This window comes from Macaca thibetana, chromosome 1, assembly GCF_024542745.1.
Source record: "Macaca thibetana thibetana isolate TM-01 chromosome 1, ASM2454274v1, whole genome shotgun sequence".
NCBI classification, from domain to species: Eukaryota; Metazoa; Chordata; class Mammalia; order Primates; family Cercopithecidae; genus Macaca; species Macaca thibetana.
In genome coordinates, this window is record NC_065578.1 from 157338465 (window position 1) to 157399412 (window position 60948).

At 40.5% G+C, this 60948-nt stretch overlaps 2 protein-coding genes and 1 non-coding gene across 9 annotated transcripts in view; all 3 read left to right on the forward strand.

The window, feature by feature from the left end:
* The window catches only part of RAB29 (RAB29, member RAS oncogene family), a 7771-nt gene extending 7758 nt beyond the window's left edge, over positions 1-13 (forward strand). For all 6 annotated transcript variants that reach the window (XM_050764507.1, XM_050764512.1, XM_050764499.1 and 3 more), the window contains one exon: positions 1-13. This exon is cut by the window's left edge and continues 2409 nt beyond it. The gene's annotated coding sequence lies outside the window, so the exon portion shown is untranslated.
* Positions 14-17512: 17499 nt separating this feature from the next.
* On the forward strand, positions 17513-54570 carry NUCKS1 (nuclear casein kinase and cyclin dependent kinase substrate 1). Of its 2 annotated transcripts, none has more exons than XM_050764393.1 (7): positions 17513-17827; positions 37531-37580; positions 39329-39434; positions 43423-43478; positions 46819-46971; positions 48094-48243; positions 49282-54570. In XM_050764393.1, the coding sequence occupies exons 1-7, from the start codon at positions 17811-17813 to the stop codon at positions 49479-49481; spliced, it is 732 nt and encodes a 243-aa protein (XP_050620350.1). In that variant the 5' UTR covers positions 17513-17810; the 3' UTR covers positions 49482-54570. The 2 variants fall into 2 exon arrangements, with proteins under 2 accessions (XP_050620350.1, XP_050620359.1); XM_050764402.1 differs by having other exon boundaries at positions 48097-48243.
* LOC126945104 (small nucleolar RNA SNORA72) lies at positions 35817-35945 on the forward strand. The gene has a single exon (XR_007722294.1). It is a non-coding gene; the product is annotated as a small nucleolar RNA SNORA72 (small nucleolar RNA).
* Positions 54571-60948: the final 6378 nt, after the last annotated feature.

Here is a 60948-nt window from a genome sequence, read left to right on the forward strand (position 1 = left end):
ACTAAGTCTTGTATTCATGGTAGTTATTGGCCTTTAATGTGAGTTTGTCAAAGCGCTGTTTTATACTGATAGCTCAAGAGGATTGCAGAAATGGAGACTTTATTTTTTAAATACCTGTTTATTTTTTAAATACCTTTTCATTTTTTAAATTTTCGATTCAAGGGGTACGTGTGCAAGTTTGTTACATGGATATATTGTGTGATGCTAAAGCTTGGGTTTCTGCTTAGCCTGTCTCCCAAGTAGTGAACATAGCATCCAGTAGGCAGTTTTTCAACTCTTTTGGGAGTTCTCTCTCCCCACTTTTGGGAGTCCCCAGTGTCTGTTGTTCTCATCTTTATGTGTGTGTCCAATGTTTACCTCCCACTTACAAGTGAGAAATGCGGTTAAATACCTTCTTTTAAAATGAAGGTAAAGATTATTCTGTTTACCTGTTAACTTACTAATATCAATTGCTTAGATCCATCTGCCTAGTACCAATTCAGTACTTGATGTAACATGCCAAATACTGCTTGGAAATGTGACCTTGTTGAAAAACTGAATTTGCTTTCTTTTTCCATTTGCTGACTCAGGATTTACCTGCCTTTTCAAGCATTGCTAGAGGCTGGCCAGTCAGCCAGCCCTTCTAGATATTCTCTCCCAACTGGTGAACATTACAGGCCTGAAACTAATTAAAGAAGGAACTGAAATATAACTAATTCTTCTTCATGCCCCTATCCATAAAAGAAAAGCAATTATGATTAGGAAAATAAAATATTTACATGAATGGAAATGTGATGCTACTAAAAATAATTAGGTCTTATCATTCGGATGCTCTTTGGTGCATTCAAAAGGGGTAGCGTCCAAAATTGTTTGGAACATAGATATTGCAGCCCCTCCCTAGAGACGGACCTATATTTGAGACAAGATGCCTCTCCAAGCACTCAGGTGGCTTTTGGCCAAAAAGAAAACACAGTTCCCCAAGAGTGTTCTCAGAAACCCTAAGGGAGGGCTGAGAACACAGCTGTGGGGTGGTGTCTGCCCTGGCTTTCTTCTTTGAATAGAAGAAATTTGGTCACTTAGCTGAGTGACCACATAAGTGGGGCAGAGGAGATTATAGGTCAGGGAAGGCCCTTTAGCAGTAAAGAATGGTTTGCTGCTTTATCACTGCTATTGAGCCATAATTACCCCCACGATGTTTCCCTGATTCACTTTCTCCAGCTGGGGTCCCTCACTGTTTCCTATTATCTCCAGATGTAACTTTTTCTGCAGGTGGTCTCTCTTCGGTCCTCAGGATACTATCTCATCTAACGTGAGGCCTTTCTTGAGCCTGATACTTTCGTAGGCAGTGGCTAAGGCCGTGGTTAGAGGATGTAAAAATTTCCATAGAATTCTATAAAATCTAGTAACCAGATTGCTCAAGGAAACAAAACTCAATGCACTTTTCCCCTCCACCCTTCTTGGTTCACTGTGTATAGGAAGATTTCCTCAGCTGTGTAAGTGACTCATCTGTTAAAGCCAAATAACCCCCAAAGCTGCAGGTTAGAATAGGCAGGAAGTCACTAGAAAATTAGGTATTCTGGAAAGAACTCTACATATAATTATATATATGATATATACATATCATATATATATATATAGTTGGGCTTTGTTTGTTTGTTTTGAGACAGGGTCTCACTCTGTCACTGAAGCTGGAATGCAGTAGCACAATCTCAACTTACTGCAGCCTTGACCTCCTGGATGCAAGCCATCCTCCCACCTCAACCTCGAGTAGCTGGGACTATACGTGCATGCCACCACAGCTGGCCAATTTTTGTATTTTTGTAAAGACAGGGTTTCACCATTTTGCCCAGGCTGGTCTTGAACTCCTGAGCTCAGGTGATCTGCCTGCCTCTGCCTCCCACAGTGCTGGGATTATAGGAGACGAGCCATCGCACACCCAGCCTCGCATTATGTCTTTTTTTTTTTTTTGAGATAGGGTCTCACTCTCACCCCGGCTGGAGTGTAGTGGTGCGATCTTGGCTTGCTACAGCCTCAACCTCCTGGACTCAAGCAATCCTCCGACCTCCCCACCTCGGCCTCATGAGTAACTAAGACTACAGGCTTATGCCCCTGCGCCCAGCTGATTTTTGTATTTTTTGTAGAGACAGGGTTTTGCCATATTTCTACATATTTTTTTTATTCTGCTATAAATACCAGAGACTTCAGGATATGGTCAGAATATATGACCTTTGTTGTTAGAAAACCCCTGCCTGCCTTTAGTTTTCCAGCATGACCTGAATTCTCTGAAGTTTTAGCTGCAGTTTTGGTATAATGGTATTTATTGTTCTATATTAGAGTTCTCCAGGGAAACAGAACCAATAAGAGAGATTGGTAAATATTGTAAGTAAAAGATATATAGAAATAAACATATAGGGAGATAGAGATATCTAAATTTATGTGTGTTTATTACAAGGAGTTGGCTTACACAGTTATGGAGGCTGGCAAATCCAAAATCTGCAGAGATTGGCTGGGGGCAGTGGCTCACACCTGTAGTCCCAACACTTTGGGAGACTGAGGTGAGCGGATCCTTTGAGGTTGGGAGTTCAAAATAACCCTGGCCAACATGATGAAACCCCGTCTCTACTAGAAAATACAAAAATTAGCCAGGCATGGTGGTGGGCACCTGTAGTCCCAGCTACTCGGGAGGCTGAGGCAGGAGAATCGCTTGAACATGGGAGGTGGAGGTTGCAGTGAGCCAAAATCATGCCACTGCACTCCAGCCTGGGTGACAAAGTAAGACACTGTCTCAAAAAGAAACAAATCTGCAGAGCTGATGTTCAGCGGGCTGGAAGAGCCAGTGATCCAGTTCAAAGCCTGTCAGGAAGGAGAATTCTCTTTTACTTGGGGGAAGGTAGTATTTTGTTCTACTCTGGCCTTCAACTGATTGGATGAGGCCCACCTACATTGAGAAGAGCAATCTGCTTTACTCTGTCTGCCAATTTAAATCTTGTCCAAAACACCCTCACAGAAATACCCAAAATAATGTCTGGCCAAGTATTTGGGCACCCTGTGGTCCAGTCAAGTTGACACATAAAATTAAGCATCACATCATGATGGGTACTGTTTTGATTCCTTTTTTATAGTCTAATTTAATTTACAATCAAGTTAAAGTTCATCTGATTAAGAATGAATTATATGTTAATGGGAAAAAAGCAGACAGGAAGAGGAAAGAGATATTTATGATTTCTTTCATATAGAATTCTTGCCTCAGATCTGTGAGTTGTATATGCCTCTTACACTATCTTTGAAATAAGAAAGTAAGCAATTGCTCCCATTCTGTGTTTCAGGGAACAAATGTCTTGAAATTTGACTGAAAGGCAGCTGGTTGAATTTGTAATACAGCCAAGGCATAACTGCAAGTCTTCTCATTCTCTGTCTCCATTCTGTCATGTAGGTTTCTGGGAAACATTTGGCCTGAAAAACCTATTTTAGAAAATAAGCCCAGACATTTAGAGAAACAGAACTGAGCCCTTTGGGGTTTGAAACTCTTGGTTTGTGTTAGATATCTTTTGAGAACATGCTCATGTGTGAAATAGAGACATGCATGTAATTAAATTTGGGGCCAAATTAGGTGCAGTTAGAATAGCATGCAGTGCAGACATATCCCAAGCTGTTTAATTGACAAGTTCCACTTACTAAGATATGTCACCTCAGTGACTGTCATTTAATTTTGAATATCCCCTTTTTGTTTGCAAGTGCAGAGATTTTGACAACCATTCCAGCTTCAACTGTTGCGGCCAGTAGCTAATGTTCATCCGAGTGTTTGGTATAAACCAAGTTCTCACCTAAGTACTTCACATGGATTATTTGTATTTTCACAATGACCCTGTGAGATAAATATGTAAGGAAACTGAGGAACAAAAAATTTAGACTTTGCTCAAAGATTAAACAGCCAACAAGTGGCAAAACTGTGATTTTTTTTTTAACGTTAAGTGGTGTTGCCCCAGAAACTGGGCCCTGTACTGTACTACACTGCCTCCTTGAAGTTTTTCCATTTAACAAGTGTTCAATATGGTGGAAACCGTAAGGTATTAAAGGGGTATATAATTTTTCCAATACTTTTGTAATGAAATATGAAAAACTTACTCATTAAAGAAAATGGGCCAGGCACGGTGGCTCATGCCTGTAATTCCAGCACTTTGGGAGGCCAAGGTGGGCGGATTACCAGAGGGTAGGAGTTCGAGATCAGCCTGACCAACATGGAGAAACCCCATCTCTACTAAAATACAAAATTAGTCGGGTGTGGTGGCACAGGCCTGTAATCCCAGCTACTCGGGAGGCTGAGGCAGGAGAATTGCTTGAACCTGGGAGGCAGAGGTTGCAATGAGTTGGATTGCACCATGGCACACCAGCCTGGGCAACAAGAGTGAAACTCTATCTCAAAAAAAAAAAGAAAATCCAAACCTCCTAGGGCCCAGCAACCCAAACAGAACCTCTATTTCCATTTCAATAAATTTGCTTTCAATCAACTTTTATGCAAATATTTTTTCACATAATTGTATTCATATTTAAACAAAACTTTTTTTTTTTTTTTTTTGGTAGAGACAGGGGCTTGCTATGTTGCCCAGGCTGGTCGCAAGCTCCTAACCTCAAACAATCCTCTCACCTGGGCATCCCAAAATGTTGGGATTACAGACATGAGCCACTGCACCTAGCCTAAACAAAATATTTTTTATTATACACCTTTTATGTGTCCATGATTACGGGAGGAGTTATAGGGGATATAAAGGCCCATGCTATTGAAGTCCAAAGAAGAAGGAGGTCAAGAAAGAGTTTTTGAAGTAGCATTTAAGATGGATAAAAATCAAGAGGTGAGATAGGTTTTCAGGTTGGGACAAAAGTTTAGAATTCTTATGCAGGTTTAGGAAGTAGCCAGTAGAACCCAGCGTTTATGTTTACAGCAGTGAGAAATAAGCTTAGATTACTGGCAGATTGTTTAGGTCATTAATTTAAACAATAATGGTGTACCTACCATGTGCCAGCTACTTCATTGGGTATGTAGGATGCAGGGCTGGGGAAAAGAAGGTTCCTGTCTAGGAAGGGCAGTCCAGAAAGCAGATGGACATGTGTAAAGAACTGTGTCTCCGTGCAGAGAGCACCAAGTCTTTACTTCTTGTAGTGATGGAGGGCAAGGATGAGGTCAAGGAAAGCCTTGTAAAGGAAAGGGTGCTCAAGCTGGGTAAGAAGTTGCCAAATGGAAGACTACAGGAAATTCGGAGAATAGTGGATATTCATTATAGCTGGAGCTGGCAGGAGGACTGTAGCGTTCTCTTTGTTTAGGCTGCTATAACAAAATGCCTTAGATTTGGGTAATCTATAAACAACAATTGTATTGCTCACAATTCTGGAGGCTGGAAGTCCAAGATCAATGTGCCAGCAGATTTTGTGTCTGGGGAGGGCACTCCTGTTCATAGGTGGCACCACCTTGCTGCTTCCTCACATGGCAGAAGGGGCAAACAAGTCCCTGTGCCCTCTTTCCTAAGGCAGTAATCCCACTCAGGAGCCTTCCACCTTCATGACCTAGTCACCTTCCAAAGGCCCCATCTCCTACTACCAACACACTGGGAAATAGATGGTTTTTTTTTTTTTTTTTTTAAATAGAGTTTCGCTCTTACTACTCAGGCTGGAGTGTAGTGGTGCAATCTTGGCTCATTGCAACCTCCGCCTCCCGGGTTCAAGCGATTCTCCTTCCTCAGCCTCCCAAGTAGCTGGGATTACAGGCACACGCCACCATGGCTGGCTAATTTTGGTATTTTTCAGAGAGATGGGGTTTCACTATGTTGGCTAGGCTGGTCTGGAATGCCTGACCTCAAGTCATCCACCCACCTTGGCCTCCCAAAGTGCTGGGATTACATGCGTGAGCCACCGTGCTTGGCTGGGAAATAGATTTTAACATATGAATTTTTAGGCTGGGCATAATGACTCACACTTCTAATCCCAGCACCCTGGGTGGCAGAGGTAGGAGGACTGCCTGAAGCTAGGAGTTTGAGACCAGCCTGGGCAACAAAGTGAGACCCTATCTCTATAAAAAAATACAAAAATGAGGCCAGGTGCGGTGGCTCATGCCTGTAATCCCAGCACTTTAGGAGGACAAGACAGAAGATGGCTTGAGCCTAGGAGTTTGAGGCTGCAGTGCGCTATGATTGGACCACTACACTCCAGCCTGGGCAACAGAGCAAGACCCTGCCTCAAAAAAACAGAAATGAATTTTGGAAGGACACAAAACATACAGACCATAGCAAAGGCAGAGGTGAGAAAATGAGATTGGAGTTTGGGTCAAATTAATGAGAGTTTGTATGCCATGCTGAAGTGTTTAGGCTTCATTTTTTTTTTTTTTTTTTTTTTTTTTTTAAGAGTCAGGGTCTTGCTCTGTTACCCAGGCTAGGGTGTAGTAATGTGGTCATAGCTCAGTGCAGCCTCGAACTCCTGGCTTCAAGCTATCCTCTAACCTTGGCCTCCCAAAGTGCTGGGATTACAAGTGTGAGCCACCACATCTGGCCTGGATTTCACCTGTAGCAGAGAACTATTGAAAGGGCATTTTTAATCTTTTTTTTTTTCTTATTGAAAAACATAAATATTGCTTCTTTTATAAGTGGCTTAAAACAACACAAATTAATGTATCTTACAGCTCTAGAGGTCAGAAGTCCAAAATGGGTCTCTCTGGGGTAAAATTGGTGTTGGCAGGGCTGCATTCCTCTCTAGCAGCTATTTTAGGGAAGAATCATTTTTCTTGCTTTTTCTGGCTTCTAGAGGCTGCCCACATTCCTTGGCTCATGGCTCCCTTTCTTCATCTTCAAAAGCCAGCTATAGCTGATGAAACCTTTCCCATATCTCATCACTCTGACCTTTTCTGCCTCCCACTTCCACTTGTTTGTTTGTTGTATTTTGCTTTTGAGACAGGGTCTTAGTCTGTTGCTCAGGATGGAATGCAGTGGCACGACCACAGCTCACTGCAGCCTGGACTTCCCAAGCTCAAGCAATCCTCCCACTTCAGCGTCCTTAGTAGCTAGGATCACAGGCCCACACCAACACACATGGCTAATTTTTTTTTTTTCCTAATTTTTTGTAGAGATAGGCACTTTGGGGGGCCAAGGCAGAGGATGCTATGTTACCCAGGCGGGTCTCAAACTACTGGGCCCAAACTATCCTCCTGCCTTAGCCTCCCAAAATGCTGGAATTACAGGCATGAGCCACCATGTCTGTCTGTTCCTCTTCCACTTTCGTTTTTGTTGTTGTTGTTGTTTTGTTTTGTTTTGGCAGGGGGCGGTGCGGGAAACAGCCTTGCTCTGTCACCCAGTTTGGAGTGCAGTGGCACTACTTGGCCTACTGCAAACTCTGCCTCCCGAGTTCAAGGGATTCTCATGCCTCAGCCTCCTGAGTAGCTGGGATTACAGGCATGCGTCACCACACCCAGCTAATTTTTGTGTTTTTAGTAGATAGGGTTTTGCCATTTGGCCAGGCTGGTCTCAAACATCTGGCCTCAAGCAATCCACCCGCCTCGGCCTCCCAAAGTGCTAAGATCACAGGCATGAGCCACCATGCCTGATTCCTCTTCTACTTTTAAGGACCCTTGTGATTACATTGGGCCCATTGGGATAATCGAGGTTAATTATCCCACCTCAAGATCAGCTGATTAGCAACGTTACTCTCTGCTCACATATTCACGGATTCCAGGAATTAGGACTTGAACATTTTGGGGTAGTCATTATTGTGCCTACCAAAGATGGGAAAACCGAGTAGTAGAAGGGTTCAGGAACTTGCCCAAGTTCACACAGCTAGTTGGTAGTAGGGCCAAGAATAAGCACTGTTTGTTAAAATTCAAATTATAGACATTTTTAAAAAGGAACCAGGCACAGTGACTCACACCTGTAATCCCAGAACTTTGGGAGGTCAAGGCGGGTGGATCACTTGAGGTCAGGAGTTCAAGACCAGCCAGGCCAACATGGCGAAACCCCGTCTCCACTAAAAATACAAAAATTAGCCAGGCTTGGCGGTACATGCCTGTAATCCCAGCTACTAGGGAGGCTGAGGCAAGAGAATTGCTTGAATCCAGGAGGTGGAGGTTGCAGTGAGCCAAGATCGTGCCACAGCACTCCAGCCTGGGCAACAGAGCAAGACTCTGTCTCAAAAAATAAAAATAAAAAGTAAGCCGGGTGCGGTGGCTCATGCCTATAATCCCAGCACTTTGAGAGGCCAAGGCGGGTGGATCACGAGGTCAAGAGACCAAGACCATCCCGGCCAACATGGTGAAACCCTGTCTCTACTAAAAATAGCAAAATTAGCTGGGCTTGGTGGCGCATGCCTGTAGTCCCAGCTACTGGGGAGACTGAGGCTGGAGAATTGCTTGAACCCAGAAGGCAGAGGTTGCAGTGAGCCAAGATCGGGCTACTGCCCTCCAGCATGGGCAACAAAGCAAGACTCTATCTCCAAACAAACAAACAAACAAACAAATAGATAAGAAAGAGAAATTTCCTCTTCATCACTGAAAGATAACTCAATTAAGAGTTTGAGTATCCTTTCAGATTTTTCTCTACATGTACAGTACTAGCTGCAAACCATTCCCCTTAAAAAAAAAAAAAAAAGAATAAATAGGCTCATATTTGGCTTTCTATAGTTTGCTTTTTTCTTTTTAATGTATCTTGGCTATGTTCCCATGTAAGAACATACAGTTCTAGCTCATTCCTTTTCATTGTTGCACAGGACTATATGGATATATTAATAATTTATGTTGCCAGTTATCTTTTTTTTTTTTTTGAGACAGAGTCTCACTGTGTTGCCCAGGTTGGAGTACAGTGGCATGATCTCAGCTCACTGCAACTTCCGCCTTCCAGGTTCAAGCAATTCTGCCTCAGCCTCTGCAGTAGCTGGGATTACAGGCACTTGCCACCAGGAGCCCGGCTAATTTTTTGTATTTTTAGTAGAGATGGGGTTTCACTATGTTGGCCAGGCTGGTCTCGAACTCCTGCAGGTGATCCACCCACCTCGGCCTCCTAAAGTGCTGGGATTACAGGCGTGAGCCACCGGGCCTGGCCTTTGCCAGTTATCTATTGATGGATATTTGAGGTATTCCTTTTTCCTCTATTACAAAGCGTGCTACAAACTAATATAATTACATATTTATAAATTTATGTGAAACTTCTTTAGGAACTCCTAGAAATGGGTCAGCGTATACGCACTTTGATATAAACTCCCACCAGTAGGGTCTGAGAGGCCAGTTTCCCCATATCCTTAACAAGACAGTTTTCAACCTTTACCAATCTAAGAAATGAAATACTTTTTAAATTTTCTTAAAATAATGTACCTTTTCTAATCCCGCAGTGTGCATGCTAGAAAATTTTTTAATTCGTTTTTTGTTACAAGTGATCATATTTTTAAATGTATTAGTCATTTTTATTGTATGAGTCACCTATTTGTGTCCTATGTCTGTTTTCATTTTGTCTTGTGACTTTGAAAAAGCTCTTTTTATATTGTGAACATTAACCTTTTGTCACACATATTGCAAATATTTTCCCCAGTTCATGGAGGGATTTTACTTATTTTTTATTGAGACGGAGTCTTGCTCTGTCTCACAGGCTGGAGTGCAGTGGCGCCATCTCAGCTCACTGCAACCTCCACCTCCAGGGTTCAAGCAATTTGATTCTCGTGCCTCAGCCTCCACAGTAGCTGGGATTACAGGTGCGCACCACCACGCCCAGCTAATTTTTTTTTTTTTTTTTTTTTTTTGTATTTTTAGTAGAGATGGGGTTTCACCCTGTTGGTCAGGCTGGTCTCGAACTCCTGACCTCAAGTAATCTGCTTGTCTCAGCCTCCCAGAGCTGGGATTACAGGCGTGAGCCATTGTGCCTGGCCCGTGGAGGTATTTTAAGTAGAGTAATACTAGATTTGGGCTTGAGAAATCTCTCTGGTGGTAGCTTAAATGCTAGTATAGTTTAGCCTTTATTGTGGAAGCTGTATGGACTTATTGAAAAATTGAGTATGAGAATGATATGAGTACTGTGGTTTAGGAAGGTAGTATTGCCTGTTATATCTACTACAGATTACAGAAAAAGGAGAGAAGAAAGACTGTTCTAGTAGTTTAAGCATGAATGGTGACAGTGTAGATGGCAAGTGAAAAATGAATTTGAGAAATGCGATGAAGAAGGAATCAAGAAGTTTCCACATTGAAGACTAACAGTGAGGCATAAGACGGAGTCAGTAGTACCAAGATTTGAACACAGATAGCTAAGAGGAAGGTGATAACGTACAGCAAAGAAAACAGTCTACAAAATGAAGGCAGCCTACAGAATGGGAGAAAATATTTGCAAACCATGTTTTCAGTAAGGTATTAATATGCAAAATATATAAGGAACACATACAACTCAATAGCACAAACCACCCCCCCCCCACACACACACAAAACCAAATAACCCAAATAAAAAATGGACAAAGGACCTAAATAGACATTTTTCCAAAGAAGACATACAAACACCCAACAAACACCCAGCAGGTGTATGAAAAGGTGCTCAACATCACAGTCATCAGGGAAATGCAAATCAAAACCACGTTGAGCTGGGCACCATGGCTCACACCTGTAATCCCAGCACTTTGGGAAGCCAAGGTGGGTGAATCACCTGAGGTCAGGAGTTTGAGACCAGCCTGGTCAACGTAATGAAACCCGTCTCTACTAAAAATACAAAAATTAGTCAGGTGTGGTGGTGTGCACCTGTAATCTCAGCTACTCGGGAGGCTGAGGCAGGAGAATTGCTTGAACCTGGGAGATAGAGGTTGCAGTGAGCTGAGATTGCACCATTGCACTCCAGCCTGAGGGACAAGAGCAAAACTCCACCTCAAAAAACAAACAAACAAAAAGAAAAAACCACAATGAGATACCACCTCACGCCTGGTAGGATGGCTATTCTCAAAAAGTCAAATGTAACAAGTGTAGGTGAGGAGGTGGAAAAAAGGGAACCCTTATCCATTGTTAGTGGGAATATAAATTGGTACAGCCATTGTGGAGAACAGTATAGAGGTTCCTCAAAAAATTTAAAAGTAGAACTACCGTATGATCCAGCAGTCCCACTTCTGGATACATATCCAAAGAAAATGAAATACCTCAAAGAGGTATCTGCATGCCCATGTTCATCACAGCATTATTTGCAATAGCCACAGTATGGAATCAGATTGTCAGTGGATGAATGTATAAAGAAAATGTGATATGTGTGTTTATATACATACACACACACACGACAGAATATTATTCAACCTTAAAGGAAATTCTGCTATTTGCAACAACATGGATGAACCTGGAAGACATTACACTAAGTGAAATAAGCCAGGCATAGAAAGACAAATACTGCATGATCTCGTTTATCCAGTGTGTGGAATATCAGAAAAGTGGATCTCATAGAAAAAGAGAGCAGAGGATGGCTACCAGGGGTCAGAGGGTGGGGAGAATGGGGAGATGATGGTCAAAGGGCACAAACTTGCAGTTATAAGATGAACAAGTTTTGGAGACCTAATGTACAGCACGGTGACTACAGTTAATATTTTATATACTTGAAATTTGCTAGGAGAGTAGATCTTAAGTATTCTCACTACACCAAAAAAAAAAAAGATAACTGAGGCCATGGACATGTTAATTAGCTCCATTGTGGTAATCATTTCATAATGTACCAAAACATCACAATGTACAACTTAAATATATACAATTTTTATTTGTCAATTATACCTCAATAAAACTGACAGGGGAAAATGATACAGAGGACAGGAATGGAATCAGGAAAATAACGTGGGTGGGAAAGATGATTTTTTTTTGACATAAATAAGTTGAGCTTGTGGACATCCAAGTGGAAATACCTGTTAGGCAGTTAGGGATACCGAGCTGGAACCCATACAGGGTAGAAAGGCTGGCACTAGTTGGTGAAATCATGCCTGTATGGTCATGGTTGGAGCAGATTAATTCTCCTAGGAATAGTTAGGAGGTAGAGAATGTCATTGTCTCTCTGTATGAAACAGAAAATGCATTGCAGTGCTGCAAGCTGATGGTCATCACTGCTCATTACTGCACCTTTTCTTCATCTCATCTGGAAGCTGTGAGCAGTTTTGTTTTGGTTTTTTTTTTTTTTTTTTTTTTTTTTTTTTTTTTTTTTTTTTTAAGATAGAGTCTTGCTCTGACACCCAGGCTGGAGTACAGTAGCACCATCTCGGCTCACTGCAACCTCCACCTCCTGGGTTCAAGTGATTCTCCTGCCTCAGCCTCCCCGGTAGCTGGGATTACAGGTGTGCACCACCACACCCAGCTAATTTTTATATTTTTAGTAGAGACGGGATTTCACCATGTTAGCCAGGCTGGTCTCGAACTCCTGACCTCATGATCCGCCCACCTTGGTCTCCCAAAGTGCTGGGATTACAGGCATGAACCACCGCGCCCTGCTGAGCAGTTTTTAACTGTTACCAGTATTTAGGGATGGTTGTATGCTGTTGGAGGAATAAGTCAGCTGTTGGAATTCGGGGTTTTCCTTTGGTGAAGAGAAGGTGATCCCATTCTACCTCTCACAGTGCTTCACAGTCTACAAACTACTTTCGCAAGTGATCCCATTTTTTTTTTTCTTTTTGTTTTTTTTTTTTTTTTTTTTTTTTGTTTGTTTTTTTTGAGGCGGAGTCTCGCTCTGTCGCCCAGGCTGGAGTGCAGTGGCGCGATCTCAGCTCACTGCAAGCTCCGCCTCCCGGGTTCCCGCCATTCTCCTGCCTCAGCCTCCCGAGTAGCTGGGACTACAGGCGCCGCCACCACGCCCGGCTAATTTTTTTGTATTTTTAGTGGAGACGGGGTTTCATTGTGTTAGCCAGGATGGTCTCGATCTCCTGACCTCGTGATCCGCCCGTCTCGGCCTCCCAAAGTGCTGGGATTACAGGCTTGAGCCACCGCGCCCGGCCTTTCTTCTTGTTATCATGCTAACCTTGTGAAGTAGGTAAGGACCAGTGTAATTATCCCCATTTCACAGATGAAGGAGCTGAGGCACAGGGAGTTTGAAATTTGCTAAAGGTCATAAGGTAGTAAATTATAGAGCTCGGAGACAGATAATCGTGGTTACAAGTTCAGTGCTGTTTTTGTTCTACCTTGATGCCTTCCTTTTCAGCAGTGTTCACCTCAGAATATTTGTCAGTGGTTTACATAGATAAAGCTCTCTCTCCCTCAGTGTTACAATGGCAAGTTTTCTATGGATTTTTTTTTTGTGTCCAGTAAAACAGTAAGTTATTCTTGTGGTATTTTTCTTCAATTTAAACTGGACATCTAGCTGTATATCCTTATTGTTTTAATAGTACAAATTGACCTAAGCTTAGCTCTTAATATTCAAAGTAGAGAGGAAGATGGGAATCTGGAGCAAAGAAATATACACTTGAGAAAATGAAGACAAGGGAAAATTTCCTCTTTAATCATGGATCTATCTCCAAGCAGGCTACTCAGCCTCTGGGGTTGTAGAGAGACTGACCTAATACACACAGTTCTTCTATCCCATCCTGTCTTCTAGAGTGGTAGTACAGAGAGAGCCAGCAGGTTGGAGGTAGAAGATTTAAAAATAAAAAATTTTTTAAAAATAAGACTTGGAGAAGCTTTCTTTAACTTCCTGGCAGCATCTCCAAAGAGTGGTACCCTTCTGTGGTCCTGTGCTCAGTGGAAGCAGTGTCTGTCTTTAGACCTGGTTAGTTGACTTTCATGAGTTCACAGAACTGGAAGTGCCCAGGACACAATGCTGAAAAATTTTTATGAAGCTCTCAGCTGCTATAGTGTAGCCCTTGACGGAAATGGGGTTTTGTTGGGTATATGGAAAACTCATCAGTCTTACCATCCCAGCACTGCCAGTTCTTACCCTTTAACATATGTGAAGGAGAAGGAAAATGGTACTTCTCAAAACAACTAAAATCATAGGGGGAAATTAAACACTGTGTTTAAAAGGCCATGAGATTTCATTTCCAGGGAAAAGGACTAACTCTGCCTTTTCTGTCTCCTGAGGCTTTTCTGTTTTCATAGTTTCTCCTAGTTTTTTACACGTACCTTCAGGGTTATCAGATAGTGCTTCTAAAACCTGACCTATCCTATGATCAGCGTCCTTCTTCAGTTTCCAGCAAAATGGTGATGGTTAAGACAGGTACACAGGGCAGATCACTAGGGTACAGGTTAGAGGGAAATGACCTTGGAGACCACATTCCACATTCTTTTGGCACTACTGGCCATAGTTCTGTATTTGTCCACTAAAAAGTAAACTCGAAATTCAAGTCTTATTTCCTCCCTGAGAGATGATGTTGATTGAAATACTAAGTGAATAAATGAGCAAATGGAAGGAAGATGTTAGCTGAAGCTGCAGTGAAGAGAAAGGTAGGATATGAGCCTGACCTTGGAAGGGGGAGAGTCTTCATTCAGTGGCCATTTGTATATTGGCCTTGCACTGCACTGTCAGACCAACACCCTGAAGATCTATTCCGAACGTTCCACCTGCCTGCAAATGTTGACTATGGTCATTTCTGTCCACTACTTAATAAATGAGTAACAAGAATTCTTCTGCCCCATCTCACAATATCAAATAATGATGTTTACTAAAATAATAACAATTTGGCCTAATAAAAGAGCCTCCAACAAAGCCACTTGGTGATCACTCTGTCACCCAAGTTTCTGCCCTGGCATTCTGACAATAGTAGGGATGATAATACACTTAGTCAAAACATATATGGAGCCAGGCACGGTGGCTCACGCCTGTAATCCCAGCATTTTGGGAGGCTGAGGTGGGTGGATCACTTGAGGTCAGGAGTTTGAGACCAGCCTGGCAAACATAGTGAAACTCCATCTCTACTAAAAATACAAAAAGCCAGGTGTGGTGGTGCATGCCTGTAATCCCAACTACTCTGGAGGCTAAGGCAGGAGAATTGCTTGAACCCGGGGATGGAGGCTGCAGTGAGCCAAGATCATGCCACTCAGACTGGGTGAGAGAGCTAGACTCTGTCTAAAAAACAAAAAAAAAACCCATACATGGACACTCATTAGGATGGCTATAATAATGTTGACAAGGACATGGGGAAATTGGAACACTTGTGCATTGCTGGTAGGTGTGTAAAATGATACAGCTGATAGGGAATCCATATGGCAGTTCTTTAAAATTAAACAGAATCACCATATGATCTAGCAATTCCCTTTCTGGGTATATATCCAGAAAGGAAAGCAGGTACTCAAACATACTTGTACCCCCACTTGCCCAGCAGCATCATTCACAATAGCCACAAGGTGGAAGCAACCCAAGTGTCCACTGATGGATGAATGGATAACCAAAATGTGGTATATACATACAATGGAATATTATTTGATCTTTAAGAGAAAGGAAATTTTGACGCTTGCTACAACATGGATAAACCTGGATGCCATTATGCTAAGTGAAATATGCCAATCACAATAGGATTAATACTGTATGATTACACAAACATGAGATTCCTAGAGCAGTCAGGTTCATACACACAGAAAGTAAAATGGTGGCTGCCAGGGGTTGTGGGGAAGGGTTAAGTGGGGATTTAGTGTTTAATGGGTACAGAATTTCAGTCTGGGAAAGTTCTGGTGTTGAATCGTGGTGATGGTTGCATAACAATGTGAATGTACTTAATGCCACTTAACTGTACACTTAGAGACAGTTAAAATGGCATATTTATGTTATGTATTATGTATTTTTTTTTAACCACAATTTTTAAAAAAATGTGGGGGACGGGTGCGGTGGCTCACGCCTGTAAATCCCAGCACTTTGGGAGGCCGAGGCAGGCAGATCACTTGAGGGCAAGAGTTCGAGACCAGCCTGGCCAACATGGTGAAATCCTGTCTTCACAAAAAAATACAAAAATTAGCCGGGCATCGTGGCACACACCTGTAATTGCAGCTACTTGGGAGGCTGCGGCAGGAGAATCGCTTGAACCCGGGAGGTGGAAGTTTCAGTGCGCAGAGATTGTGCCACTGCACTCCAGCCTGGGCAGCACAGTGAGTGACACTCCATCTCAAAAAAATAAAAATTAAAAATATGGGTGACAGAGGGTGGAATAACATGGAAGAGACAAAAGATATTAACTTGTTTAATACTTCACTGGTGGACTGTGCTATTCTCTTCTTTTTGAGAAGCCAGATTTTACAAAGGGAGACTTTCAGGAGGCAGATGTGGTGTGTTTTTTTGTTGTTTGGAAAGTGTATCTTCAGTTGGTTATTAACTGACTGCTCATTGGAGACTTCTGCCAGATGCGCCCAGATCATTAGTCCGTTTGAATCATCACGTCTTCCAGGCCCCGCCCTGCTCTCTGATAGGCTCCACCTTCACCCTGGGATGCTGTTAGTCAAGATGCTCTGAGAGCGCATGGTCACAAAACAAAAATGGTGGGTTTGACTGTGGTAGGGATTGACGTCTATTTTCGATGGCAGACTCAGTCTTAGCCATTCATATAGGAATCCTGAGCTCTGCCTTTGAGGGTGTTAGGCATCCAGCAAATGCTCACGGATTTAAGTGAAATGATGTGCATTACTTTCAGTTATATGACTTCGAAGAGTCTTTGTTTTGTTTTGTTTTTCAAAGTACAAGGGTAAATCAATAGAACTGAAAGGGTCTTGGGCCAGCTCCACCCATCTCTACCCAGGGATGGAATCATCTTTTAAAACTTGAATTTAACAGTTACATAGCACTTACTGTGAGCCAGAGACTATCCTAAAGGCTTTTGATAGATATGTCAACTCATTTAATACTAATAAGCCTATGGGGTTAGGTACCCTTGTTTCCCATTTTACAGATGAGGAAACTGAGGCACAGAGAAGGAAAGTTATACCACTATTAAGTAATGGACCTGGGATTCCAACTGAAATACCTTGTAGCCCCTGAGCTCATGCTTTTAGTTATTGTACACCTGACTCTTAAAATAGTAATGTACCAGACTGGGACTTTAATGACCCTGAAGTGGATCTCAAGGTCCAGAATGGAGAATGGAAATTGGGGGTGAAGATATTCATTGATTATGATCCTGCCTCTTTACTCCAGCAGCCTGATTAGGTCCCTGAGGGCTAATGCTGAAGCCAGGGTAAGGGGCTTGCAGGTTTAAGGTCAAATTTTTTGAACCTAAGGAATTTCCCTCCAATTCTGTAGCAGCCCCTTAGTGACGAATCTGCTACCTACCCCACAGGTTTTGCTATTAGAGGATTTTCTAGGTTATCAAGGCGGACGAGATGAAACACCATTAAACTAACACTGAGCAACGCTGAACTCTATACAAATCTTTTTTTCTAGTCTTTCTAAGATACGACCCCAGACGAATCTGCAACTCTGGAGTGGAAGCCAGGGGGCGGGCTAAGCAGCGACCATTTTTGTTTTGCGGCCGTGCGCTCTCAGAGCATCTTGACTAACAGGACCCCACGGTGAAGGTGGAGCCTGTCAGAGAATAGGGCGGGGCCTGGAAGACGTGATGATTCAAACGGACTAATGATCTGGGCGCATCTGGCAGAAGTCTCCAATGAGCAGGCGTGTTGGGGAGGAGCGCACAAACCCTAGTGGGTTTGGTTGCACGGCGGCTTTGGCGCATTTTCGGCTGGTTTGATTCATCCATTTTGAAGAGACGGGGGAGCGGGGGGCTCGTCTGTTCCAGGAGCCCTGAACCAAAGAGCAGCGGAGTTTGAGGAGCCAGCAGCTCGGGGTTCGGCAGCAGCGGTCCCATCGGCTGAAGTTCGGGGGGGGTGGGGCGCCGAGCGCGCGGGGTGGGGGGGGTCCTGGTCTTTGGCTTCTCGACTCGGTCCTGTTTCGACAGCGAACATGTCGCGGCCTGTCAGGTCAGTGCGGAGTCTGAGGCCTGGAGCGGGTTGGAGGGGGCTGGGGGCGAGTGGTGAAAAGAGTGGGGGACAGAAGGCTAGAGTCGGTCATCCCCGGTGCCACGCGCGGCCTCCTCCCTTTCGGGGCCCGCGCGCACCCTTGCGCGTGGGGGGCCCTGCTGGCGCGCGGGGGTGGCGGCTGCGCGCCCGTGCGCGCGCCCCTCCCCGCCCCGCGCCGCTGCAGGGCTCCGGTCTGCTCAGCTGCCTCCCCCACCCACCGCACTGGAGCGGGCGGGGTGTCCCTGAACCGCCAGCGCCGGAGGGGGAGGGGTGTGAAGTCAGCGCCCCCAAGAGGCCCCACCTCCTCGGGGCCGTCCCCTTGGAGTCAGCGCTGGGAGGCGGGCGGACTCGAGCTCCACTCCCCACCTTCAGCGAGGAGGGGCGGAGGCACCCGTATTGCCCCTTCCCCCCGCGACTGGCGCGGGGGTGGGGGCCCTGAGCCCTTTTTCTCTAGCGGACGGGGGTGTTCCAGGCAAAGGGGGAGGGGCAGCACACCCAACCGGCCCCGCGTCTGTCCTTCGGGGTCGCTGCAGGCCCCGCCTCCCGGATCGGGCCGAGCGTGGGCGGGACCCGTTTTTTTCCCCCCGGGCAGAAGTGAGAGTTCGGGACTGGATCCTGGAAAATAATGGGCTGCTGCCTCTCTCCCCACCTCGGAGTTTTGAGAGAGTTAACCCCAAAGTTCGCTCTTTCTCTCCGACTAGAAATGTCCTTCCTCGGGGAAATGTCCGTACTCAGGGAGGTGCGGGTTAACAGCACAGCCCAAATCCCGTGTGGTTCTCGTTCCACTCTCACCCGCGTACGCGTCTCGGGATATTTTTGTAACCCTCTTGTCCCCGAGTGACTTTAGTAATAAAAGGGCTAGGTTCGGGTAACCATCAGACTCCATTCTCGGAATTTCAACAAGTTTGCTATTCCCCCAGCGGTCGGTGGAATCGTCCTATGCCATCCTCCAGGCTATTGTATGGAATGTGCCATTTATGGAGGGGTGTGGTTTAGTCCAATCTGTTGAGGCCTTGAAAAGGAGAGCTGTTGCAAATAAATATTTTTAATGTAAGGAATTGGCTTCTTTGCATAGTGTGTTTTCTAAATAAATAGATAAAGGCTTAGTTTTTAAATGTTTTTAACAGTTGTTGCTTCCTCTTCATTCCAAGTTGTATGAGAAACGGAAGTATCTTTAATTAGAGTTCTGAAGAGAGGTTTGGGACCGTGGAAAGGGTTTTGTTCTACACCGTTCTGTCTCCAGACTAGATCATCCTCCAACTGGTGGTGGCATGGGACTGCATACTCCTACACACGGGGTGGGAATGAGGAGAAAGAGCTGCTGTTAGCTCTGTTTCAGTCAGCATCTGTGGTAACTCACGATCTCTACTCTGAAAGTTATGCTGGCCTTTTGGTAAGGAGTCTAGATAGCTCTTTCAGAGTTATAGTATGCATAATTTCTTGGCATAAAACTTGACCGATGTATCTCATCAACTCACGTAGAATATTTTCTTTAGGATCAGGTAAAATATACAATAAAATAAAGATTTATTTTACCTGGATTGGATCTTTTGTCTTCTGGAAGTAATTACTGTGTGGTCAAATTAGGTTATTTTTCTCTACCTTTTAAACTTTAATTCACTAAGTTTTGATGACTTTATTTTATTGTGGTGACATTCTTATCTCATCTGCCTGAATTTGTTTTCCCAGATTTAGGTATTGGAACATGAACAGAACATTTTTACTGGAAAACTTGGATTTTTTATGTTACCATGTGGGGATATATATATTAAGCACATTCTATCAGTTTTTTGGAGGCATTGGGACTTCACAACTTTTTTCTTACTCAGTATGTTGTTTAAACTAATGTTGACCTTGTTTATTGCCCCTAATTGAAGAGTGAAGTTAATATGTGTGGGCCGGTTTTTTTTTTTTTTTTTTTTTGCCATTTTCAAATTATTAATTTCAGAGCACGTTGGTTACCGAGTATATTTTAGTCATAAATTCTCTTTGTAATTATTTTTTAAAAGAAGTCTTTATTCATGACCAATAATAAAGCAGAAATAATTAAACTTGAGTTTGGTGGTTTGTTAAATTTTGCAATAAAAAAGTCCTGACTTAGGGAAATGCTTTTGTTTCAAAGTATAATTGAAGAATCTGTGTTAGTGCATTTAACATCAACAAAAAAAGTGATAGACTTGACCAGATTTCAGAATCATCAGCTTTGTTTTAAAAACAAAAAAGCAAAAGTTGGAAAATATTGTCACTGTGTAGTCTTTTGGGGTATTTTTGCCCTTAGGCCTGTGTATAATTTTGGAGCTTTTCTGGTTCTCATTTTACAATATCCATTTTTATTTTAATATGAACCTAAACATTTTAAGAGCATTTGGAAGTGTACCAGTGGCACCTTAACATCAGTTTCCAAATGAAGGGTGGTATGGTGGACCTTTTGGCTACTGCATGGCTTAGCATAGACCTCTGTCTAGCACGTTATGTTTAACTTTGTTCATACAAGATTGCTGTCTTTACCCTTTGCAGTGGCTGACTTCTAAATGAGAGCTCAAATATTTTAGACCTTGGATTCAAATTAATACCTTAAAATTAGTCTTGGAGCTAGGAAGAGGTTTAGGCAAACTCACTTTATTAAACCTAGTTTAATGGGGACCTGAATAAGTGAGGTGCCTTGCATCACGAACTAGCAGGTGCAAATGTTGGGCCGAGAACCTGGATTTCCCAATTCCCAGTTCTGCTGGTCCCCACCCGCATGATCACCGTACCTTCTGCCCGATCAATATTAATGTTATTAGTGCTGATTAAAGAACATAGTGTATAACATTTTTAACTTTAAAGTACTTTCATGAGTCAGCTTTGTGAGGAAGGAAGGAAAATGCCGTTACTTCTAAGGGGTGAGAAAGAAAGCTCAGATTTACTGACTTGCCCAAACTAGAAACCAGATTTCTTGAAATTCAGCTTTGTTACATTCTCCAGAGATCCTCCTCCCTTACTGAAAGAGATCCAGGTTGCTCAAATCAATCTTTTTGCTTCTCCTTGTAACCTAAGTGTGCTTGATACCTTGTCTTTTAACACTTGAGATTGTAAGGAACCTTACCATTGAAAATTTAGATGTGAAAACATAAGCTCTTACAAGTTGTTATAAAATTTTATTGTTTGTCATGTTTACAAGTAATGTTGAGAATTAACTGCTTTGCCAGGATTCCAGTTTGCTTTCTATTCAGAGAGAATTGTTTGGGCCATGCCTGGATTCTAAAAATTAATATTCTCTCCCCCAAAACAGTTAGTTTCAAGAAGTCCTCAGCTAAAGAGAAAAACTAGAAACTTGAAAATTCAAGGTAATTCAAAATTTGTTATCAAATGTGCACACAAAGACACAAGTTTAATATGGTTGTAGATGAGACTGGCTCATTATCTTCTGTAGTTTGTATGTGTGTGTGTGAAGTGTGAGTTTATTAACCTTGGATCTATACTTCTTAAAATTACATGTCACTTTCCTCTAAAAAGACATAATTCCTTCAAAGACACGCCATCAAAGATACCTTACATAATTTACAACACCTGAATAATGGGGGAGTTATTTATTTATTTGAGATAGGATTTCCCTCTTGTTGCCCAGGCTGGACTGTAATGGTGCTATCTCGGCTCCCTGCAACCTCTGCCTCCCAGATTCAAGTGATTCTCCTGCCTCAGCCTACAGAGTAGCTGGGATTACAGGCACCCACTACCACACTCAGCTAATTTTTGTTACTTTTAGGAGAGACAGGGTTTCACCATGTTGGTCAGGCTGGTCTCGAACTCCTGACCTCAAGTGATCCACCCACCTCAGCCTCCCAAAGTGCTGGGATTATAGGTATGAGCTACAGCACCGGCCCAGCCGGGAAGTTAATTTTATAAGAAAAGTATTCACTTTTGCTCAACATACATGTAATTAATTATCTGAAAATTACAATGTTTAAAATGTTTTCAGAGTAACTTAACAAACATTGAGAAAAAGTGCAGAGTCAGGAACTGTGCTAGAGGTTTTCACTTTGTTTTATCCTTACTACAACCCTGTAACAAGTATTTTTCTTTATCACCATGTAACATGACAAAACAAGCTTAAAGAATATGTTACAGTTACAGAGCTATAATAGCAGAGCTAAGGTTTGAGCCCAGATCTGAATACAAAACTAGCATTTTTTTCCATGGTACTAATCTTTCTTGCCTAGTATTCAGTGTGAAGATGGTCAAGTTTTTTTATTTAGTATCTCCTCAATGGTGAATACATTCTATATACATTGATTTTTAGCTCTCTGTATAAAACATTTTAGGAAAAACAGCCAAAATGTTTAACATGAGCATTTTTGCTCAACTCAATATTTAAAATAATTTTCAGAGGTACTTTTTGTTTTGTTTTGTTTTTTGTTTTTTTGAGACAGGGTCTCACTGTCGCCCAGGCAGTAGTGCTGTGGTGTGATGACAGGCTCACTGCATCCTCCCACCTCAGACTTTCCGGTAGCTGGGACTATAGGTGTGGCCCACCATACCTGGCTAGTTTTTTGTAGACAGGGTTTCACCGTGTTGTCCAGGCTGAGAGAGAGAATTAACAGTACTAAGTTAAAAAAATAAATAAGCTAGAAAGAACTTAAGTCCAGTTCCTTCAGTTTACTAGTGATGACTTTGAACCCAAGGAGTTAGTGTAGAGATAATAGGCCAGATTTAGATGGCATAAATATCCTTTTTACTCTTTGTATTTACAGTATTTGATTCTACAGAGAATGTTTAGAAGTCCACATTCCTAGTTTGAAACCATTGGGGCCATATGTGGTTTTAAATTATTGAAAAATTTGGAATTCCCAAAAGGTAATAGGATGCGTGTACTGTATAGTAATGTACCATCACTAGTTTAGAATAGTACTCCTATAAACAATCACATTAGTATCTCTAGTGAGGGCCGGGGGCGCGGTGGCTCACGCCTGTAATCCTAGAACTTTGGGAGGCTGAGGCGGGCGGATCACCTGAGGCGTTTGAGACCAGCCTGGCCAACATGGAGAAACCCTGTCTCTACTAAAAATACAAAATGAGTCGGGCGTGGTGGCAGGCGCCTGTAATCCCAGCTACTTGGGAGGCTGAGGCAGGAAAATCGCTTGAACCCGGGAGGCGGAGGTTGCAGTGAGCTTGCACCATTGCACTCTAGCTTGCACCATTGCACTCGAGCCTGGGCCACAAGAGCTCCATCTCAAAAAACAAAACAAAAAAATCTCTAGTGAATTTAAGAATTTTCATACAGATATGAAAGGCCTCACATTTAGGTCATCATGTTTTGCCACCATGTAAGTTATGAAAATACTTAATTTTCAGAACTTTTTGGATTTCGAAATTGTGGGTTGGTGATTGAGGACATTCAACAGCATGAGCTGAAAAAAAATCACTTCTTCGCTTAATAGAATTATCAATTACTGAGCAACTCTTAGGTGCCAAATAATTCCACCAGATACTTTATACATATTTCAAAATCATGCACAACTCTTCAAGGCATATGTTATCCTCATTTCATATGTTAGGCCTGAGGCTAGGATAAATAAAGTAACTGACACAGTTCACCTAACTATTAAGAGATGAAGCAGGAATTTGAATCCTACTGTGAACAACCCAAAGCCAGTTCGTGATCTTTTCAATGTGACATTGTCACAGGGTACACTTTGTCACAGTGTTAGCACATTTTGTCTCCTTTGGAGCAAGTTACAGTTCATAATAGAACTTTTGTGGAGAGGCCTAATTTTCTAGGGAGGAAGAGGAGAAAATGTGAAGAGATTAACGGGAGATACACCTGACAGAAGGAAAAACCAGTGGAATGTTTAGTGTGAGCCTTTGCCTAGAAAATGTTAGGTGGCATTAAGTTTATACATTTCAAAATATGAGGGCATTTCCCCTTGACTAGGTGATTCCAAAGCCACCTAAAGGACAAAAAGGAAATGAGGGACTCATTTTACATAAAAATATGGATGCAAAAATTGCTAAACAGACTATTAGCTAACTGAAACCAATGCGTACAATAACTCACTGTCATCAGTAGGCTCTTGGAAACTTCTAACTTTAAGCAAAAGGATATACAGTAGACAGGTTCTTGAATAATGTTTTGTTACAAGGTTGATGAGAAAGAACGGTCTTGTGCAACATTTCGCTTAAGGCCCGGGTTTCTAAGAGCCTGTCGGTGACATTAAGTGAGAACTTAACTGTATTAAAAATATATGTGATCAAGTAGGGTTTGTCCCAAGAACAAAACAATCTGTTTCTGTGAGTCAACATATTGAAAGACTAAAGGGAAAACCATTGCATTTGAAAAAGGTGTAATGCCTATTGTAAAACTTAATGCAAATGGAGATGTTGAACTCCATTGGAGTAATAGTATTTTGCAGTTAATAAAGCATTTTACAATTTTCAAAGCTTTTTCTCACTGGTTTCTTCTACCCCAAAAAACACCATTAGTTAAATAAAGCTAATTTTGAATAAAGGTTTTTGCTTTTTGGGGTTTTTTGGCTTATTTTCCCCAAAAATGTAATAGTCACCATACTGTGTAACTCTGGGATACTGCACCTGTTATAATCTACGTGAATGTTGTCTCTCTAGAGTTGTGTGATTTACAATCTGCATAGCCAAATGGTTTACTTTGGAAACTTTGAACTTAAAAAGTATTGAGCATGCTGAAAAGTGTTTAATTTGCATTTTTAAAACAATTCCTAGCTGTAAAAGGAAAGTGACCGTATTACTCTAAATTCAGAAGTAGCTATTTGAATTGTTGAGACTGGAGACTGCACCTAGGAGACTCGCATGTTGTGGACAATAGGAGGAAAGCTTGATTTATTTGTTTGTTTATTTTTTATTTTATTTTATTTTTTGAGACAGAGTCTCGCTCTGTCGCCCAGGCTGGAGTGCAATGGTGCCATCTCAGCTCACTGCCAGCTCCGCCTCCCGGGTTCATGCCATTCTCCGGCCTCAGCCTCCTGAGTAGCTGGAACTACAGGCGCCCACCACCACGCCCAGCTAATTTTTTTGTATTTTTAGTAGAGACGGGGGTTTCACCGTGTTAACCAGGATGGTCTCGATCTCCTGACCTTGTGATCTGCCCACCTCGGCCTCCCAAAGTGCTGGAATTACAGGCTGAGCCACCACGCCCGGCCCCAAGAGGAAACCTTTTATTTTTTAGCACAAGACCACTTTGGTCAAACTGGGCATCCCTTTGTTTCGTTGGGAAAAAATTATTGCTGTCTAGATTCTAGGAAGTGAAACTAATCGTTATACAGTTATACTGCCATGTTGTAAAATAACTAAATGGTCTTAATTATAAGTCTTTGAAACACTTTAGATGAAGAGGCCACAGGCTGCTTAAGAGTGTTTCAACTAGGTATTGCAGTTTTCAGGTGCTTCTTGGTATTATCTATTATTTGAATTGTGTATCTGTTCAGTTCTGTGCTAAGCAAGGCGATCTTCAGGGAGATTTCCTTTCCAGCTACCTTTGGTTGGAGTGTTCTAGGTCACAATAAAATAACTTAGGAAATGAACTGCTGAAGAAACTAAATATTAGCTCCACTGAAAGAGTAAAAGTCGGTCCTGCTACCTCTTACGCTGGGATAACATACAGCTGCTTATCTTCCAAAGACTTGCTGCAGCTCTAGAGATTCATAACAACCCCTCTTCCTTGAGTGACTACTGCTTTCTTACAGAGAAACTTGGTTCTGTAAAATCAGAGACTATCAGAAACTTTACTGTTTGGAATTCTATCAGTAAAAATGAAACATCACACTTTGTCAGGAAGATCTAAGTCATTTTGACACAGAGAACTAGCTTTGATTTACAACTTCAGAGCTTTGGATAAAATTCTGCATCTACCCTAACTTCTTTCCCAGGAAATAGGACCCTAGTTCCACTCTGCAGTTCAGACCTGATATTGATCCCTTTAACACAGTTCTGTGCTTATAGTCTATCAAGATACTGCTTCATTTATCTTAGTTCTACACTTCTCCAAACTTCTGTAACTTTTTCTGTTATGTGAGATGCTCCACACTTCTCTGATGTGCTTGTCCTTCATTGTATTCAGTTAATAAACCTAACTTTGTCAGGCTACAGGTCTGTCCCTAGCGTTTGAGTTAGACAGTTTCGAAGATACCACCGAGGTTTCCAAGATGATGGGACTCTACTCAGTAATTGCGCATCTGAGACCCCTTCAGTCTCATACATTGGAGGTTTCTCTGTCTCCAGTTGCATAGGTTTTACACTAAGCTTCCATTAGGAAAAATCTAACCTAGCTGACTTCATTTATCAAATACTTTATCTTATGCTCATTGAAATTTGTGTGTGACTTTTTTTTTTTTTTTTTTTTTTTGAGACGAGTCTTGCTCTGTCGCCCAGGCTGAAGTGCAGTGGCGCGATCTTGGCTCACTGCAAGCTCACTTCCCAGGTTCACGCCATTCTCCTGCCTCAGCCTGCCGAGTAGCTGGGACTACATGTGCCCGCCACCATGCCCGGCTAATTTTTTGTATTTTTAGTAGAGACAGGGTTTCACCATGTTAGCCAGGATGGTCTCGATCTCCTGACCGCAAGTGATCTGCCCGCCTCGGCCTCTGAAGGCGGGATTATAGGCGTGAGCCACCACGCCCAGCAGTGTGTGACTTTAAAAGAAAACATTTTCTTATACGGTGAAACTGAACCTGGTAAGTTGTGAAATAAAGTAACTTGAGTCTTGGGAATAAGGAGTGCCTTATAAGAGTTAATACTTATTCATAGGGCTAACCCATTAACAAGTTGGTAAAATATATATATATATACTTAGTAGGAAATTGTGATCTAGTAAATGTGTCTGGCTTAGTCATTCAGAACACCTTTACCCACCTCCGTTTTCTGCAGAAATTAGAAGCATCCGATTTGAAAAAATTAGGAACTCTTTTCTATAATACTATTGGGGATTTTGTTTTTATTTTTGCTTTCTCATATCTTGTGGCTTTGTTGTGAATTTTATATTTGTTTTATTTTTTTGAGACGGGGTCTCAATCTGTCGCTCAGACTGGAATGCAGTGGCCTGATCTCATTGCAACATCAGCTTCCTGGGCTCAAGCGATCCTCCCACCTCAGTCTCCCAAGTAGCTGGGACTACAGGCGCGTGCCATCACGACTGGCTGATTTTTTTTTTTTTTTTTAGAAAAGACAGGGTATTGCCGTGTGGTTCAGGCTGGTCTCGAACTCCTGGTACTTGAGCAATCCTGCCATGTCCGCCTCCCAGAGTGCTGCAATTACAGGTGTGAGCTACCACAACCGGAGGGAATTTGATATTTTAAATTGTGAATAGGATGGGCCAGGTGTGGTGGTTTACGCCTATAATCCCAGCACTTTGGGAGACCAAGGTGGGTGGATTGCTTGAGTCCTGGAGTTTGAGGGCAGCCTGGCCAACATGGTGAAACCCCGTCTCTACTAAACAAAAAAAAAAAAAAAAAAAAAAAATTAGCCGTCTGTGGTGGTGCACAACTGTAATCCCAGCTACTGGGGAGGCTGAGGCAGGAGAATCGCCGGAACTTGGGAGGCAGAGGTTGCAATGAGCCATCATCATGCCACTGCACTGCATCCAGCCTGGACAACAGAGGGAGACACTCTCTCAAAACAAAAAAACCTAAATAATTGGATGATGTAAAATACAGTCAAAACAATGTATTTTAGGCCAAAAGGAACTTAAAGGTCAAGATAAGTGAAGCTATTTTAAGAAATTACCCGGAGGTGGCCAGTGCAGTGGCTCACACCTATAATCCTAACACTTTGGGAGGCCAAGGAGGGCATATCACTTGAGTCAAGGAATTCGAGACCAACCTGAGCAATGGGGAGACCTCATCTCTACAAAAAAAAATAAACAAAATCAGCCAGACATGGCGTTGCACAACTGTAGTCCCAGCTACTTAAGATGCTGAGGCAGGAGGATTGCTTGAGCTCAGGAGTTTGAGACTAACCTGGGCAATATGCCGAAACTCCATCTCTACAAAAAAATTTAGCCAGTGTTTGTAGTCCCAGCTACTGGAGTAGGGGGTGAGGTGGGAAGATCGCTTGAGCCCAGGAGGTCCAGGCTGCTGTTAGCTGTCATTGCAGAGTGAGACCCTGTCTCAAAAAAAAAAAAAAAATTTGAGTTCTGTTCAGGCATTCTGCCCTCAAATGTTTTTACATGCTGAGAAAATCTTGCATGTGAGATTTCTTAATCATCTTTGAGGTGGGAAGAGTGGAAAGAGGTAAATGTTCCAAATTTTAAAGGGAAGGTAGCAGTACTTGGTGTGCAGCAACTTTAATTGCATCAGTTATTTGGAAGAGTTAGATTTGTAAAGACTTAGGAAAGGAAGGCTTGAGAAGCTGCATCAACAGTGGCATGTGTGGATTATAGGTTTGGAAGGACTTGAGTTGGAAAATTGCTTTTACCACTTAATGGCTTGCAGTAAAGTTACTTGGCCTTTTGAGCATTAGTTTCCTCAGTTAATTAGCTCCTCTTGTGACATTAGGGTGAGAATTAAATGAGAATTTAGACAAAGTAACTAGTATATTTCAAATATCTGAAGTAACTGCTGTTATAATTACTACTAAAAGTCACCATGGATTTACACACAAAAAGAATATCTTATAGATCAGTAGTCTTCATAATGTTTGCTTTTGGAGGTAACTTAAACATTTGATTCAAATTTTATGTAGTTGTTTATTTGAGACAGGTTCCCCCTCTGTCACCCAGGCCAGAGTGCAGTGTGGTGATCTCGGCTCACACTGCAACCTCCAGCCTCCCGGGCTCAAGCTATTCTCCCACCTCAGCCCCTGGAATGGCTGGGACTTCACAGATGCGTGCCACCACACCCAGCTAATTTATTTGTATTTATTTTTGTAGAGATGAAGTTTCTTCATGATACCTAGGCTGATCTCTGATCTCGAATTTATGGGCTGAAGCAATCCGCCCACCTCGGCCTCCCACAGTGCTGGGATTACAGGTATGGGCTGTGGACCACCACACCTGGCTCAAATTTTAGTATATGTGCTACTGAAGTGAGCACGCCTGGTTCAAATTTTAAGTATAATTTTGGGCCAGGCGTAGTAGTTCCCGCCTGTAATCTCAGCATGGTGGGAGGATTGCATAAGCCCAGGAGTTGGAGACCAGCCTGGGCAACCTGTCTCTACAAAAAAAAAAAAAAAATTAGCTGGGCATGCTAGTGTCCACCTGTAGTCCTAGGTACTCTGGAGGCTACAGTGAGCCACAACAGTCCAGCCTGGGTGACAGTAAAAGCCTGTCTCTTAAAAATAAATAGGCTGGGCATGGTGGCTTATGCTTGTAATCCTAGCACTTTGGGAGGCCGAGGCGGGCAGATCACTTCAGGTCTGGAGTTTGAAACCAGCCTGGCCAACATGAGGGAACCCTGTCTCTACTAAAAATACAAAAAAGTTAGCCGGGCATGATGGCGGGCACCAGTAATCTCAGCTACTGGGGAGGCTGAGGCAGGAGAATTACTTGAACCTGGGAGGCGGAGGTTGCAGTGAGCCGAGATCACTCCATCTCAAAAAAAAAAAAAAAAAAAAAAAAAAAAATAGATAAATACAATTTTGGAAGTAAAGTTTAGTAGTTTTCTTTAATGTGGAACTTTCAGTTTTTCACATTAAAATTCATTTTGAATGCTTATTGGGGAGGTAATATTGATAAAATCCAATTGATAATTACCAGTAAATTCTTAGAAAACCTATTTTGGCAGAACACAGGTTGGGCAATTCTGTAATGAGATAATTTTTAAAATATGATACTATAAGACAAATGTATACTTTTAAAATACTTTTGATTAGCTGTGTTCGATTTTATGATTCCTGGGAAGATTTTGTTCGAACAAAAAGTATTTACTGCTCAAAAGTTTAACTGTCACTGATTTAAATGAACTAATTTCCTTTTTAAAAAATTTATTAGAGCAAAAGAATTCTGTGAAAATACCGTGGTTTTATTTCAACAAGGATTTTGACAGCTTCACGTAAGGTCCTTGTAAGATGGAGAAATACAGGCAGAATGATAGTTCAGTGTGAGGGACTTTGCCTGAGCAGCCTTACCCAGAGAGGGCTGGCAAATAAATAGTTACCCTGGAAGACTTTCCACTGATGCCTGAAAGGGTTCTGTTCTTGGTGTATCTTATAATTAATGATATGGATGAGGACACTGATGGTGTGCTGATTAAATTTGCAGTTGATAAGAAGTTGGGGAAGATAAATAATATGCTGAAATAGCAGGATCAGGATATCAAATGGTCTTAGATTATGGAAAAGGAGGTTTTAGTCATTGGAATTACGATATGTAGTCCACTGAATGATGGAACAGTCCAAAAGGGAACTGAAATCTTGGATTGCATTTAAGTATAGAGTAGAATAGGAAGAGGAGGGTCATAATCCTGATCTGCTCCGCTCCCCATTCCCCATCTTTTTATAACCATATTATGTTTCATCCTGGGCGCTGCTTTAATATTTACTAAATCCAAGGTGGTATGGAGGAAAGCAGCTAGAGCATGAAGAGAGTACTTGAAATATGAGGAAGTGTTAAAAAGGAACCCTAGTCTTTAGCTTCAAAGAAAAAGTGGGAATAGTCATATAAATTTAAGGAATGCTCTGAAGAGGAGGGGTTAGATTTAGACCATGCTAATCCCAGGAGGTAGAACTAGATAGAACCAGTGAGTGGACATTAGAGGCAGATTCATCTCATTGTAAAGAACTATTTAATTATTGGAATTTTCTTTCTTTTTTTTGAGACAGAGTTTTGCTCTGTCGCCCAGACTGGAGTGCAGTGGTGCAATCTCGGCTCACTGCAACTTCTGTCCCTGGGTTCAAGCTATTCTCCTGCCTCAGTCTCCCAACTACCTGGGATTACAGGTGCCCACAAACACGCCTGGCTAATTTTTTAACTTTTTTTTTTTTAGTAGAGATGGGGTTTTATCATGTTGGCCAGGCTGGTATTGAACTCCTGACCTCAGGTGCTCCACACACCTCAACCTCCCAAAGTGCTGGGATTACAGGGGTGAGCCACTACGCCTGGCAATTACTGGAATTTTCTTAGCATAGGCTGCCTTGGAGATCACGAGAGGTTCTCAGTCATTCCCTTCTAGGGATATTTGTTAACAGGATACAAGCTAAAGGTTGAATTAGATTGTCCAGGAGCTCTACTACATATAATACTCTCGGCACCACCATATCTCCCACCCCATTACCATCAAGCTTTGATAGGCTTTATGAATGCTTTAAACTTAAAAAATGGTTTAAAAATTTTTAGTCTAAATGGTAACCTGAACTTTGCCATGAAGTCAGAAATAAAAATAGAGAAGGCTGGATGTGGTGGCTCATGCTTGTAATCCTAGCACTTTGAGAGGCCAAGGAGGGAGGATCACTTGAGGCCAGGAGTTCAAGACCACCAGCCTGGGAAACAGCAAAACTTGGTCTCTACAAAAAAAATTTTTTAATTAACTGGCCATTGTGACACACACCTGTAATCTCAACTCCCCAGGAGGCTGATTTGGGAGAATTGCTTGAGTCCAGGAGTTTGAGGCTGTCGTGAGCTATGATCACACCACTGCACTTCATGCACTCCAGCCTGGATGACAGAGCAGACCCTGTCTCCAAAAAAAAAAAAAAAAAAAAAAAAAAAAAAAAGGATATTTTGGTATTACATTTTAGTGAAATGAACAGGAAAACAAAGACAATCTTTCTGAATGATACTAGAACCGATACTTTTAAAACTTACGTATTTTTCAACAAAGTGATTCATCATCATATCCAAATAAGAGTTAGTTATGCGTTCAAAATTACAGTGGTATTCTGGGTGGAATGAGTTAATACTTATAAGTAATAATAGCTATTTTTGATATTTATATACTTTGCATAAATGTTCTGAAATGTTCTCAACACTCTTGTTATTCCTATAACAGGTATTGTTATTCCTGTTTTACAGATGAGGAGACTAAAGTTCAGTGAGGGGAAGTAACTTGCTTGAGGATATACAACTAGTAAGAGTCAGGACGTAAATTCAAGAATCTGTGTTTTTAACCTCTATGCTATATTGAAATTTAATGCTATCCTCCAGTTCTAGTTATTGATACTCATTTTACATTGAAGAGTTAGTTTAGCTTGACATTTAACTTAATAGAATCATGTGTCATATAGCACCAGGGATACATTCTGAGAACTGCATTTTTAGGCGATTTGTATGTATTTCCACAAAACCAAATGGTATAGTCTCCTGCACACCTAGGCTGTATGGTATAGCCTATTGCTCCTAGACTATAAACGTGTATAGCATGTTACTGTACTGAATATTGTAGGTAATTGTAACACAGTGGTAGGTATTTATATATCTAAACATAGAAAAAGTACAGTAAAAATATGGAACAATAATCTTATGAGACCGTTGTCATGTATGCAGTTCACCATAATGTCATGCAGCACATGATTGTATTGAAGAAATTAGAATGTTTCTTTGTTTTCACCTAGAAATAGAACCTCTCATGCCCTGGGACTTATAAAATTCTTAAGTGCTGGATTTCTGTCCTATCCTCTCATTAGGAACAAATTCATCAAAAATGCATTTCAAGCCTAGACAAAGCAAGCCTCTAAATGGTGGAAATAATGTTATTTATATTATTTTGAATAAGCATCTTTAGAAGACAGGACATTGTTTGGGAAATGAAACTTTTTGTTGTTGTTGTTTTTTGTTTTTGAGATGGAGTCTCACTCTATCACCCAGGCTGGAGTGCAGTGGCACAGTCTTGGCGCACTGTAACCTCTGCCTCCCAGGTTCAAGCGATTCTCGTGCCTCAGCTTCCCAAGTAGCTGGGATTACAGGCGACCGCCACCACACCTGGTTAATTTTTTGTATTTTTAGTAGAGATGGGGTTTCTCCATGTTAGTCAGGCTGGTCTTGAACTCCTGACCTCAGGTGATCCATCCGCCTCGGCCTCCCAAAGTGCTGGGATTACAGGCGTGAGCCACTGAGCCCGGCCTGAACCAAATTATTATGAGTCATTATGAGTCATCATGAATGGCCCTTGTTATCACAGATCTTTTATTTATTTAAGTTATTTTATCTTTTCCCTCTTTAGCATTTATGGATGACTATATTTGTTTCTGACTGATTGTCCTTAATAAGGCAGAATTGCTTCTATATTCAGAATTTGCTTTACACTGATTTTATGGTTTTTGTGATAAATGGCATTGTATGAGATAATTCTGGCTGTTTTCAGATCATTGAAAGTTAAAATATTTTGTATTTCAATGGAAGGGGGATAGTCTTTCAATTTAATTTTGAAATTTAATTTTTTATATAATGTCAATATAGTCTACATGGCATTTCTGTAGTTCTGTTTGTTGAAAAGTAGGATAGAAAAAAAATGTACTAAATAAAAAGTATCCTTTTTAATGTCTTAGGTTTAAAGTAACAAGTTACAGGCCAGGCCTCACAGCTGTAATCCCAGCATTTTGGGAGATTAAGGCGAGATGATTGCTTGAGGCCAGGAGTTTGAGACCAGCCTGGGAAACATAGAAAGGCCCCGTCTCTCCAAAAAAAATTGTTTTTAAATTAGCCAGGCATGGTGGCTGTGTGCCTTTCTGTGGTTCCAGGAGCTGAGGTGGGAGGATCACTTGAGCTCAGGAGTTGGAGGCTACAGTGAGCTATGATTGTGCCACTGCACTCCAGCCTGGGTGACAGAACAAGACCCTGTCTTGATGGATGGATGGATGGATGGATGGATGGATGGATGGATGGATGGATGGAAGATAGGTAGGTAGGTCTGTCTAGATAGATAAGGAGATTAAGTTTTCTGTTGTGAAGGGCAGTTAATTTTTAATGACAGATACTATGAAAAACAGTATTGTGATCATAATGCAGTATGATCATTTGCAATGACCATTTTCTGTATTATATTTTAATATAATGCCAACCGTTATATTTATTAATTTAATATTTATTATTTAATTTATTATTTAAACTTATTTAATTGTGTAGAATATCTTTTAAATTTGTCAAGCAACTTAGGTTATCAGTTCCAACAGAGGAAGAACTAAGTAAGGCCCAGAGGAATTACATGATGTTCTTGACATTCTAGAACCAGAACCCAGGATTCCTAGTACAAAGATTCTGTATTAATACCTTTCTTGAGTGTTTCTAGTGATAGAGTAAGGAAGTAGCCATTGTTAGCAAACAGTTAAAGCTCTTTATGTCGAACCTACACTTAATGTGGATTGCTGAAGCTCAGCTGTACCTCTACTACTCCTTTCACATCAAAGCCCTAAAGTAGCTAACATGTTTTCCCACTTTACAAGTTAAATATTCTCAATTTATTCATTTGTACTTCATATATCATTTACCATTCTGATTGTCCATTCTTATATAGTTTCATAGGATATATCTATTGCTACGTTGTACCCAGAAACTGGGTAATAATGTTAGTTGCCACCCCACAAGCATGAGATAAGCTAGAATTATACCTACAAGTTCAGAACCTGTATGTTAATTATTAGAGGATAAGATGTAAGAGTTCCTCTTCTAGATACCGTCCTTCCCCTGTTTCCATGACCCTCCTTTTTTTTAATCCTAAATAATACAGAAAATGGTCATGTTTGCATTATCATCATCATGCTATTTTTCATGGCATTTGTCATTAAAAATCACTGTTTTGCCAGAACATGGCAGGCATTTCCATATTAGCCCAAAAATATTAGATTTTTTCATAGTCATATTTTTAAGAAAGAAAATATATTTTTATTGTAATAAAATTATGCTTAGCAGAAAATTTACCATCTTAACCTTTTTTTTTTTTTTTTTTTTTTTTTTTTTGGAGACAGAGTCTCGCTCTGTTGCCAGACTGGAGTGCAGTGGTGCGATCCCTGCTCACTGCAACCTCTGCCTCCTGGGTTCAAGCAATTCTCCTGCGTCATGCTCCCGAGTAGATGGCACTACAGGCACGCACCACCACACCCAGCTAATTTTTGTATTTTTAGTAGAGACGGATTTTCACCATGTTGGCCAGGATGGTCTCGATCTTTTGACCTTGTGATCCGCCTACCTTGGCCTCCCAAAGTGCTGGGATTACAGGCACGAGCCACCACGCCTGGCCCATCTTAACCATTTTTAAGTATATAGTTCGGTACTGTTAAGTATTTGACATTGTTGTAAAGAACTCTTAATCTTGCAAAACTGAAACTAAACCCACTAAACAATAGCTCCTCATCCCCACTCTTCTAGCCTCTGGCAACCACCACTCTACTTTGTGTCTCTAGAATTCATCTACTCTAGGTCCCTCATGTATATGGAATTAATGGTCATATTTAAAGTTAGCTTCCCTAATAATACGGTATCTTTGGTAATATAAACTCAGTTTCTTACAATAAAATATATAGTTGGAGTATATTTAATGGTTGTGATTAAACTAAAGAAAAACAGAAGGTGGAACTCCGTAAGAGCCTTGTTTTTTTCTCTTTCTAATGCTGAGTACGTAACTATATCTTCCTCTACATATAAGCCCAAGCCATTTTTTCCATAATTCACCTCCATCCATATCATCTCCACATACTATACTAGAAGGTGGACCAGTGTTTGCATTCTGACCATCCTGTCTTTGAATTTAAATGATGTCTTAATCTATACAACCAAGAATATCCCTCTGCTCAGGTTTAAGTATAGGTGGTAGCATATATTTCTCTTAATTTTTTAAATTCACTTGATTAAGTTAGGCCTACAGTAAAAGTACATTTTTTAATCTAAGGCTCTTTTGCCAGGCAGGCTGTTTGGGTACTAACATGGAAGCATATATCTATCTCTCTGTAGAGAAGGAGTATTAAACTTTTAGATTTAGAATGCAAAGTACAAAAATAGAAATGAAGCTTTGTTTGAGATGTTAAAGGTACCTTACTTGCTAGGGAGTACTTAAAATCATTTAGAGTCAAATAGATTGTGCAAATATTCTCACTGTTTTGATTTTATAATAGGACAGGCTAACCATTCACTTTATTAAGATCATGCATATATCCCCAGAACTAGTTATTTCCCTAGGTCTAGTTTTATAAAATGCTGCTGATAAACCAGGTCTGTAAAATTGGAAAAGGAAAAAAAAGTTTAGAAACAAAAGAATAAAGTCAAATACATAGATCTACATAAATTTGTGAGGCTTTCATAGTTTTTTAAATAAAGCATCTTTTGACTGGACCAATTAATTTGTTTCCTTCCCCTTCTGTATAAGGCTTAACATTACCATAATTTTTGTGCATTATAATGTAACTGTACTATACCTAAAAATTGCCTTTGCCTTGAAAAGCTTAGTAATAACCTTGTTTATCAAGTATACATATATATGTGTGTAGCAGTAAAAGTAAGATATCATTTACAATGTTAGCTTATAAATATGGTATCTTTGTATATAATGAATATATAGGTACATGGTGATTTGGTTCATTTTGCTGTTTTATGTATATTTGTTTGGAGAGATGGGAGATTGTTTTGTAGAAAAGAATGGTATTTGAGGCCAGGCGCGATGGCTCATGCCTGTAATCCCAGCACTTTGGGAGGCCAACGCGGGCAGATCACGAGATCAGGGGTTCAAGACCAGCCTGGCCAACGTGGTGAAACCCTGTCTCTACTAAAGATACAAAAAATTAGCCGGGCGTGGTGGCGGTTACCTGTAATCTCAGCTACTCGGGAGACTGAGACAGGAGAATCACTTGAACTTGGGAGGCAGAGGTTGCCGTGAGCTGAGATCTTGCCATTGCACTCCAGCCTGGGGGACAGGGCAAGACTTCATCTCAAAAAAAAAAAAAAAGAGAAGAAAAGAATGGTATTGGAATTATCACTGAGATGAGCAGTATGAGAATTGTAGCTTGACATACTTGTGGTTTACACTAGGCTTTCTTGTAACAGAAAGTTTTTTGGCTTGAGAAGTGGGGGCCCTTAAAAAATACTTTTTGGCTGGGTGCAGTGGCTCGTGCCTGTAATCCCAGCACTTTGGGAGCTGAGGCAGGATGACTGCCTGAGCTTAGGAGTTTGAGACCAGCCTGGGCAATGCAGGGAGACCCTGTCTACAAAAAATGAAAAAAATTAGACAGCATGTGTCTGTAGTCCCAGCTACTCAGGAGGCTGAGGCAGGCGGATTACTTGGGCCCAGTAGGTCAAGGCTGTCGTGAGCCATGATTGTGCCACTGCTCTCCAGCCTAGGCGACAGAGTGACACCCTGTCTCAAAAAATTAATTAAATAATTTTCTTTTTCTTTTTTTTGAGACGGAGTTTCACTCTTGTTGCCCAGGCTGGAGTGCAGTGGAGCTATCTCAGCTCACCACAACCTCCACCCCCTGGGTTCAAGCGATTCTCCTGCCTCAGCCTCCCAAGTAGCTGGCATTACAGACATGTGCCACCACGCTTGGCTAATTTTGTGTTTTTAGTAGAGATGAGGTTTCTTTGTGTTGGTCAGGCTCATCTCGAACTCCCGACCTCAGGTGATCCGCCCGCCTTGGCCTCCCAAAGTGCTGGGATTACAGGTGTGAGCCACCATGCCCGGCAATTAAATAGTTTTCAAAGAGCTACTTCAGTTCTGTTTATGAAAGAGAAATGTGTGTTCTGATGTCTTAGAAAAATCCTACAGTTTTATGATTTTAATTGGAGTCTCTTCTTTCTACAGAAATAGGAAGGTTGTTGATTACTCACAGTTTCAGGAATCCGATGATGCAGGTAAGTTTTATGGTTTCAACAAATTGTAAGTTGAACCAGTGGAGGTTACCAGCTTATATACTTTTATTATGCTTTTGGAATAAGTTTTACTTTTTTATTTTAGAGTATTTACCAAAACCATGTCATGATCTGTGTCAACCAAAGCAAAAGTTGAACTTACATGGATTTTAACTTTTCCATGGTAAATCATTTATAATAAACATTAAACCATTTTTTTCTTACTTGGTTTTGGAGTCCAAAGTTTAAATGTCCAGTAATTCTGATATAGTGTTCATTACTTAAAATATCTCCTGCTGTCAGCCAGGCGCCATGGCTCACGCCTGTAATCCCAGCACTTTGGGAGGCCAAGGTGGGCGGACCAGTTGAGGTCAGGAGTTCCAGACCATCCTGGCCAACATGGTGAAACCCCATCTCTGCTAAAAATATAGAAATTAGCCGGGAGTGGTGGCATGCGCCTGTAATCCCAGCTACTCTGGAGGCTGAGGCAGGAGAATCCCTTGAACTCAGGAGGCGGAGGTTGCAGTGAGACGAGATGGCACCACTGCACTCAAGCCTGGGCAACAGAGAGACCCTGTCTGAAAAAAAAAAAAAACCATTATTCTACAAGCCAGGCACAGTGATTCACACCTATAATCCCAGCACTTTGCAGGGGGAAAAAAAGCTCCTGCTGTTAATACAATAAAACTTGTGCCTTGTATTATGTTTTTACATAATAAAGCAACTAAGATGAGAGTCTGTTTTGTGAAACAGCTTTGATTTGTGAACTAACTCATCACAGAATGAGTGTTGTAGCTAAGTCTTAGTCGTAAGAGGTTTTTTCAGAGTTGTCTCCTTAATCTCACTACTTTCCAGATATGTTTACTATTCTTTTTTCTTTCTTCTTATTCTAACTTTTATTTATAAAGATAATATGTGCCCTTTGGGAAGACTTAGAAAATACTGAAAGATACAAAGAAGAGTAAAAAAAAGTAATGTGTAGCACTAATATTTATTAAATGCTTGCTACATGTCAGGAATTGTTTCAAATGTTTGTATTTCATATTTACTTAGAATAATCCTGTTAATATGTGATATACTGTTATTTTTATTTTGAGTATTTTATGTTATTAAAAAGTATTTGGAAAATTCCTATCAATGGTTATATAATATCCCATAATGGAATTTATAATGTTTCTGACCACTTAATAATTGCTGATGCTCTGGACTGCTTCCAGCATCTCGCCATCGTGTGTGTTTGAGTGTGAATGGTGCAGTAAACAGTTTTGGAAATAATTTCCTTTTAAGGTAGAGTCATTTTCGTTAGTTTTATAGGGCTTTTGAAATTGGAAATATTTTCTTCAAATGCAAGATTATGTTGTATTTAATACTTTAGTTTAAAAGTAATTTGCTTAGTAATAGTAATTGTGTTTACTTCCTGAAATGTTGGTAATATAACCATATTACGATAATTTTCAAATAAGTGTGAAGGTGTTGAAATCAGAAGGGGAGGGTATAAAATGATAAGAGAGGCTTAGCTAAAAATAGATGAAATATATATCATAAGGACTAGAGGGTAATATGCAAAAATGAAGTTAAGGTGATAGGACTTGGTTTGGAAATAATTTAGTTTTTTAAAACTGAAAGAAACTATTTGGGAAATCCTGCTCCTCTCACCATTTAAACAGCATGAGATAATTGTGTCAGTAAATATAGTGGTGATTTTAACATGCAAAAATCATAGTTAATTAAGTTTGAAAAACACTGTTTAGATGAAGATTATGGAAGAGATTCGGGCCCTCCCACTAAGAAAATTCGATCATCTCCCCGAGAAGCTAAAAATAAGAGGCGATCTGGAAAGAATTCACAGGAAGATAGGTAAGAGGCATTGTTTTTCTGTTCCTGCTTACATTGTCACCGCTCTGAGATGAGAGTAGTCTCTAATCTCTAAATTGTTGGAATCTCATACTTTTGAAAAGTACTTACTGTCCACTTAATATTTTGCATATTTCATATTATCTCAGGCTGTGCTTGAGTATGTAACTTGTTATCTAAGGTTAATATTGACACTTTCATTGTAGTGATAACAAAAAATAAGTGGTATATCCCATTCAGTCACAAATCACTGGCACAATTATAACTAAAGCTTGTAGAATCTTAAGTTGTATAGCCTGCTGCATTTTGCTGTCTCATAATCAATTCTCCTTTGTTTAAATAATTTAACCATTTTGGAGAGTTTCTTTTCCCTTCATTTTACAAATGAGTTGTGATTTTAACTATAATTTTGCCTCATAAGACCAGGATATTAGGAGGACATGGTGGCTTATGCTTGTAATCCCAGGACTTTGGAAGGCCTAGGTAGCAGGATCGCTTGAGGCCGGGAGTTTGAGACTAGCCTGGGCAATATAAGGAGACCACGTCTCTACACAAAAATATAAAATTTGGCCGGGAATGGTGGCACTTGCCTGTAGTCCCAGCTACTCAGGAGTCCGAGGCAGGAGGATCCTTTGAGCGCAGGAGTTCAAGGCTGCAGTGAGCTATGATTGCACCACTGCACTCCAGCCCAGGTGACAGAGCCAAGACTGTCTCGGGGTGGGGGGGGGGAACAGGATATTGTAATTTCTGTCCGCTTAGTAAAGGTATACACACTCTCACACTCGGTATAATGTAACTTTAAGACCTTCTTGGTGATAATGGTGATTATAGTGATGATGATGGCTACTGTTTATGATTAGTATGTGACAATCTCTATTATGTGTTTTACATACACTATCATTTAATTCTCACAACATCTCTATTTGGGTAAATATTAACTTAGAGGGGTTCTGTGATTTAACCAAAGTTATCCAGCAAATGGACAAACAGGTTTTGAAACCATGTCTGTTGGACTCCAAAGTACATTTTTTAACCATTAGAGCTCTATACCGCTTCCAAATAATACTGTTACAAATGAGCAGTTCAAATAAATGAAATATTTCTCACTAGTTCTCCTAAGAATCTTGGAGCACCAAAATCATTATTAAATTCATATATTTACCTAGTAGTTTTATTTATGTTGACAACCTCTAATACTTTTTTTTGCTGGAGCATTTCAGAAATGTGCTTTTAAGGAAAAATAATACAGAATTATACTGTTTGGAAACAAGCCATCTAGAGCTTCTTGGTATATGTCTAACATAGTTGTTGTTTGTTTTTAATAGAGATGGGCTCTGGCCATGTTGCCCAGGCTGGTCTCAAACTCCTGGGCTCAAACGATGCTCCCATCTTAGCGTCCCAAAGTGCAGGGATTACAAGTGTGAGCCACCATGCCTAGCCTAAAATAGTTTTTTGTTTGTTTTTTGAGACAGTCTCACTCTGTCACCCAGGCTGGAGTGCAATGGTATGTATGGTCTCGGCTCACTGCAACCTCCGCCTCCCGGGTTCAAGTGATTCTCCTGCCTCAGCCTCCCGAGTAGCTGGGATTACAGGCGCCCGCCACCACACCCAGCTAATTTTTGTATTTTTAGTAGAGATGAGGTTTCACAGTGTTGGCCAGGCTGATCTTGAACTCCTGACCTCATAATCCACCCACCTCAGCCTCCCAAAGTGCTGGATTCCAGGCATGAGCCACCTCACCCGGCCAGACAGTTTTATATGGCAGCCCAACTCAGAACTATTTTTCATTATGTTCATTATCTTATTTCTCCTAGGAAAGACCTGCTTTGTGGCATGTTATAATGTCTCATTTACATAATTAACTTCTAGCTTATAGTTTTTCTTGTTGCAGTCATTTGATTTTATTATTCTAAGTGCTGGAAGGATTGAAATAAATATAGGTTTTATTCCTATCTGTATGCCTTGTGTATTTATTCTCAGACCAGTACTCTGTTGATTTTTCTGTTTTCAAAGTTCAGCCTTCACTTAATTTTGCTGTAGTGGTGCTCAAAGATTAATGTAGTCTATAAACTCAATAAAAGAGGTAGAAAAAATAATATAATTCATCATTGTGTTAGAATTATGAATTTGGTGCTTATTTTGCATAAAAAACATTTATACAGAACAGTCACAGATTTCAGAATTATAAAGTGTCTTGGATTCAAGTTGCTTAGTAAAGGAATATGGTTTTTTTTTTTTTTTTTTTTTTTTTTTTTTTGAGACGGAGTCTCACGCTGTTGCCCAGGCTGGAGTGCAGTGGCGCGATCTCGGCTCACTGCAAGCTCCGCCTCCCGGGTTCCCGCCATTCTCCTGCCTCAGCCTCCTGAGTAGCTGGGACTACAGGCGCCCGCCACCGCGCCCGGCTAATTTTTTGTATTTTTAGTAGAGACGGGGTTTCACTGTGGTCTCGATCTCCTGACCTTGTGATCCGCCCGCCTCGGCCTCCCAAAGTGCTGGGATTACAGGCTTGAGCCACCGCGCCCGGCCAGGAATATGTTTGATCATTCTCTTTGCTTAGGAATCATGGATTCAGTATTTTCTCATTTGAGTGTGGTCTAGAGTATGGGGAATACCAATAATTATAAGACCTGCTATTTGAGAAAGGAAAACTTTGAAGGCAGTTTTTATGTGCGAGTTTTTGGTTTTTGTTCTTCAGAATTTTGCATGGAATCATAAAATTGTAGCACTGAAGAATACCAAATGATTTGCCTAAGCTCATACAACTAACTAATGACAAAGAGATAGACTACTAGGGGCTGGGTATGGTGGCTCACACTTATAATCCCAGCACTTTGGGAGGCCAGGACAGGTGGATCACTTGAGCTCAGGAGTTTGACACCAGCCTGGGCAACATGGTGAAACCCCATCTCTATTTTTAAAAATACGTAAATTAACAAAGAGAGATAGGATACTAGAATCCAGATTCTGGAGTTAAGACTTATGAAGACATAATGTGTTAGGTTGTGACTAAAAATTCTTTTTAAAAACTTCCCATTGAGCTTTGAAGCTCCTTAACATCTTATTTTACTTTGGAGAGTGATTTTGAGCTCACTTTTATTTTCTCCATGGTACCACCAGGCAGGACTATATGTTGATGTTTCTGATGCAAAGAAATATTGGAAGGAAATATTAATAGGGGATAATTCAATCAATTTATTTTCCATTTTGTTTTAGGTACATTTTTAGGCATATTGTAAGTTAGATAACTGAACTACAATTCCTGTTTCTGGTTGGTTTTTGTTTTTTTTGTTTTTTTTTGAGATGGAGTCTCGCTCTGTTTCCCAGGCTGGAGTGCAATGGTGTGATCTCAGCTCACTGCAACCTCCACCTTCCGAGTTCAAGTGATTCTCCTGCCTCAGCCTCCTGAGTAGCTGAGATTACAACCATGTACCACCACACCCAGCTAATACTTGTATTTTTTAGTAGAGACAGAGTTTCACCATGTTGCCCAGGCTGGTCTTGAACTCCTGGCCTCAAGCGATCTGCCTACCTCAGGCACCCAAACTGCTGAGATTACAGGCATGAGACACCATGCCCGGACTACAATTCCTTTTAATAATTTTAGATATTTTAGCAGTTTTTCACATGTATATTTAGTGATCTTTTAGTATTTTACTATTTTATACTCTGCCTCTATTCAAGAAATATTTTTCTTATTAAATATTCTTGTGAACCAAGCTTTGTCCGTAGGTGAAAAAATTCCAGCCTGTGTTGAGACACCTTCTTTTTTTCCTTTGAGTCTTTGGAAGCAGTAGTTTGTAACGTAGATAAAATTGTGCCTATTCACCAGCATCCCTGTAAAGTAAGGAAATAAAGTATTCCTTAGCATTTGTTTGAACATTTTATATAGAAGAGGTATTTTTCACTTCTCAAGTCAGAAATCAGAGATCTGTGTTCACTTAAATTTTGAGCTAAGACTTACATGCATTTGCTTTTTTGCCTCCCTTTATAGTGAGGACTCAGAAGACAAAGATGTGAAGACCAAGAAGGATGATTCTCACTCAGCAGGTAGTAAACTATTTTAAATGTAAGAGGTATAATTCTATTTATATATTATTTTATTAGATGTTTTAATAAGCGATTTGTATGCCAGGTACTGTTGCAAATCTGGGATTACAAAGATGTTTCCATCTTCAAAGAGCTCCTAATGATTCTCAGTCCTGGTGGCTTATTACAGTCATCTATGAATCTTTTTAAAAATGCATATTCTGGGTCCTGTCCCAAAATTTCTGATTAAATAGATCTCAGTGGGATGTTGGGGCTTGGTTTTCTTTAAGTATCTACACGTTATTATGCATGGTCAATATTAGAAATCATTTACATAAACAAAAGACATCAGACTAAATAGAATAATATATAAATATAAAACTTGGTAAAATAGAGGCGTTAAAAAGGGGGAGTGGTGGACTCTGGGTGGAAAAGCAAATGAAAGTTTCATTCCCACTGTTTCTAGCGGAGACATAGTCTTTTGAAACAGTAGCCATAGAGAAAGCTTTTTTTGTAAAAATTTTAACTTAAAAGAATTAATATGAATTAATGCGGAGTTTCCATGGCCAAATAAAATGTTCAGTCCTGATGATTCTACTTGCTGTTGGTATTTATTTTTAAATTTAATCTTGTAAGAATTGAGATTTTTAATCCATATTACTTCCAGCCATGTTAGTTTTCACTTGCATTCCCTTGCTGTTGTCTCCCTGGATCTCCCTTTAAATGAGACTGCTGTTTAGCTAATACAAAGGGGAGAGACAAAGTTCAGCTAAATTCACTCTGCTTGGCTGTTTTGCTTTCCCGTCTGTTCAAGTATACTATCTGGCTACCTAAGTTGAAAAGAAACTATATTAATCAATTTTGCACTATCTGGTGATCCTGTGATAATATAGTACATGCTTTCACTCATTTGCCTTGTAAATCCTAATTTGAATCTCTTACACTTGCTAGTTTATTGAGTACTTCTGGATAAATAACTCTGTACTAGTATTAAACTAAACTTCTACCAAGTGGGTTTAGTTTTGGGTCTGCCATGTCAGCTTTATTCTGTTTGTCTCTAGATGAGATTTTTAAAAGTGAAAGAGATGACTTGAACACTGACCATGGCAAGGCTCATAGGACTAGAAGTGTTTTCAGAAGAGTGACCACTTAACCTTGACAGAATAAGGGAGCCTAAAACTTCAGGAGAAGGGCTGTAGGTAGAGACTAATGCAAATATGGTTTACTCCAGAGGCAATAGGCTGGCAGCCTACCCTTTAACCAAATTTATTCACAAACACAACTGTGTGTTAAAAAAGTTTTTTTTAGGCTGAGCATGGTGACTCATGCCCACCATTCCAGCACTTTAGGAGGCCAAGGCGGGTGGATCACCTGGGGTCAAGGGTTCAAGACCTGCCTGGCAAACATGGCAAAACCCTGTCTCTATCAAAAATACAAAAATATGGCTGAGCCCAGTGGCTCATGTCTGTAATCCCAGCACTTTGGGAGGCCAAGGCCGGTAGATCACCTGAGGTCAGGAGTTCAAGACCAGCCTGGCCAACATGGCAAAACTCCTTCTATACTAAAACTTTAAAAAATTAGCCAGGCGTGGTGGCGGGTGCCTGTAATCCCAGTTACTCAGGAGACTGAGGCAGGAGAATCACTTGAACCTGGGAGGCAGAGGTTACAGCGAGCCAAGATCCCCCCATTGCACTCCAGCCTAAGCAAGAAGAGTGAAACTCCATGTTAAAAAACAAACAAACAACAACAACAGCAAGAAATTAGCCAGGCATGGCAGCACGTGCCTGTAGTCCCAGCTACTCAGGAGGCTGAGGCAGGAGAATAGCTTGAACCCAGGAGGCACAGGCTGCAGTGAGCCAAGATTGTGCCACTGCACTCCAATCTGGGTGACAGAGTGAGACTCCAAATTTAAAAAAAATATATATATTATTTTTAGTTAATAGACTCTAAGAATATGTGAAAGTAAATTTTTTATAGGCTTCTCCAAACATCTTTCACTAGTTGATCTAAATATGTATTTTAAAGATTTTCCAGCCGGGCACAGTAGCTCACGCCTGTAATACTAGCTCTTTGGGAGGCCAAGGAGCGTGGATTACCTGAGGTCAGGAGTTTGAGACCAGCCTGACCAACATGGTGAAACCCCGTCTCTACTAAAAATACAAAATCAGCCGGGCATGGTGGCACGCACCTGTAATCCCAGTTACTCAGGAAGCTGAGGCAGGAGAATCGCTTGAACCCGGGAGGTGGAGGTTGCGGTGAGGCAAGATTGCACCATTGCACTCCAGCCTGGGCAACAAGAGCAAAACTCTGTCTCAAAAAAAAAAAAAAAAAAGATTTTCCTCAATCCCCTCTAAATTGAAATGGTCACAAGCCATTCATTATAAAGGATAACAGTTTGACATTATTTTAGGGTTTTCATGTTTTATGTCTTAGAATAAAGATTATTGGAAGACATTCTTCTTTCCCTCTCATACTATGTTAAGATATTTTTCTAACTAGCTTTTAAAAACAGTGAACATAGATTTTAATGTAATTGAGAATTTTAGAGCAAAGCAGTGATGTAACTTTAAAGTATAGGAGTTATGTGTTCACGCTTTAATTCAGCTTAGCTACTGCTTAAAATTACATGTCTTTGTTGCTTTATATGTATTAGTGGGTACATAGTCTTGTCCAAGCTCATTCTTTATGAATTTAGGTCCTCCTTTATATATTTTGTAGAATTTTTTTTTTAATTTTTATTTTATGTTCTGGGATACATGTGCAGGATGTGCAGGTTTGTTACATAGGTAAATGTGTGCCATGGTGATTTGCTGCACCCATCAACCCATCACCTAGGTATTAAGTCCAGCATGCAGTAGCTATTTTTTAGTGCTCTCCCTCTCCATCCCCCTACCCTGCCCCCTCCCTCGCCACAGGCTCCAGTGTGTGTTGTTCCCCTCCCTGTGTCCATGTGTTCTCATTGTTCAGCTCTCACTTTTAAGTGAGAACATGCAGTGTTTGGTCTTTTGTGCCTGCATTAGTTTGCTGAGGATGATGGCCTCCAGCTCCATCCATGTCCCTGCAAAGGACATGATCTCCTTCCCTTTTTATGACTGCATAGTATTCCATGGTGTGTATGTACCACATTTTATTTATCCAGTCTATCATTGATGGGCATTTGAGTTGATTCCATCATTTTGCAGAAATGAAGGATAGAATTTGCCCTTTTACAATGAAATAAAGCTGCAGATTATATCCTATATTGGCCACTATGTTGGCTTTTTCAGTCAGTTACATTTTCAGTCAATTATTAATCTTTTGCACTATCTTGTCAAATACAAAATTCTTTAATCATTATGTCATGGTAATTCTGATATTGCAGAGGATAGTGAAGATGAAAAAGAAGATCATAAAAACGTGCGCCAGCAACGGCAGGCGGCGTCTAAAGCAGCTTCTAAACAGAGGGAGATGCTCATGGAAGATGTGGGCAGTGAGGAAGAACAAGAAGAGGAGGATGAGGCACCGTTCCAAGAGAGTATGTGAAGTTGTTTTGTGTACTTTGGTCGTTTGATCATAATTGTAGTTTGTGACCTTGGTTACTTTGGCATTTTCTAGGATGCTAAATGTTACAACCAGTCCCTTAAATTGGATAGATACTCCCTGTTAAAAGAGATGACTGTGTTGGTTCCTGTTAATATTTTAAAGGTTCAGAGATTCTCACGATTGCCCACCATTTGTAATGGTTGCACTCTTTATTTAATGATGTTTGTGTTCAAACACTGAATGAACAGTTGCTTAAGTAACAGTCACATTAGGCACTGTGATAGAGATTTGTATTTTGCCCTGGTGGAGGAGGTTGTAGACCTCTTTTCACAGAAAAAAAAAATGTTCATAACAAAAGTTAGGTGTTTCACAGGTTAGTCATATTAGTTCATTTTTTTTTTTTTTTTCTTTGGAGACAGAGTCTCGCTCTGTCGCCCAGGCTGGAGTGCAGTGGTGCTATCTTGGCTCACTGCAAGCTCCACCTCCCAGGTTCACGCCATTCTCCTGCCTCAGCCTCCCGAGTAGCTGGGACTACAGGTGCCCACCACCAGCCTGGCTAATTTTTTTGTATTTTTAGTAGAGAGGGGTTTCATTGTGGTCTCAATCTCCTGACCTTGTGATCCGCCCGCCTCGGCCTCCCAAAGTGCTGGGATTACAGACGTGAGCCACGGCACCCGGCCCAGATTAGTTAATTCTGTGTATTTTTGTTTCGTGTTTGGTTTTCTTGTTTCACTTATTCATAATTGGACCAAAAAGGCCCTGTCGGTTCAGTTTTGTTTCCCTGGTCTCAACCAGTACTACATGGAAATGATGGAACTACCAAAAGTTATTTGATAGTTTCAGTTTTGATTCAGATCAGCTCTTACTCTTCCTGTTTTCAGTCTACTTTTCAAACACATCACTCATGTAACTCTCTCATGTAAGGTGCATGCAAAATCCATTTGACAACTGAGGCTGGTGATGACTCCAGTCAAATTGGTGCTACAGCTCCAAATAGAATCCAAGGGTGTTTGACTCCCATCCCATCCTCTAGTCATTCTTAGTACTCTCTTCCTTTTTCACTTGGAAGGATACGTACATTAAGTTAGACGTTGAAATTCTTCTTTCTTCTCAGAAGATTCCGGCAGCGATGAAGATTTCCTAATGGAAGATGATGATGATAGTGACTATGGCAGTTCAAAAAAGAAAAACAAAAAGATGGTTAAGAAGTCCAAACCTGAAAGAAAAGAAAAGAAAATGCCGAAACCCAGGCTAAAGGCTACAGGTAAGTTCTGCAGAAGTGAAATTAAATGTACTGCTTTAAAAATTTTGAGAAACATTATTTTCAATACAGAAATTCTTCATTAGGATTTGGCATTGACCTGATGTTTAGCAGGAATACAAGAAATCTAAAAGGGTCTTGTATTCTGCAACTGGAAGTATCTCTTATTAATAAAGACACTAGCCTGTTTAAGAGTCTAGTGGGCTTAGCCATGTTCTTCAACTATTGCCAGTACTTGAGCAAGATTTCAGAGAATGATCTATTTGTTTCAGACACAGTGGTAGAAATGCTGTATCATCATAGCTGTTACTGCTCTTTTTTCCTCACTGGTATCACAGTCTCAGCAGCCAGCAAAGATTTAACTGTGAAAATGCACAAACCTAGAGTAATACATTTAAGTTCCATGTTCTGAACTCTGCCCCATCCTCTGTGCTATCAGAATAAAACCACACTTGATGACATGAGTTAATTTTTTTCTGCGCCCTAATGGGTTCTCCTAGTTGGAACTAATTTGTTAACTAAATCAGAAATCAATTTGCTTTTTGTGTAGGTGGTTTTATTCTGTTAGGTAGAACTAGTCATTGTTAAACTTCTGTTTATCACTTCCTACTGTTAGGAATGATGGAACTATCAAATGTTTATTTGATAGCTTTAGTTTCTGAATCAGATTAATTCTTTTCCTTCCCTCTTTTTGACCTGCTTTTTATAAACAACTTTTAGCATAAACAACTGTTAGTTTACCAAGCAATTAAGGATGTTGTGCACGTGCTTCTTCATTACAGGTATTACTGTTAACATCATAGAGTGTTGGTAAAAACTGATGGGAAATACTGCAACATAGTATAGTAACTTATGAACAGTTTAGAAATTGAGATAGATTTACTTAGGGATATACGCGCTCCCTCGTGCCCACCTTGATTTTTAGTAAGTTGCGTATTGTCTTTATAGATTTTATTCTTACAGATTGTTTTATTTTGTAGCTGACTTGTATTAAAGACATTTTTTTCTCTTCCCTTCCCCAAATTATTTTTCTATTTTCAGTGACGCCAAGTCCAGTGAAAGGCAAAGGGAAAGTGGGTCGCCCCACAGCTTCAAAGGCATCAAAGGAAAAGACTCCTTCTCCCAAAGAAGAAGATGAGGAACCAGAAAGCCCGCCAGAAAAGAAAACATCTACAAGCCCCCCACCCGAGAAATCTGGGGATGAAGGGTCTGAAGATGAAGCCCCGTCTGGGGAGGATTAGAAGTGATGATGGTCTGGGGAGAGATTTTATTAAAAAAAAAAAAAAAAAAAAAAAAAAAGAAAAAAGAGGGAGGAAAAAAAAGAACCTACTTAAGATAGAACATGGTTTTGGCTATGGCTTGACTCATGGGCTTTCAGTGCTTTTTTCCATTTGTTGAAAGTAACATTTCTCTCTCTTTTTTTTTTTTTTTTTTAAAGCAAACCATTGTATGTTTAAGTGTTTAAGTCACCTTTTTGTCTATTGGTCTCTTTGCCAGCCCTCCCCTTTCCCAATGAAAGCCATGTCAAATTAATCACTGGATTGACTGCTTCATCTTTTTGTTTTTAATGAAAGGTATACCACAGTTGTAAAGCAATAAGATTTGAGATGAACATTATTGAAACTTTGCTTTTTGCTAAAAAATAGCAAGTTGAATAGTAATCAAAAAACATAGATTTTAGTTCAAAATGATTGCTCCTTTCTCTACCTAGACTTTTAAAAAATCAATTGTCATCTAATAGAGTTTATTTGTCTATAGACACAAGTATCAATATCTAAAAAAAATTATGACCTTAAACTTCCACTGATGAGGCAGGTAGGAGATAAAGATGAATTCTGAACTGTTACTAAAAGTACTCATTTTTTTACCTTGTGGGGAGGGTGGGCAGTGGGGTTACCTGACTTTATTTGAGGGTGTGGGCTTTCTTTTTTATTTCATCACTTGTTATCTCAAAGAGACTCGGAGCCAGTGATCCTTTTATCCTGCTACAGTCTTTAGGGAGCTAAATAAATAAATAAATAAGCAAGGGCCTCCAAAACTGAAATCACTCTTGATTTCATATTTCCTTCTCTAAATATATATGTATCCTGTTTTTTGGATAAAATTTTACCAAGAATCAAAAAAAAAAAAAATACTCTAGAATTTAATCGACGAGATCATTCTACACGTCACAGTGGATTTCTTTTCAAACTGACAATGGGTTTTAAGCAAATAAAGTTCCAGTTAATGTGAAACTCAGTCACAAAGAGTTGAGATTTTTCCTTTATGAGATAGAATTGACATTCTTCTATGCTATAAATGTGCATTCAGGTCCCATTAACCATGTTCTGCTTTTATTTGGGGCTAGAACATTTTCTTTTTCATATCCCGATCTTCCCATTTCTTCATAGAAATGTGATAAGAAGTACATCCTTGTGATCCTGCTGCTTCGTAGGGCACCACTGCACACTCTGCCCTGAGTGCCGACCACCTCTGCTATAGGACACTATTTTCCTGGCCCTATTCTTCACTTATTTCCCATCCTGTCCTTGACTAGGAATATGTTAAATGCTGCTCCCATACAATTCAAGTTAGCTCTTGTCTTTTTAGTTGGTCCAACCCCTGCTTTACTGCTTATGCTGCTTAAAGCAGGAGGGACTAGAGAAACCAGGCATTTTAGCAGGCCTGTGTGCAGTTGATAATAGACTTTTTGCATGCCTTATAAAAGCAGTCAGGAGATAGATCCATAGGTTTGATCCTTCACATCTGATACCAGGCGCTAATGGGAACAAGGTTTAAAGGGTCCTGGTATGCTAATAAATTGAAAAATTAGTGAAATTTAACTTCTGCCTTTTTTTTCCTGCCTTTTAATCTAGATTTGCTTCCCAATATCCTACTTTGTGGTTTACTAGGAACATGCTTACTCTGATTTTTTTTAAAAAACACACAGTGGCAGAGTCATTTCACTATTGCACTGTGTGTTAAAGAATGAATAAGGAGTTTTCAGTACATGGCCAAAAATACAGGACTTGAACATAAATAGCAGTTGGATCATTCTCTTTCATGATGGTTAAATTCAGAGTTGTGAACTTTGTAATGAGGGTGTTAAAGATTAATCTGTTTGCCTAAATGGGTTTGTTCAGGTATCCATTTTTAACAAAGAGGTTTGTGTTCATATAGTAAAAGACCGATCAGTGTTTCCACCATGCACTTCTATTTTTTAGGAGTTTATAATTTTAAGTCTTACATTCCTAGTAACGTGGGCTTTTCTTAGGTTATGTTTCGTGAAGATTCGGGGGGAGGGCGCTTTTAAAACTTCAGCCTCAATTGTTTGTGTAACAGTCTGTTTAATATATTAATCTGCACTAACATCTCTGTGATATACGCACATATTTTAGAGGTAATCATGTCTTCTAGGTTACTTGTGTGCATTTGATTGGGCTTCTTGTTTAGAGTCCCTTTTAAAATTAATTCATTAGATTGAAAAATGTACTCTATATTTCTGATAGACTGGACAGAAGGATCTGTGTCCCCAAGTGAGACAGGCTCTGAATAACCTTTGTTTTCTCCACTTTTTATTGATGATTTAAAACACTTTAAAAGTCTTCCCCTCAAATCATGCATGCAAATTGGAGGACAGTGGTGGTGACTCAACTGGATACAGGTGCTCAATAGTCAGGCTTGATAGTGATGTCAGAATGCACTACAAGCTGTAAGCCGATACTGACTGGCCATTGGCACCACCCTTGACTAACCTTCCTCTTTTTCTCTAGTGTGCCTATGGTGAAATGGCAATAGCATTCACTGTCGTATTTTGCAGTGCTCAGGAAGTGGGACGTTAACTTTGAAGGTGCTTGTTTGTATTAGCTCTGCTAGGTTTACCTCTACAACGTAGATTTCGGCAGCTATGCTGACTGACACTACATTCTAGTTCTTAAGATTTTTTTTCCAGATCCCCCCTTCCCCAGCTAGACATACGTAGCATACTTACACCTTATTCAATCTATCTGTAACCTGCTGCTGCTTTTAGTCCTCCTCACCTCAGATCGGAATCAATGGAGTGGGCCCAGAGGATACATTTTAATTCCAGTAATGGTAGGTAGATTTGTCTTGCTTTCTAAAACATCTCCCCGTTTCATATTTCCACTCCATATTGATTCCATAAGGGAAAATTAAAGGGTGTTTCCTCCTGTAGGGAGGTAATGTAATGAGTGTGGACATCTTTTAATCTTGAGGAATAGTAGTTGATTTCCCTTGAAGGAGCTTACATACTGACTGTTTTCACAGTAACCTGTTTGCCCCAGTTCAATCCTCAGTTTAATACTTAATTTGGTACTGGCTCAAATAGCATTTTCTTATAGATAACAAATCAAGAGTGAAATTTGAGGTTATACACCAGTAAAGTTTTTAACACTTGTGAATATGGTCAGCTAGACTAAACTTGATTTTTTTTTTAATGATTTTTTTATCTGTGAACATTCAGATAAGTGGATTTTCAAGTACCGGTTGGGGAAGGGAATCGTGCTTTTCTTTAATTACTTTTACGAGATGCTTTGAGTGTAAGACAAAAGCAGAAATAAATATCAGGAGCAACGGGGAAAGCTTTATAAAAGATCATGGTGGCCATTGTTGCAGCTTTGTAGAATGAGTGCTGGTTTGAACAGATCTTTGCCTGCATCATTGGTAGCTGCACTGAAAAGAAAAAACTTTCACCTTAAGAATTTGAAAGGGAAGAAACCTGGGCTCTGGTCTTCATGGCATTTAGACTGAGATACTTAAACAGAACAGAAGTAATATGCATTTCCTGCCACAGGATAGGGAAAATGTAACAAGCTGGTTGCTCTTGAGGTTAGAAAATTGTCTGTTTCTCTGTGGATGAAGCTGGATTTACTTGAAAATGGAGAGGTGGTTTATTGTTTGAATATTGGGACATCAAGCTATAGCCAAGTTTCAGTTGCAACCAGTTTTCCCTTTGTCTGGGATAAATTCGATACAAATTATTCTTTTTGAATCCTGAATCCGTAAATTATACTTTTTTTTTTTTTTTTTCAAATTCACAGAATTCACAGTGGTGCTGACTGTGTAATAACCACTATTGGGAAAAATCCCGTAAACCTGCCTGTTGCCATGCCAATGGAGTGACTGAACTGGTGACATCTGTTTGAGCATGCTTTGTGTGGCTGGTAGAATGCCACCGTTGTGCATACACTTTGTACATCAGGGGTGAAGGGAGGGTTTTCTAGATTACTGGGGGAGGGTGAAATTGGGATTTTTTGTTGTTCCTTTTTTGATGGGGTGTGGGGGTATAGTACTCAGCTTATGCCCTAAAATAACATGTATAAAAACCCCTGAAGTATTGTGTGGGTGTGTGTGTGTGAGTGTGTGTTTGTATACGTCTGGCAATTAAAGCTTTGTCTTCTGGAACTTAGTGAATTCTTTTCTCTTTTTCCTCCAGAAGTATTTGTTACAAGATTTGTAAATAAGAGCTCTACTTAGTTTGTTTACCATGAACATGTTGCAGCAAACCTTACGCATCTAATTCCTACAAGGTTAAAGAAAGACTTAGACTTGCCAGGTTAAGCAACAGCCAGGTTCTCAGTAATTGTTTGCCTTGATTTATCTTTTAGACTTCATTTTGCCAGCTCTAAAACTCCCAGTTGCTTGATTTTAGTCCTTAATCTTTTATGTTCTGAGCAGGAAGGGTAAAAGACAGGAACCTGCTTTACTGTATTAACTAGTCCATGGGCTGAGACCGGGGCATCTCTTTTCTTCATACTGCAATGTTGCTGGATACATGATCAGACACCAGAGGGTTGGGCGTTCTTGCAATACCTTAACAGTGCTGAAATCTGCAGCATGGTACTAAGGAAGTTAAAGTTTGAATGTAACCACTTTATTTAAAGGGTTTTTTTCTTTAATTTAAATGAAATGAGGTTGAAGTGAACATGATTTTGTTGACCATGTTCGTGAATTATAGATGCAACATGCATTGGTAGAATCGTGTGATGGTCTTTTGTGATCCTTAATTTTTACATATCCCAGTCTCTGTATGTATCTGCATAGACAAAGAAAAAACAAACTCCTGCTTTGCTTTTATTGAAGGGTTTCCAGGACTGCGTGTCTGCTCCTGAGCTCTGTTTTAAGTATGTGTATCCTTTGCTTGTATTTTGTATTAAAAAAAATAAGAAAAAGAACCCTTTATTGTTGAGCATGTTGGCATAGTCCCCTTTATTTTTTTCTCTTTTTGGGACATATGAAGCAAGTTATTCTTTTTCTGTATCTTTTTTCTTTTGTAAACTTTTTTTTTTGTTTTGTTTAAAAATGGCTTTATAAAAGGGCTTTTATAACCCAGATGTGTGCTCTGTGTACTTCTTGTAATACTTTAAAGCAAACACACTAACTTACACAGCTTTGATGATCAGCTCTCAGTCCAGCCTGACTTTGGGGGAACTTATTTCCCTAATAAATTATTTAGAAACTTTGTGACCCTCCCTGTTGTTGGTAAAAGATAAGCATGTCTTGGTTCAAAAGTCAATACCTCAGGATGGAATCAAGAAGCAGTGGATTTACCAGTTTCTGATTGATTAAGGGAGCACTGGACTGGGTGCATAAGGATTCTTAATTAGCGTTTTTTCTCATGTTTACATCCAAGGTTATGAAGTGTTGTGGAAAGCAAAGTTTAACAATCATATATAATAAAAGATAATGTTTATACTCAAAAACACACTTGGATTCAATTCCAAATACCCATAAGAACTACACTGAATTTTGAATTAAAGATTACTCCTTAGGTGGAGAATGTGGTACAAGATCCCTCTTTGGAACAGGGCTGATATTGTAGCTATTAGGGCTTTTTTCTTTTCAACTTTTCCTCTTGTTTACATACTTGCCTTGTCAGCTAAATACTATAATTTAAATGCAAATTTGGCTTTGAAATTAAATGCTTCTAGCTAACTTTACTTTTTTTTTTTTTTTTTTTTTGAGACAGAGTCTTGCTTTTGTCGCCCAGGCTGGAGTGCAATGGCGTGATCTCGGCTCACTGCAACCTCCGCCTCCTGGGTTCAAGCGATTCTTCTGCCTCAGCCTCCCGAGTATCTGGGATTACAGGCGTCCGCCACCACACCCGGCTAATTCTTGTATTTTTAGTAGAGATGGGGTTTCACCATGTTGGCCAGGCTGGTCTCTAACTCCTGGCCTCCCAAAGTGCTGGGATTACAGACGTTAGCCACTGCACCTGGCCTTATTTTTCATTTTTTATATTTTTTTGAAATGGAGTCTCACTCTGTCACCCAGGCTAGAGTGCAGTGGTGCAATCTCAGCTCACTGCAAACTCCACCTCCCAGGTTCAAGCAATTTTCCTGCCTCAGCCTCCCAAGTAGCTGGGATTACAGGCATATGCCACCACACCTGGCTAATTTTTGTACTTTTAGTAGAGATGGGGTTTCACTATGTTGGCCAGGCTGCTCTCGAACTCCTGACCTCAAGTGATCTGCCCACCTCGGCCTCCCAAAGTTCTAGGATTATAGGTGTTAGCCACCCCTCCCAGCCATTTTTTTCTTTTATAGAGATATGAGAGTCTTGCTATGTTGTCTGGGCTGGTCTCAAATTCCTGGGCTCAAGGTATCCTCCTGCTTCAGCTTCCCCAGTAGCTCAGATTATGAGTAGCTGAGATTACAGGTGCAAGCACCCTACCCACATACATTTATTTCAGTTGTCTCAGGTTAACGTTGACTTTGGATGAACATTAACCATCTACTTTTCCTCATAATCCTTAGGTATTTTATGGATGACATAGACAATTTTATGTTTCAGGACAGTGCTGAAGAAAAATGCAGTCTGATTTAAAGAATTTCAAAAACCAACAAGTGGATAAACAGATAAAGAGAGGTAAAACACAACTTGGAGCTACCTAGACTCCTATCCATGAACATTGGTATGGAGTACTACACTGTAGTTGTGCAACACATATTACATTTAATTTTTCCAACAGTGTGAGTTCAGCAAGTGTTTGTTCTTCCAATATTGTAAAAAATAATCTGGTTCAGTTTGAGGTTTGATGTGGCACCTGATGTAGCTAGTATGTAGTACAACAAGGGTTTGAATCAGTTCTGTGTGCTTTAAGTTATCACAGTTGTTCGTTCTAAAGCCAGCTCCATTTGGTATAAATGGGTCCGTTAAACCTTCTTCCTGGTATTGAGCTTTTGAACATTTTGCTGTTCTCTCACATCTCCCAGTAACAGTGATACTTGAACCAGTCCAATGAGTTACATCAAAGATTTAATGGGAAAAATCGGAAACCATTGAGTAAGGAGATTTCTCATTGAATATTTCAGTTTGCTTGAAAATCCTGGTAACCCCTAGTTACAAAACCTCAAATTATTTAAAAGCTTTTGTTTTCTGATTATGTCTCATGATAGTGACTGTTGAGGAAAATGTTCATCATATTGACTATATAGCAGTTACAGTCTGCCAGTAGAGGGCGGTGTTTGTCCTCCATAGATAGTGGAGTGCTTGCTCTTCCCATCTCATTTTTAGATACTATGGGCTAGGCTCAGGACATTTTTAGATACTGTCAGCTAGGCTCAGTTGATACTCTGCAAGTGTATCAACACCTTGCCACTTACTTGGGTTATCGAAGCTCTGTGATCAGTGTACCCAGTTAACAACCTAGTGTATGTAGCAACAATCTTTTCTGAATTTTAAATAAGAAATAGAATTTCTTGATTCATGCGCATCTGTCCTCTTGTGGTGTTCCGTCTTTACATCTCCTAAGCCTATACGGATAACATCCCGAAATAAAAGTGCACACTGAAATTTCAAAATGCAGCTGTGAACTCTTTGCCCTATTTTGAAACAGGTGTTGTCTTTTGAAATTGCCTTCCAGCTCAAAAGCCTTGTTTCTTGCACAAGCAACACTGATAATGTGTTCACACACAACAAATACTCAGATTTGTTTTCAAGGTAATGTGGTAGTTTGTGTTCCTTTATCTTGATGGCATGCTTCTCTTTTCCTCCATTATCTTAATAGAATAGATAGGTACTCATTTTGACATGCTCCGGCTGGGTCACCACCAAGAGAAATCAATGTTACTCATGGGTGTGTCCCCTGGTTCAATAAAGCCCTGCACAAATATTGTGAAATAAATGCTGTGTTAAATCTGGGGCCAGGGAGTGAGAGGGTACAGCCAGAGTTCCCATCCTAATAAAGCAAATAATTACTTTAAAATATGATAACAAAATGTTGGAAATAATTGTTTGCCTTGATTTAGCAGTAAGCTGGCACCCAGAAGGGATTTGTTTAAAAATCTAATGTTAAGGAATAGGTCGATCAAGGAAGAGTACACATATATATTATTATTGGTAATGTTTTAGCTATTAAGTTGAATACACAAACCCTTTTATTAGAATGTGTAAGACCACCTCCTTGGCTGATGTGCAATGCAATGTGTCTAATAGTTACACTTTTTCCATCTTGGGTAGAAACAGAAATACATAGTCTATATGTAGTCAGAGCTCTCCTGATTATAAGAGATTGGGTAGATGGGTAAAGTAAGGCTCTGAAGGAGATATGATCCAAGAAAAATGATGGCCTAAATTTTAGGATATGATAACTACCAATTTGGTAGCCCTACCTGATTGGATATCCGGTAAGAAGTATCCATAATGAACTGAACATGTGTAGTAATATAATTAGGTGCAATGGCTCACACCTGTAATCCCAACATTTTCAGAAGCTGAGGCAGGAGGATCGCTTGAGGCCAGGAGTTCAGACCAGCCTGGAAAACAGTGAGATCCCATCTCTACAAAAACAAAATAAACAAATTAGCTGGGTATGGTGGCATGCACCTGTAATCCCAGCTACTGGGGAGGCTTAGGAGGAAGAATCACCTGAACCCAGGAGCTCAAGGCTGCAGTGAGCTATGATCGCACCACTGCACTCCAGCCTGGGTGACAGAATGAGACCCTGTCTCTTAAAAGATTAACAAAATAATAATTAACAAAAAATAGATTGTGAAACACTGGTGTTTACTAAAAAGTGTGTAGACAGTGACCCACACTAGATCCTCATTTTGTGGCTATAAATTGGGTCTCTTGTAGTTTACTAATTCAGCCTAGAGGTATACAAATACTGAACACTTTAAAAATATCGTTTTACTTCTGAGGTAGTTAGGAATAATGATATAGCAAAGCTCTTTTATAAGGCATTAAATGTCTTTAGGAATCAAAGACTCAATGGACGTCCTGTTTAGACCTTGGAACATAACCTGGGGCTTCAGTAACCTGACTTCAAATCTAATGCATGCCACATCTCAGTTACAAACCCCAGGCTCCCCCTGTTTTGTCTTTTCCTCCTACCTCTGACCTAATTTGCCCCATCTTGATTTTCCTTCTTGTGTGTGCGTATGTGTGCATGAATGCGTGCGCGCGTGTGCGCGCGTGTGTGTGTAGATGAACAATTAGTTTCCATGGGGTTAGTGTTTTTGATGCAAGAATACTGTTTATACATGAACTAGGTAGCCCTAGAGGTGGATGGGGAACCAGCTGTTCAGTAGAGAGCCACACAGTTGGCCTGAGTACAAGATAAATAGCATTCCTAAGCTCTATTGTAGGGAATGCTGGTATGACTTGAAGTACACAGGATATACACAGTATCTAATTCAAAAGAGTGGTTTTTGTGCTAGACTTTATAAAATGGACCAGTGCTGGGCCATTGGCAAAGCAAGTCAGTCCTTTTATCACCTTGCTTTCCCTCTTTCTCTTGCCATGCACTTAAGGGAAGCAGTAAGACCTCTAATATTTGGCTCTTGGGCTACTCTTCTCTAGAAGTCAACACCATTGCGCAGTCGTTGAGAAGCAGATGGCTCTCTCTCTGGAAGAGCTAGGTCTAAGTAAGGACACACTAATAATGCCAGACAGTGGAAACAGGAGTTCTTAGAGCACGTGTTGCTTCCACAGGTCACCTCTGAATTAGCCAGCAGTATTTATTGACAGTGAAAATTACGGTGACTATATTCCAACCAAAAACTGGGACCTGTGCTACAGTGAAGAGTTCTTTCATACTCCTCAACAGGAAAAACAGTTTAAGATATAGTTTGGTCTCATAATATTGGCATGTCTGGATATTTCTAAGGTTTAAGGAACTGAAGCAGGCAATGTTGAAAACTGGAGTATTCCAGGTAATGCATGTGAATAGTATGAAAAGTACAACAGGTGTTCCACAGCAGAGTTCAGAACAGCACATAGTGCTAACTATAGCATGAGTAGTCATTTGTTTTATTTGAATCCCCAATCACTTTTCCTTGTCTGATGACCTGCTTTGGAGACGCTATGTGGCTGGTTGCAGATGAAGTCAGATCAATCGACAGGGTGATCTTGGGCAAGTCAACTTATCCGCCTACCTCCCACTCTGCTCGCTTCTTCTTTTTATATAATGAGGATTATAAGGGACGGATTCTCCTCTGCTTCAAAGGGACATTATGGGGCCGGGCACTGTGGCTCATGCCTGTAATCGCAGCACTTTGGGAGACTAAGGCGGGCAGACCGCCTGAGATCAGGAGTTCGAGACCAGCCTGGCCAAGATGGTGAAACCCTGTCTCTACTAAAAATATAAAAAAGCTGGGTATGGTGGCAGGCGCCTGTAATCTCAACTACTTGGGAGGCTGAGGCATGAGAATTGCTTGAACCTAGGAGGTGGAAGTTGCAGTGAGCCAAGATTGCGCCATTGCACTCCAGCCTGGGTGACAGAGCAAGACTCCGTCTAAAAAAAAAAAAAAAAAACAAAGGGACATTATGAGAATGAGTGAAGCCATAGGTACTCAATGCCTGGAACACAGGCTGTCTATGCACATGTGTTGCTGTTGGCATTGTAGACCAACTAGCCTCAAACAAAAGCAGCGATGTACCTCCAGGCAAGGTTTATGGGGGCTGAAAACCTCATTCCTGCAGAACTGAAATCCTTTTAGTTTTGTCTGTGAAGTATAAATGAGTTATTTATTAGTAAGAACACTCTTGCAGAAAGGTAAACTTTAACCAACTCACAGTATAGGATGGTTTTAGAGGGGAGGGAAGAGTGACAGGAACTTCCAAGTCACCTGCACTAGTAAAAGTTTTGTTTTGTTTTGTTTCTTCCCAGTGTGCATACACAGAATTATTGATTGGATCTTGAATGCTTCTTTAGCTTCTCATAGGAAAAAAAGAATTTTATCCAATGGTTTCAAACTGTATTTCAAGTTATGGGATATATATTACAAGTGAGAGAACATTCATTTTGGACTGGAAACCTGATTAGAAATACTTGTCAATAGCATATTTTCAGTCTACGAAATCATCCTATTTTTGTGTCCTTGATCTTTCAAGTTCAATACCAGAAAGGAAGCCACAAAACTTATAGGAGCCATGATTTGGGACAGAACCCTGCGGCTCAGCTGGGCTGTTATACTGATGAAATGTGACATCCTGTGTTCTCACAATACTGAAGCCTCACTAGAATGTTTTTTGTGGATGGCCCCTATCATGACGCCCTTACATAGACTGATAACATTTTGGCAATGGAACCCCAGGGACAAGCTATAAGATAGACACCGCCTTCATCCCCTGCAAATTCTCTTCAATCTGTGGGGAAGACCCAATTTCAACACAGTGAAGAGGCCTTTTTTAAATGTTTGATTTATGTAAGTTGAGTAAGAGACTGTATAAATACTGAAATTTTGGTCAGGAGCCTGTTATCTT

Excerpts from the sequence above, each read along its gene's own strand:
- NUCKS1 (XM_050764393.1), top strand. Across the intron at positions 37,581-39,328 it reads TCAGGAATCCGATGATGCAG|ATGAAGATTATGGAAGAGAT; the intron begins GTAAGTTTTATG and ends AACACTGTTTAG. Across the intron at positions 48,244-49,281 it reads ACCCAGGCTAAAGGCTACAG|TGACGCCAAGTCCAGTGAAA; the intron begins GTAAGTTCTGCA and ends TTCTATTTTCAG.